The sequence below is a fragment of the Loxodonta africana genome, chromosome 11, assembly GCF_030014295.1.
Source record: "Loxodonta africana isolate mLoxAfr1 chromosome 11, mLoxAfr1.hap2, whole genome shotgun sequence".
Lineage (NCBI taxonomy): Eukaryota > Metazoa > Chordata > Mammalia > Proboscidea > Elephantidae > Loxodonta > Loxodonta africana.
In genome coordinates this window covers 34,036,994-34,105,704 of record NC_087352.1, presented here as the reverse complement: position 1 = coordinate 34,105,704, position 68,711 = coordinate 34,036,994, and the positions used below count along the sequence as shown (strand labels likewise).

Sequence of the window (68,711 nt, the reverse complement as noted above, 5' to 3'; positions counted from 1 at the left end):
AATTTTGCTGCACTCAAAAAAGAAACTAAAAATTGCAGTTTATGTTTGTAGTTTTTTTTTGTGGTATGTATTCATGGTATAGAATTTATGCCTTCCGTCCCTGTTTTTTTGTTCTGTCTGTTTTTTATTCCTCTAAAAAAAAAAAAATTTTTTTTTTTTTTAAACTTTTGGTAGATCCTATCACCTAAAACACACAGAACTTACAATACTTGCTGGTACATCAGATGAGTCTGTTTCCTTTAGCTTACCCATGGGTTTTACTGGTGGTGGTGGTGGTTGCAATTGAGTTGGTTCCGACTCATGGTGACCCCATGTGTACAAAGTTGAACTGCTCCATAGGGTTTTCAAGGCTGTGGCCTTTTGGGAGCAGGTGGCTAGGCTTGTCTTCCAAGGTGCCTGTGGATGGGTTTGAACTGCTGACCTTTCAGCTAGTAGTCGAGTGCTTATCTGTTGGCATGACCCAGGGATTCTAAGGGTTTTAAGCCTGTTTATATTCTGAAACAGGATAGATTTTTTTCTCTGTCTCATGAAAAACAAGCTGAAAAAATAGCTTCGAGCTGCCAAAAAAAGGCATGGAAAAGACAATTTTTTTAAATCCCCAAATAATCTTCTTTCTTTCCAAATAAAGAAAAGAAAGGTAGCTAACTAGAGGGACAGTCAGTCAAAAAAGGAAAATTGCAATGGTTATCTCCTAACTGTCTTTAACTTGCGTGCAGATAAACTATCTTGGCTTAGAAATAAGTGAAGGTGTAAAAAGAATCATGAAACACTGAATATGCCATGTAAGCGCTGTATGGGCAGAAATGTACTGTAAATTGTTAGCTAATGGGTGTGATTTTTAGGAAGCACACATATCTCCATTATGTTTTATTTCCTGTATTTTAAATCTGCAGTAAGCTGCAATGAGTGCTGTATGTATTTAACTGAGCATCCAGATCCTTCTAAATAATCAACACAAGATGGAAGAAGGAAGCAGGCTTAAAAATAAAGAAGTTCTTTCTTGATTAATTAGAAAGTATAATCCTCAAATATTTGGATATTTATAAACACAACTGAGAAACAAATAACGGTATTCTTGCAGCATCAAGAGAGAATATAAATCCAGAAGACTCATTATAAGCCCACAGGTGAGTCCTGACACTTTGTTACCTTATGAAAGGTGACAAATCCAAATTAGCATTATTAGTTGGGAACCTCCAAAATCAGCCTGAAATCCTTATAGCATTGTGAAAATACAAACATGCAATTAAAACAGAATAGATGCAAATGACTAAAATGAAAAAAGCATTATTTTTATTTAAATTATTAACAAAGGTATATATGTAAACAGACCCCAGTAAATACACCTGATCACCAGTGCTCCTCACTCCTGGCCCAGAACTTTCTGCAGTGGGCGTAAAGTCACCAACCGCCACAAGTCTCTACACTCTCTCCCCTTGTTGCATATGGGGTGGCTATTCCCTGTTGAAGGCAGTGGAGATTCAGTGGTAGAATTCTTTTCTTCCCAACAGGAGACCTGGGTTCAGTTTCTGGATTCGATTCCTGGCCAATGCACCTCAAGCTGAGCCAACACCCATCTGTTAGTGTGGGCTTGCATGTTCCTGTGGTGCTGAACAGATTTCAGGAAAGCTTCCAGATAGACTAGGAAGAAAGGACTGGCAATCTACTTCCAAAAATCAGCCAATGAAAATCCTATGGAACAATAAAGATCATGGGAGAAAAAATAGGGAAGTTAGGAGCCCTAATACATGGCATAAACAGTATACAAAACATTACTAACAATGCAGAAGAAAAACTAGATAACTGGGAGCTCCTAAAAATCAAATACCTATGCTCATCCAAAGACTTCACCAAAAAAGTAAAAAGATTACCTACAGACTGGGAAAAAGTTTTTACCTATGAGATTTCCGATCAGCGCCTGATCTCTAAAATCTACATGATACTGCAAAAACTCAACTACAGAAAGACAACTCAATTAAAAAGTGGGCAAAAGATATGAACAGACACTTCACTAAAGAAGACATTCAGGTAGCTAACAGATACATGAGGAAATGATCATTAGCCATTAGGGAAATGCAAATCAAAACTACAATGAGATTCCATCTCACTCCAACAAGGCTGGCATTAATCCAAAAAACACAAAATAATAAATGTTGGAGAGGCTGTGGAGAGACTGGAACACTTATATACTGCTGGTGGGAATGTCAAATGGTACAACCACTTTGGAAATGGATTTGGTGCTTCCTTAAAAAGCTAGAAATAGAACTACCATACGGTCCAGGAATCCCACTCCTTGGAAAATATCCTAGAGAAATAAGAGCCTTTACACGAACAGATATATTCACACCCATGTTCATTGCAGCCCTGTTTGTAATGGCAAAAAGATGGAAGCAACCAAGGTGCCCATCAACAGATGAATGGATAAATAAATTATGGTATATTCACACAATGGAATACTAAACATCAATAAAGAACAGTGATGAATCTGTGAAACATTTCATAACATGGAGGAACCTGGAAGGCATTATGCTGAGTGAAATTAGTCAGTTGCAAAAGGACAAATATTGTATAAGACCACTATTATAAGAACTGGAGGAATAGTTTAAACAGAGAAGAAAATACTCTTTGATGGTCACAAGAGCCAGGACGGAGGGAGGAAGGGAGAGGAGTATTCACTAATTAGATAGTAGATAAGAACTACTTTAGGTGAAGGGAAAGACAACACACAATACAGGCGAGGTCAGCACAACTGGACTAAACCAGAAGCAAAGAAGTTTCCTGAATAAACTGAATGCTTCAGAGGCCATCGTAGCAGGGGAGGGGGTTTGGGGACCATGGCTTCAAGGGGTATCTAAGTCAATTGGCATAATAAAATCTATTAGAAAACATTCTGCATCCTACTTTGAAGAGTGGTGTCTGGGGTCTTAAACACTAGCAAGCGGCCGTCTAAGATGCATCAGTTGGTCTCAACCCACCTGGACCAAAGCAGAACGAAGAACACCAAGGACACAAGATAATTATGAGCCCAAGACACAGACAGGGCCACAAAAACCAGAGACTACATCATCCTGAGACCAGAAGAACCAGATGGTCCCCAGCTACAACTGATGACTGCCCTAACAGGGAACACAACAGAGAACCCCTGAGGGAGCAAGGAGAGCAGTAGGATGCAGACCCCAAATTCCCATAAAAAGACCAGGCTTAATGGTCTGACTGAGACTAGAAGGACCCCGGTGGTGATGGCCCCCAGACCTTCTGTTAGCTCAGGACAGGAACCACTCCCAAAGCCAACTCTTTAGACAGGGATTGTACTGGACAATGGGATAGAAAAATATGCTGGCGAAGAATAAGCTTCTCGGGTCAAGTAGACTCTTGAGACTATGCTCGCATCTCCTATGTGGAGGGGAGATGAGAGGGCAGAGGGGGTTAGAAGCTGGCGGAATGGACAAGAAAAGAGAAAGTGGAGGGAAGGAGTGGGCTGTCTCATTAGGGGGGAGAGCAATTAGGAGTACATAGCAAGGTGTATGTAAATATTTGTATGAGAGACTGACCTGATTTGTAAACTTTCACTTAAAGCACCATAAAAATTAAAAAAAAAAAAACCCTATGGAGATCACAATGGTCCAATCCCCAACTGATTGTGGGGATGGCACAGGACCAGGCAGCATTTTGTTCCACTGTGCATGAGTTCCCCATGAGTCAGGGCCCATTTGACAGTTGTTGTTGTTGTTGTCAGGTGCTGTCTAGTCGGTTCCGACTCATAGTGACCCTATGCACAACAGAACGAAACACTGCCCTGTCCTGAGCCATCCTAACAATCGTTGTTATGCTTGAGCTCATTATTGCAGCCACTGTGTCAATCCACTTCTTTGAGTGTCTTCCTCTTTTCCACTGACCCTGTACTCTGCCAAGCATGATGTCCTTCTCCAGGGACTGATCCCTCCTAACAACATGTCCAAAGTATGTAAGGCGCAGTCTCCCCATCCCTGCCTCTAAGGAGCATTCTGGCTGCACTTCTTCTAAGACAGATTTGTTTGTTCTTTTGGCAGTCCATGGTATATTCAATATTCTTCATCAACACCACAATTCAAAGGCGTCAACCTTTGTTCGGTCTTCCTTATTCACTATCCAGCTTTCACGTGCATATGATGTGATTGAAAATACCATGGCTTGGGTCAGGCGCACCTTAGTCTTCAGGGTGACATCTTTGCTCTTCAACACTTTGAAGAGGTCCTTTGCAGCAGATTTACCCAATGCAATGCATCTTTTGATTTCTTGACTGCTGCTTCCATGGCTGTTGATTGTGGATCCAAGTAAAATGAAATCCTTGACAACTTCAATCTTTTCTCCGTTTATCATGATGTTGCTCATTGGTCCAGTTGTGAGGATTTTTGTTTTCTTTATGTTGAGGTGCAATCCCTACTGAAGGCTGTGGTCTTTGATCTTCATTAGTAAGTGCGTCAAGTCCTTTTCACTTTCAGCAAGCAAGGTTGTGTCATCTGCATAACGCAGGTCGTTAATGAGTCTTCCTCCAATCCTGATGCCCTGTTGTTCTTCATATAGTCCAGTTTCTCAGATTATTTGCTCAGCATACAGATTAAATAGGTATGGTGAAAGAATACAACCCTGACGCACACCTTTCCTGACTTTAAACCAATCAGTATCCCCTTTTTCTGTCCGAACAACCGCCTCTTGATCTATGTAAAGGTTCCTCATGAGTACAATTAAGTGTTCTGGAATTCCCATTCTTCACAATGTTATCCATAGTTTGTTATGATCCACACAGTCGAATGCCTCTGCATAGTCAATAAAACACAGATAAACATCCTTCTGATATTCTCTGCTTTCAGCCAGGATCCATCTGACATCAGCAATGATATCCCTGGTTCCACGTCCTCTTCTGAAACCAGCCTGAATTGCTAGGAGTTCCCTGTTGATATACTGCTGCAGCTGTTTTTGAATGATCTTCAGCAAAATTTTGCTTGCGTGTGATATTAATGATATTGTTCTATAATTTCCACATTTGGTTGGATCATCTGTCTTGGGGATAGGCATAAATATGGATCTCTTCCAGTCAGTTGGCCAGGAAGCTGTCTTCCATATTTCTTGGCATAGATGAGCGAGCACCTCCAGTGATGCATTTGTTTGTTGAAACATCTCAATTGATATTCCATCAATTCCTGGAGCCTTGTTATTCCCCAATGCATTCAGGGCAGCTTGGACTTCTTCCCTCAGTACCATCGGTTCCTAATCATATGCCACCTCTTGAAATGATTGAATATCGACTAATTCTTTTTGGTATAATGACTCTCTGTATTCCTTCCATCTTCTTTTGATGCTTCCTGCATAGTTTAATATTTTCCCTGTGGAATCCTTCACTATTGTAACTCGAGGCTTGAATTTTTTCTTCAGTTCTTTCAGCTTGAGAAATGCCGAGTGTGTTCTTCCCTTTTGGTTTTCCATCTCCAGCTCCTTGCACATGTCATTATAATACTTTATTTTGTCTTCTCGAAACGTCCTTTGAAATCTTCTGTTCAGTTCTTTTACTTCATGAATTCTGCCTTTTGCTTTAGCTGCTCGACGCACAAGAGCAAGTTTCAGAGTCTCCTCTGACATCCATCCTGGTCTTTTCTTTCTTTCCTGTCTTTTCTGTGACCTCTTGCTTTCTTCATGGATGATGTCCTTGATGTCATTCCTCAACTTGTCTGGCCTTCAGTCACTAGTGTTCAGTGCATCAAATCTGCTCTTCAAATGGCCTCTAAATTCAGGTGGGATATACTCAAGGTCATATTTTGGCTCTGTGGACTTGCTCTAATTTTTTTCAGTTTCAGCGTGAACTTGCATATGAGCAATTGATGGTCTGTTCCACAGTCGGCCCCTGGCCTTGTTCTGACTGATGATATTGAGCTTTTCCATTGTCTCTTTCCACAAATGTAGTCAATTTGATTTCTGTGTGTTCCATCTGGTGAGGTCCATGTGCGTAGTCGCCGTTTATGTTGGTGAAGGAAGGTATTTGCAATGAAGAAGTCGTTGGTCTTGCAAAATTCTATCATTCGATGTCCAGCATTGTTTCTGTCCCCAAGGCCATATTTTCTAACTACTGATCCTTGTTCTTTGTTCCCAACTTTCACATTCCAATCGCCAGTAATTATCAATGCATCTTGATTGCATGTTCGATCAATTTCACACTGCAGCAGCTGATAAAATTCTCCTCTTTCTTCATCTTTGGCCCTAGTCATATAAACTGATCTTCCTTGTAGGCATATGGACATTATCCTATCACTGACAACATTGTACTTCAGGATAGATCTTGAAACGTTCTTTTCGACAATGAATGCAACACCATTCCTCTTCGAATTGTCATTCCCAGCATAGACTATATGATTGTCTGATTCAAAATGGCCAATACCAGTCCATTTCAGCTCACTAATGCCTAGGATATCGATGCTTATGAGTCCCATTTCATTTTTGATGATTTCCAATTTTCCTAGTTTCATACTTTGTACATTCCAGGTCCCGATTATTAATGGATGTTTGCAGCTGTTTCTTCTCATTTTGAGTCACAGCACATCAGCAAATGAAGGTCCTGAAAGCTCGACTCCATCCACGTCATTAAGGTCGACTCTACTTTGAGGAGGCAGCTCTTCCCCAGTCATCTTTTGAGTGCCTTCCAACCTGGGGAGCTCATCTTCCAGACAATGTTCCGCTGCTATTCATAAGGTTTTCACTGGCTAATGTTTTTCAGAAGTAGACTGCTAGGTCCTTCTCCCTAGTCTGTCTTAGTCTGGAAGCTCAGCTGAAACCTGTACTCCATGGGTGACCCTGCTGGTATCTCAATACCGGTGGCATAGCTTCCAGCATCACAGCAACATGCAAGCCCCCACAGTACAACAAACTGACAGACACATGGGGGCATTTGACAGTAGCTAAATACAAGTCCTTGCTTAGGGTACCACTCTTAGATCTCTGAGTGTTCTCTACCATTTCTTTCATACTATGGGCCACAGCATGACAAAGAAGTGCCAATGTCTCTTTCCTGAACAGGAAATAAACCTTTTTCTCTTTTGAATATAAAGAACTTTGTGAAGTTTGTACCTAGAAATGCCAAATGGGTATTAAAATACTTTCTCAAAATCGAGAGTCATACTTTTCTTTTGAAAAAAGAAGAAAATTCATGAGTCTGGCACTGTGAGTAGATGAAGATGCAAGGAAATGAAGACCTGGAGTAGGAGGGGACTGTGGGAATGAGAGGAATATTCTAATGTGGAAGCTATTTCAGAAAAAAAATCGTAAAAACTTGCATGTAAATTAATATAAATATGTACTGGGTTGAATATTGTCTCTCCCAATAGTCTTGTCCACCTGGAACCTGGGACTGTGACCTTATCTGGAAATAAAGTCATTGCATATATAATCAAGACAAGATGAGGTCCTGCTGGATTTACTAAAATAACAACAACAAACCCATTGACTTCGAGTCAATTCCAACTCATAGCAACCCTACAGGACAGAGTAGAACTGCCGCATAGGGTTTCCAAGGAGTGGCTGGTGGATTCCAACTGCCAACATTTTGGTTATCAGCCAAGATCTTAACCACTTCACCACCAGGGCTGTACTGGATTAGAGTAAACCATAATCCACTGACTGATGTCTTATTTTTGTTGTTGTTAGGTGCCATCGAATAGGTTCTGACTCATAGTGAACTTATGTACAACAGAACAAAACACTGCCCGGTCCTGCACCATCCTCACAATCATTTTTATGCTCGAGCCCATCATTGCAGCCACTGTGTCAATCCATCTCATTGAGGGTTTTCCTCTTTCGCTGACCCTATACTTTACCAAGCATGATGTCCTTCTCCAGGGACTGAGCCTCCCGATAACATGTCCAAAGTATGTGAGACTAAGTCTCACTATCCTCACTTCTAAAGAGCATTCTGGCTGTACTTCTTCTAAGACAGATTTGTTCATTCTTCTGGCAGTTCATGGTATATTCAATATTCTTCACCAACACCATAATTCAAAGATATCAATTCTTCTTCGGTCTTCCTTATTCATTGTCCAGTTTTCACACGCATATGAAGCAGTTGAAAATATCATAGCATGGGTCAGGCATATCTTAATTCACAAAATGATATTTTTGCCTTTTAACAGGTTAAAAGGGCCATTGGCAGCAGATTTGCCGAACGTAATAAGTCGCTTGATTTCTTCACGGCTGCTTCTGTGGATGTTGATTGTGGATCAAGTAAAATAAAATCCTTGAGAACTCAATATTTTCTCTGTTTATCATGATGTTGTTTATTGGTCCAGTTGTGAGAATTTTTGTTTTCTTTATGTTGAGCTGTAATCCATACTAAAGGCTGTAGTCCTTGATCTTCATCAGTAAATGCTTCAAGTCCTCTTCATTTTCAGTAAGCAAGGCTGTGTCACCTGCATAATGCAGGTTGTTAATGAGTCTTCCTCCAATCCTGGTGCTTCTTTCTTCTTCAAATAGTCCAACTTCTCGGATTATTTACTCAGCATACAGACTGAATAAGTATGGTGAAAGGATACAACCTCAACACACGTTTTTCCTGATTTTAAACCACGCAGCATCCTTTTGTTATGTTCAAATAACTGCTTCTTGGTCTATGTACAGGGTCCTTATGAGGACAATTAAGTGTTCTGGAATTCCCATTTTTCACAATGTTATCCATATTTTGTTATAGATCATAATTTATTATGATTCACACAGTTGAGTGCCTTTGCACAGTCAATAAAACACAGGTAAACATCTTTCTGGTATTTTCCGCTTTCAGCCAAGATCCATCTGATATGAACAACGATATCCCTGGTTCCACATCCTCTTCTGAATCTGGCTTGAATTTCTGGCAGATTCCTGTCAATGTACTACTGCAACTGCTTTTGAATGATCTTCAGCAAAATTTTACTTGCATGTGATATTAACGATATTGTTCCATAATTTCTGCATTCTGTGTGATCGCCTTTGTTTGGAATGGGCACAAATATGGATCTCTCCCAGTAGCTGGCCAGGTAGCTGTCTTCCAAATTTCTTGGCATAGACAAATGAGCACCTTCAGTGCTGCATCCATTTGTTGAAACACCTCAGTTGGTATTCTGTCAATTCCTGGAGCCTTGTTTTTTGACAGTGCCTCTTGAAACTCTTCCTTCAGTACCATCAGTTCCTGATCATATGCTACCTCTTGAAATGGTTGAGTGTCATCCAATCTTTTTTCATACAGTGACTCTGTGCACTCCTTCCATCTTCTTTTGATGTTTCCTGCGTTGTTTAAGATTTTCTCCGTAGAATCCTTCAATATTGCAACTTGAGGCTTGAATTTTTTCCTTCAGTTCTCTCAGCTTGAGAAATCTGGAGCCTGTTGTTCCCTTTTGGTTTTCTAACTCCAGGTCTTTGCATATTTCATTATAACACTTTACTTTGTCTTCCCAAGCCACCCTTTGAAAACTGCTGTTCAGCTTTTACTTCATCATTTCTTCCATTTGCTTTAGCTACTCTGTGTTCAAGAGTAAGTTTCAGAGTCTTTTCTGACACCCATATTGGTCTTTTCTTTCTTTTTAATGACCTGCTGTTTTCTTTGTGTATGGTGTCCTTGATGTCATCCCACAACTAGTCTGGTCTTCAGTCATTACCGTTCAATGCATCAAAACTATTCTTGAAACAGTCTCTAAATTCAGGTGGATATACATAAGGGCATATTTTGACTCTCATGGACTTGTTTTAATTTCCTTCAGCTTTGACTTGAACTTGAATATGAGCAGTAGATGGTCTCTTCTGCAGCTAGCTCGTGGCCTTGTTCTGGCTGATGATAGCGTCTCTATCATCTCTTTCCACAGATGTTGTCAATTTGATTCCTGTGTATTCCATCTGGACAGGTCCGCATGTACGGTCAGTGTTTGAAAAAGGCATTTCCAATGAATAAGTCATTGGTCTTGCAAAATATCTTGTGATCTCCGGCATCGTTTCTATCACCAAGGCAATATTTTCCAACTACTTGTCCTATTTTTTTGTTTCCAACTTTTGTATTCTAATCATCAGTAATTATTAATGCATCTTGCTCACATGTTTCATCAATTTCAGACTACATAAGTTGGTAAAAATCTTCAGTTTCTTCATCTCTGGCATTAGTGATTGGCAAGTAAATTTGAATAATAGCTGTATTTACTGGTCTTCCTTATAGACATATGGTTATTATCCTATAACTGACAAGATTGTACTTCATGATGGCTCTTAAAATGTTCTTTTTGATGATGAATGCAAGACCTGTTCCTCTTCAATTTCTCATTCCCGACATAGTAGACCATATGATTGTCTGATTCAAAATGGCCAATATTAGTCCATTTCAGCTCACTAATGTCTAGGATGGAGACCTGGTGGTGCACTGGTTAAGGGCTCAGCTACAAAGAAAAAGGTCAGCAGTTCGAATCTACCAGCCACTCCTTGGAAACCCTATGAGGCAGTTCTACTCTGTCCTATAGGGTCTCTCTGAGTCGGAATCAACTCAATGTCAATGGGCCATAACATCTACGATATTGATCTTTAAGTGTTCCATTTTATCTTTGAGAATTTCCAATTTTCCTAGATTCATACTTCATACATTCCATGTTCTGATGACTAATGCCCATTTGCAGCTTCATCTCAGTTTGTATCATGCCACATCAGCAAATGAAGATCCTGAAAGCTTGACTCCATTGACATCATTAAGGTTGACTTTACTTTGAGGAGGTAGCTCTTCCCCAGTCGTATTTTGAGGGTCTTCCTACCTGAGGAGCTCATCTTCCAGCACTATATCAGACAATGTTCCACTGCTATCCATAAGGTTTTCGCTGGCTAATTTTTTTTTTTTTTTTCCAGAAGTAGATTGCTAAATCCTTCTTCCTAGTCTGTCTTAGTCTGGAAGCTCTACTAAAACCTGTCTATCTTAGGTGACCTTGCTGGTATTTGAAATACCAGTGGCATAGCTTCCAGCATCATAACTTCCACCATCACACCAATACCCCAGCCACCACAGTACCACAAACTTACAGACAAGTTGTGGGGTAACCTACTAAGAAGAGGAAAATTTGGGCACAGGCACACACAAAGGGAAGGTGGCCACATGAAGGCAGAGGCAGAGATTGAAGTGGAACACCAAGGATTCCAAGGAACACCAATGATTGCTGACAAGCAGTTACGAAAGAGGAATGGAATAGATCCTCTGTCAATGTTCTCAGAAGGAACCAACACTGCTGACACCCTGACTTTGTATTTCTGGCCTCCAGAATGGTAAAAGAATAAATTTCTGTTGTTTAAAGCCACCTAGCCTGTGGTGTGAGAAAGTTTTTGGTTTCTAAGATCACATGATGACTTCCACTTCAGATAGGTAGACTTTAGAATGACTTGAGGACTTCTAAGCGATGCCCTGAAGGGCCCTAGACCAGGCAAGCTGAAGAAGAGGCGTGAAGTTAGAGGTGAAGACACAGACATTGGACTCATCTGAACCCTGTCAGAGAATCATGTAGGTTGGAGCATGGGAAACCCAGAGCTGAGCCATGGGGGGGGGGGGGAGGTTCCAAATTTAAAGAATATCAGTGGGTGTATTAGTTTCCTGGGGCTGCTGTACCAAAGTACCACAAACTGGGTGGCTTTGAAAAACAGAAATTTATTCTCTCATAGTTCTGAAGCCTAGAAGTCTGAAATGAGGGAGTCAGCAGGGCCGTGCTCCCTTTGAAGGCTCTAGGGGAGGATTCTTCCTTGTCTTTTCCAGCTTCTGGTAGCTGAGGGTGTTTCTTCATCAATTCAGTCTCTGCCTCCATCTTCACATGGCCAGCTTCTCTCAGTGTGTGTCTCTGTTCTCTCCTCTTCTTATAAAGACACCAGTCATTGAATTTAGGGCCACCCTAAATCTGGGATGATATCACTTCAAGATTCTTACCCGAATTACATCTTCAAAGACCCTATTTCCAAACAAGGCCACATTCCCAGGTACAGGGGTTACGACTTGAACATATCTTTTTGGCAGACACAATTCAATCCGTAACAAACAGTAACTTTTAAAATTCTTACATTCTCTAACTTCTCAGAATTAGGTCACATCTTTTCTTTTTCTGAAGCACCCAGCTTTTTTGTTGTTGTTGTTAATTAATTTTTATTGTACTTTAAGTGAAAGTTTACAAATCAGGTCAGTCTCTCATACAAAAATTTACATACACCTTGCTATATACTCTTAATTGCTCTCCCCCTAATGAGATAGCACAGTCCTTCCCTCCACTCTCTTTCCTCGTGTCCATTTTGCCCTCTCATCTCCCCTCCAGACAGGAGATGCCAACATAGTCTCATGTGTCTACTTGATTCAAGAAGCTCGTTCTTCACCAGTATCATTTTCCATCCCATATTCCAGTCCAATCCCTCTCTGAAGAGTTGGCTTTGGGAATGATTCCTGTCTTGGGCTGACAGACGGTCTGGGGACCATGGCCTCCGGGGTCCTTCTAGTCCCAGTCTGACCATTAAGTCTGGTCTTTTTATGAGAATTTGGAGTCTGAAGCACCCAACTTCTGGTCACCAGTCCAGAGATCCCTTCTTTGTTTTCTCTCATAATGTCCCTGTTCTCCCCATATCAAGCAGAGAAGAGAAACCTCTCTCTCTTTCGCTTCTTAAACTAAGCTCAGATTTGTTGCTACCTATTTTTTTTAGTAACAAGCAGGAAACCCTGGTCGTGTAGTGGTTAAGGGCTACGGCTGCCAACCAAAGGGTCGGCAGTTCGAATCTGCCAGGTGCTCCTTGGAAACTCTATGGGGCAGTTCTACTCTGTCCTATAGGGTGGCTATGAGTCGGAATCAACTCCAGGGCACTGGGTTTGGTTTTTGGGTTTAGTAACAAGCATTGCGCAATTTTAAACAAGATGGCATGGATGCATGGAGCCACCTGCTGGAAAAGCAGAGCTGTGTGCACTTAGGCTCAAACATTTGCCCATGTGCTTAGCAGCTATGTGAGACCAAAAAAAAAATCTATTGCCAGTGAGTGGATTCCAACTCATAGCAACCCTATAGGACAGAGTAGAACTGCCCCATAGAATTTCCATGGAGAGGCTGTTGAATTCTAACTGCCGACCTTTAGGGCTAGAAGCAGTGCTCTTACACAGCGCCACCTGCTGGAGAAGCAGAGCTGCGCACAATCAGACACAAATATCTGCTCATGTGCTTTGCAGCTGGTGAGACAGTGGTTCTCAAACTAGGATACCCAGCGCTCACTTGGCTCCAGGCGTTCATCTAAGTCCTGTACGTTTATTTCAAGCACCCTTACCACCCTGTCAGGTAGCTATTATTATCATCACCTCACAAAAAAAAGGCACCCCAAGTCTTGTCAAAGTATACATTGTTTTGAGGCTGCTAAAAGAGTCTCAGCTGCTCCAAAGGGGCCATTTGAACCACCATACCCTATTATTGGAAAATACCTCCTTCATCGAGGACATCTATCAGTTACAAAGTTTGCATTATTTCAAACAGAAGGCGGAAAGTTTCCCCTTTATTTCTAACAGCTACCATTACACTTTCAAGTTAAAGGTTCTTATAGCAAAGGAAGTCTGTACTTTTTTTTTTTTTTTTACTTTAACGAAGAGAAATTTATTTCCTCACAGTAAAGTAGGCTAAAAGCCCAAATTCAAGGCGTCAGCTCCAAGGGAAGACTTTCTTTTTCTGTCAGCTCTGAAAGAAGGTCCTTGTCCTCAGTCTTTCCATGGTCGAGGAGCTTCTCAAGCACGGGGACCCCAGGTCCAAAGGATGCACTCTGCTCCTGGTGCTACTTTCTTGGTGATATGAGGTCCCCCAAAGTTTTGTACTTTCTTAACACTTATTCAGATTTGTAGGAGACACATTCTCATTATCCTTTGTCAAACGGTTCATTTTTCACTTGGGCCCAAGCCTCCTGCTTGCCCTTACTTATCGACAGTTTCTTTACTCATTTATTCATTCCCACCATGTTCATATTAATGCACCAACAGTAACGTGTCATAGAACAGATTTGCCACGTTGAACACTAATGACCGAAGACCAGAAGAGTTGTGGAATGACATCAAGGACATCATACATGAAGAAGACAAGCAGTCATTAAAAAGACAGGAGAGAAAGAAAAGATCAAAATGGATGTCAGAAGAGACTCTGAAACTTGCTCTTGAAAGTTGAGTAACTAAAGCGAAAGGAAGAAATGATGAAATAAAAGAGCTGAACAGAAGATTTCAAAGGGCAGCTTGAGAAGACAAAGTATTAAAATGACAAGTGCAAAGACCTGGAGTTAGAAAACCAAAAGGGAAGAACACACTTGGCCTTTCTCAAGCTGAAAGAACTGAAGAAAAAATTCAAGCCTCGAGTTGCAATACCGAAGGATTCTATGGGCAAAATGCTGAATGATGCAGGAAGCATCAAAAGAAGATGGAAGGAATACACAGAGTCATGGTACCAAAAAGAAATGGATGGTCAGCCATTTCAGGAGGTAGCACGTGATTAAGAACTGATGGTACTGAAGGAAGAAGTCCAAGCTGCACAGAAGACAGCTTGGACTTCTTGTCGAAAAACAAGGCTACAGGAATTGATGGAATGCCAATCGAGATGTTTCAACAAATGGATGCAGTGCTGGAAGACGCCAAGAAATTTGGAAGACAGCTACCTGGTCAACTGACTGGAAGCTATCCATATTTATGCCTATTCCAAACAAAGATGATCCAATTGAATGTACAAATTATCAAACAAAATCATTAACATCACATGCAAGTAAGATTTTGCTGAAAATCACTCAAAAGCAGTTGCAGCAGTACATCAACAGGGAACTGCCAGAAATTCAAGCCGGATTCAGAAGAGGACTTGGAATGAGGGATATTACTGCTAAAGTTAGATGGATCCTGGCTGAAAGCAGAGAATACCAGAAGGATGTTTGCCTGTGTTTTATTGACTATGCAAAGGCATTCGACTGTGTGGATCATAACGAATTATGGATAACATTTCAAAGAATAGGAATTCCAGAATACTTAATTGTGCTCATGCAGAACCTATACATAGACCAAAAGGCAGTCCTTCGAACAGAACAAGGGGATACTTCGTGGTTTAAAGTCAGGAAAGTTGTGCGTCAGAGTTGTATCCTTTCACCATACTTATTCAACCTGTATGTTAGCAAATAATCCGAGAAGCTGGACTATATGAAGAAGAAAGGGGCATCAGGATTGGAGGAAGACTCCTTAACAGCCTGTGATATGCACATGACACAACTGTGCTTGTTGAAAGTGAAGAGGACTTGAAGCACTTAGTGATGAAGATCAAAGACTACAGCCTCCAGTTTGGACTGGTCCTGAACATAAAGAAACAAAAAAAATCCTCGCAACCGGACTAATAAACAACATCATGACAAATGGAGAAAATATTGATTATTGATACTCTTCACCAACACCATAATTCAAGGACTTCATTGTACTTGGATCCACAATCAATACCCATGGAAGCAGCAGTCAAGAAATCAAACAATCCATTGCATCGGGCAAAACTGCTGCAAGAGACCTTTTTACAGGGTTTTAAAAAAAAGATGTCACCTTGAAGACTAAGGGGCACCCAAGCCATGGTGTTTTCAATTGCCTCGTATGCATGGGAAAGCTGGAAAATGAATAAGGAAGACCAAATAATTGATGCCTTTGAATTATGATGTTGGTGAAGAATATTTATTATACCAGGGGCTGCCAAAACAACAAAGTCTGGCTGGAAGAAATACAGCCAGAATGCTCCTTAGAAGCAAGGATGGTGAGACTTTGTCTCACATACTTTGGACATGTTATCAGGGTGGGCCTAGTCCCTGGAGAAGGACATCATGCTTGGTAAAGTAGAGGGTCATCGAAAAAGAGGAAGATCCTCAACGAGATGGATAGACACAGTGGCAGCAACAATGGGCTCGAGCATAACAAGGATTGTGAGGATGGCACAGGACCAGACAGCATTTCCTTCTGTTGTACATAGGGTTGCTATGAGTTGGAATCGACTTGCCAGTACCTAACAACAACAGCAAGTCATAACCCATCGCCATCCAATCAATTCCAACTCATAGTGGCCCTACAGGACAGAATAGAATTGCCCCACAGGGTTTCCAAGGCTATAATCTTTACCTTTACAGAAGCAGACTGCCACATCTTTCTTCCATGGAGTGGCTGGTGGATTCAAACCGTCAACCTTTAGGTTAGCAGCCAAATGCTTAACCACCGCACCCTCAGGGTTCAATGTGCCATGGATTCTACAATAATTCACTTCTTTTTGCTCTTAATTTTCATTGAGCCCTGTCTCATTCCAGCAATCGTCTCGTTTTTGGTTACCTGAACTTCATTTTTTAAAAGAAGTTTAATAGAAATGATTAAAGGACATTTCTAATAAATGTTTATTTCTTATGTTGAAAAATTCTTCACCAAAACTTATATTTAAGTGATTTGCATCAATTATACTAATAATTGTACAGAGCACTTAATCCTGAAGAAAAAAAAATTAGCTCTTAACCTTTCTAATTATGGGAAACTAAATACAAATTTTATGTACATCTTTTGTCTCAGAGAAGTATGATTGTTGTTAGCTTTTTAGGTGCCGTCAGGTCAGTTCCCACTCATAGCGACCCCATGTACAAGAGAACAAAACACTGCGTGGTCCTGCGTCATCCTCACAGTTATTGCTATGTTTGAGCCCATCACTGCAGTCACTGTGTCAATCCATCTCCTTGATGGTCTTCCTCTCTTTTGTTGACCCTCTATTTTACCAAGCATGATATCTTTCTTCAGGGACTGGTCCTTCCTGATAACATGTCCAACGTGCGTGAGACAAAGTCTTGCCACCCTTGCTTGTAAGGAATATTCTGACTGTATTTCTTTCAAGACAGATTTGTAACTTCTTCTGGCAGGCCATGGTATATTTGATATTCTTCACCAAGACCATAATTCAAAGGTATCAATTCTTTGGTCTTCCTTATTCATTGTCCAGCTTTCACATGCATACATAGTGATTGAAAATACCATGGTGTGGGACAGGCACACCTTAGTCTTCAATGTGACATCTTTGCTTTTTAACACCTTAAAGAGGTCTTTTGCAGCAGATTTGTACAATGTAAAACGTTATTTGATTTCTTGACTGCCACTTCCATAGGCTTTAATTGCAGATCCAAGTAAAATGAAACCCTTGACAACTTCAATATTTTCTCCGTTTATTATGATGTGGCTAATTGGTCCAGTTGTGAGTTGAGAAGTATGATAGATTGGTCAACAAGACTATTACTCATAAAATGTCACATTTGATAAAATTCTGTGACAGAGGAAGGATGGAAATAGAAATTTTGAAAGAAAAAACCACGTAAAATGTAAGTCCGGAGGTATGCATACTTAAAATTTTCCACCTTATTGTCTTCATTTGTAAAACTGAAGATGGTAATAGTTAAAATTGTTCTTCCCAAACAAAAATTGTACTTAAGATTAAGAAAGTAAGTAGTGGACGCTCAATAAATAGTGGATACACTTCACTAATTCCTAAGATCATGGAAGTGAAATACTAAGATATTCTGTTGGTAACAGTGCTGGTGGATGCTTTGTGAATGAAGTGCGAGGCTGCGTTAAACTGGCACTTTCATAACCAGAAGAATGTTCAGTTTTGCTGGTTATTCAGGGGTTTGAGGGACGACGGGCTCCATCGCAAGCACCGTTTGCAGAGGGTAGTGTTGCTGGATTCCCAACTTCGGACTTCACGGCATCCACTCCAGAAGCACCCAGGCCCAGGCCTAACCAGGGGCGAATGCCAGAGGCAAAGAAGTAGGTCACCCCCTCCCCCAGAAAGGGCTCGGAAACCCACCTACCTCGTCTCCTCCCCTCCCCCCGGTCGCCTCCCCTTCCTCCGTCTCCTCCCCTCCCCCGTCTTCTCCCCTTCCCCACGCCTCCTCTCCTCCCCACCTCAGCTCCCCTCCCCCTCCTTTTTCTCCCTCCTCCCTTCCCGCCCACCTGCCTCCTCCGAGACCTACAAGCCCCTCCCACGACCCCGCCTCTTCAAGGCGGGCGAGGGTAACGTCATCCCCGCGAACGAGGCCAGGGATTGGTGAGCCAGCGACGGTGGGGCGGGGCGACGTCCTCTCAGGGGATTAGCCTGGGATTGGTGGGCTGGTCGAAAGCCGACCTGGGGATCAGGTCGGGGATTGGTGAGCAGAGAGACGGTGGGCGGGGCGGGGCGGGGCGGGGCGACGTCAGTCCCGCGGCCGTAACCGGGGGTGGTGGGCGTGGTGACGGCGGGCAGTGGCCGGGAACGTGGTGCGGAAGATCGGCAGCGCAAGTAGGCGGTAAGAACTTTCCCTGGTTGAGTCGGGAGTCGATTCGGGACCGGGGCCAGGCAGCCGGGCGGGCAGGGAGGTGCGGCTGCGGCGCCGAACCAGAATGAGGGCCCGTGGGGCGGTGGGAATCGCACTTTGTGCGGCCGCAGCTGGTCCAGCGGGGGCCGGCTGCGGGCTACCAAAGGCGCGGAGGTGGGTCGGGATGAGAACCCAAGGGTCCGCGTTCACCTTTCTGGCCGGCCGTGTCCGCGGGAGCTCTCGGGGAGGCCCATCCGGAGGAGTCTCCCCCAGACCCTGGGCCCAGCCCTCAGGGAGCCTCCGCCGGGAGGGGTTCCCCCCCTCCCCGCGACACCGGGCCCAGCCCCTAGGGAGTTCCTGGTCTAAGTGGTCCCACTAGTACCCAGGGGGCGTCCAGCCTGCTACACCCCATTAGTGTCTCCGATTGAGAGAAGAGTGGCAGCATATTTGGATTTGGCCTGTGTGGGGGGCTTCGTGGGGTCCTGAGTCGTGTCCTGGTTTTTAGGGAACACTGCAGGTGTGGGAATGGTCAGGCCAGACAGCCTTGGGAACAGCGTCCTGCCACCCCCATGGGCCTGCAGAGAAGACAGGCCTTCCTCTGACAGATCACCTGACCCAAGGCTTCAGGGTGATGTCACTAGACAGCAAACAGCTCCTGGGTTAAAGGAACGCAGGGGTGGGAGTCTGTGGTTCTTCAGAATGGCGTTTAGGCTGAGGTTGCCTGTAGGAAAGACCTTCCGCGGCAAGGTGAAATTCCCCGGTCAGCTCACTGGTTTGGGGCAGGCCACTTATTCCATCAGCCTCAGTTTCTTCATCTGTAAAACGGAAGGGACTCTTGTTCTGCCAGTGCCAATGTCCTGGCAGCCGCTGGATCTGCAGACAGGGCTACCAGTCACCTTTATTGCCAATGTCTAGATTCTGGAGGGTCGGTCTAGTGCCGACTCATTGTAGTGCTGCACTGAATACCCCTAATATGAGGCTTTATTTTATTCATACTTTTGTTTTTCCTAATGTTTGCAGGGAGGCGTGATCCATTAACCCGCTGCTGTTGAGTCGATTCGATAGGACAGAGTAGAACTACGCCATAGGGTTTTCAAGGCTGTAATCTTTACGGAAGCAGACTGCCACATCTTTCTCCCGAGGATCGGCTGGTGGGTTCAAGTCACTGAGCTTTCAGTTAGTAGCCAAGCACTTTAACCATTGTGCCACCAGTGTTAAAATATAATTTTAACAGGTGCCAAAATATAATTTTGTAGAACTGTATGTTTGGAATAAAGCTCTCTTCTGGGCAAATGGGAATTTTCTACCCCTATTTGAGTGGTTTGTACACAAATCTGAAGCTATTATTTGGGCATCGATTTAGCCTATTATATGCCTTTAATTAAGGAGAGGTGAGGGTTGGAACACCGAGGACTAAAAGGACCATGCATTTGTGTGTATTGCCAGGTAGCTCCTGGCACTACAGGTACTGTTTGTCCTTTCCTTCTCACTAGCTTCCAAATTTATGTCATTCTCCAGGGACTTTTAGACTCTCAGGGTGAGGCTGCTATTTATTTTGAAAAAACAATGTTTTTGTTCAGTTCAACATACTGCTTTTATCTTGGTAATTCAGGTTCACTGGGGCACATAAAAAGGGTCCCATTTAATGGCTTTGGCCCTGGGGGAGGAGAACCCCGAGTGACCCAGAGCTGTAGGGGGAGGAAGGAGAAAAAACACACGTGGCAGGACCTGCTTTGACTGGATTAATGGGATGAGCTGCATTTTAGCTCAGCCTGGTGACTGCATGGATGGCTGAACAGCCTGGTCTCTGTTTACTCTCCTTTCGTAAAAAAGTGCAACTTTAGGTAATCATGGCTTTGCGTGCTTAGCTAGAAAGCCATTGGTGAGCTTGGCTGCAAAGAATGCAATATTAATGAGACTGTGCCACAGTGCGCTCAGCATCTGTGATACTTACAGACCAGGAGCCTGGATAAAAAGTATCGGGTGTAGCATGTTGTCGTGTAAGCAGGGCTTCCTTGGATGTAAACAGGTAGCTTTCCATTAACATTTTTGGTGGTAGATGGATGAAAGTTTTGCTTATAGCCACGTGAACGTTAATGCTACGTTTTCTTTGTAAGAATGGAAAATCAGCCTGAGCCCCTAATTCCCACAGCTTTTGTCTTCTGAAGCTGAGGTCACTTCCTGGTGAATTCTTGTGACCTTGTTGCAATCCCCATCCGGAGGGTGGGGTTACACTTTTAGATACTCAGCATATGCCTCTCGGGCCTGATAGCTAGTCAGCCCTATCTGGAGGCAGGACAACCTACTGTCCTTCCTTCTAGGAGCCTGGACCCCTGCCATTGTCTGCCTGGAAGATGTCAGCCCTCAAGGACCTGTTCAAGTACATTGATGAGAACCAGGATCGCTATGTTGAGGTAGGGGATATTGCACTTTGGCCATCATTAAAATTGGGTTTGATCTTACGGGTCTCAGAAAAACTCAAGGGGGTCATACAGTTTATGTTTAAATTGAGTAGTAAAATGTTCTCTGTACTTTGTTCCTCCACCTTCTCGTTACAGTCGAAGTTACGCCATTGGCTTTTAACAGAAGGGCCTAATAAATGTTTCTAGGAATCGCAAAACCAGGCTGAGATTTATGTTTTATTTCCACTGACCCTTTCTTGTGATAGGTAGTTACAGCTTAAAGAGCTATTTTACATTTCAGCGTGTCCTTTCAGCGGCTCTAAGGTGTTACAGGTGACTCAGTAGTATTTTTGTGTGTTAATGTGTTTTTGATGTTAAGTTTTGATCGTGTTTTAACGTTACTCTTAGTAGACAAATTTTAGGTAAAGACAGAGTTCTCATTCTAAAAGTTACCACTTTAGCGAACATGTCCGTGTCAGAATGATTGATAAGCTAATTTGGACTGTGGACGTGTTGGCTGTTTTCACTATCTTTCTAATTGTAGTTTTGTTAAAGTCAGGTGTAAGCTTGTTTATAAAATTTAATTTTACCTCATGTTCATGGTAAAAAATACACATTCTGACATTTTTCTGTTATGCTGTCGTTCTTGGTACAGGGTTAACACAAACGACTTTTTTCTGAAATCTTGAAACAGAAAGCAAAAGTGATGGGGCTGATTCTTTCACATTTGGTTACTGTGTTCAAAATGGAGCGACCACAGCAGTGTGTCAGCTCTGCATCCTGAAACATGGCAGGGAGGGGCATGTCTGTCTTGCATGAAGGAGTGCCTTTTGCAAATCTGGTTCTGCTCCTTACCCAGAAACTTGCGGAATGGGTGGCCATCCAGAGTGTCTCTGCCTGGCCGGAGAAGAGGAGTGAGATCAGAAGGATGATGGAAGTTGCGGCTGCAGACATCACGAAGCTTGGTGGCTCTGTGGAATTGGTAGATATTGGAAAGCAAAAGGTATGATTCTGTCATTTGTTTATTTTTTTGTTTGGTGGTAAATATTTAGGTAACAAAGCATTTGCCATTTCAGCAATCTTCGCATGTACCACGCAATGACATCTGTTATGTTCATCTTGTTCAACTGTCACCCTTATCCATTCCCAAATTTTTTCATCATTCCAGCATTCTTGGCATTGCAGAGCCACAAATGAGCAGATTCTACCCTCAGCAAGTTCTTAAAGAGCTTTTTGCTTCAGATAACCTGCTTGTCTTTAAAGAAAACAAAGGCCTGATCTGGACACTAAATTCTACATGATTTCTTCAGTTGGAACGGAGCAAAAAAAAAAAAAGGTGTTGTGATACTCCGAGTTTTTCTCCAGGAAGGAGGACTGAGGTTATTCAAGAATAAGTTAATGTAATGTCCATTCTTAGAAAATAGCCGAGGTCCTCCCCGCTCCCCCGAATCAGGAAGTTACACTTTACTCATGTAGATTTAAAAGTACTGAATACCTTCCACTCACACAGCTCTGTGTTCCCTAACATCTCATTTGGTAGATCAGCACTTTTTGTAACTTGGTTCCTGAAAAAGAGATATTGCGGTTGGGAGTCAGTTGCATTTTAATGAAGGATGCAGACAGGTGAGATTGGTTTGTTTTCTTCTTAATTTAAATAAACAGTTTCACTTCATGGTATAAAAAAACCCAAACCCGTTGCCATCAAGTCAATTCCGACTCATAGCGACCCTTTAGGACAGAGTAGAACTGCACCATTGGGTTTCCAAGGAGCGGCTGGTGGATTCGAACTGCCGACCTTTTTGTTTAGCAGCTGTAGCTCTTAAGCACTATGCCACCAGGGTTTCCCTTCCTGGCATATTAGTCTACCATTTTAGTATTTTACTATTTCAGGTGGTTTCAGTCTTACGTTAATTACGATTGATTTATTAATTGTATGTTTTACGCCGTGTGTTTCCAAGGTATTCTCGTATGTCATGGGGTTTGACAAGTTTTGGGTTATCTGCGTTCTTTTGTGTTAAGAGCTAGGTGAGCAAAGTTGAGAACACCCTCACCTGTCCTTTACTTGTGGCACTTTGTCACTTCCAAGTTTTTTCTGACAAAATACAGGATCTGGTAGGTGGGGACATGGGCTGTGGGACTTTTTGCACAGCCTGGGTAGGCCATGATTTAAAAAAAAAAAGTGGAGACCATTGGCCTGGTGTGAAAGTTGGGGAAAAAAACTTAAGTTCTATACGAAGGTTTGAAATTAATGGACCTTCCTGTATCTACACTTCTATCCTAGATAGAATTCTGTGGGTGCTGAACTGTCCACCGTTCTTAAAGGATGTGGTAGATTGATAAGGCCTTTGGAACAAAGCTCAAAAGGAGTACTAGCTATTTTTCATTGTAGTGTGGCTTGCTGTGATTACATTTCTTTGTGCTTTCTTTTATGTTCTTTTTTGTACGTAGTTGTAATCTCTATACAGAATTTCAAAAATGCATATTTTTAATTTTAACTAATATTTAATCATTGTTTCAGAGTTGCATCCCAAATTCAGTCCTTATAATATTTTGTCACGTAAAAGTTTTTTAAAAAGAAAGCCTTCTGAAGTTTACGAAACTTCATGCATTATGGAAACATAACTCAGTTTGGGTGTGCTGGATTATAGGAAAATAAACTTTTGCTAAGGAGCCCTGGTGGTACAATGGTTAAGCGCTCTGCTGCTAACTGAAAGGTTGGCGATTTGAACCCACCAACCACTCTGTGGAAGAAAGATGTGGCCATCTGCTTCTGTGAAGATTACAGCCTTGGAAACTATGGGGCAGCTCTACTCTGTCCTCTAGGGTCACTATGAGTCAGAATCAACTCAATAGCAACAGGTTTTTTTGGTTTTGAATTTTTGCTTATTAATGACACGGTTGAACAGTACGATCTTAGACTGGATGGTAGAGGTCAGTTGGTGAGAACAGATGAGAAAGCTCAGGTATTTTGGTAATATTTCACTGTAAATAAAAATATTTGAAGCATAGACTATCCGTGATATTTTCCTTCTGACTCCTAGCTCCCTGACGGCTCTGAGATACCGCTTCCTCCTGTTCTGCTGGGCAAGCTGGGCTCGGATCCCAAGAAGAAGACGGTGTGCATTTATGGGCACCTGGATGTCCAGCCCGCAGCCCTGGAAGATGGCTGGGACAGCGAGCCCTTCGCCCTGGAGGAGCGCGATGGTAGGGAGATGGCTAGGCCAGTGAGCCCTTCCTTCACGCTGGAGGAGCGCGACGGTAGGGAGGTGGCTGGGACAGGGAGCCCTTCGCCCGGGAGGAGCACGACGATAGGGAGAGAAACGCCCTTTCGATTCCAGAGGGAGCCCTGCTCTTCTGAAAGCTTGATTGCTTTCAGAGACGAAAATTGTTCTAACGTCTGGAGAAACATTGCTACAATTTTAATTCTGGAAGGTCACGGAGCGCCTCTTGGTGTTCATCTTTCCAGTATAGATCGTCTCTAACAGTATCCTTATATTGGGCTCCAGAAGTTCACATTTGTGCGTCACTCACTGATACTTCAGAAAACTTTTGTTTTCTTGTGCAGACGATGCCATCCTTGGCCTGGGGTTCTGGGCTTTCCTTTCCTACCACCCCTTTCCTCAGAAAACATATCTAATCCTCAGAAACCTGTCTCCTAGTCTGTAGCCCCACCGTGTAGTTGCTGCTGGGGTATGTTTGACGCACTCAGCTTTGGGAGATTTGGATAGGGTCAATCTCAGTGACCGACAGACAGACATACCACTCCTCAGTAGACTTGCCCACAGATGAGCCTAGAATAACTTGTGGCACCACTTCTTTTCTTCCTTGCAGACATTCCTTTGAATGGTGTCTCCTACACGCCACCCCCCGCCCCCCAGCCCAGGGTAGTGATCAGGTTGTGTCTGTCTTTGCAAATCCCTTATTTAGTTCAAAGTAGTTATTTAATAGTGTTTGTGTAGGGACAAAGACTTTGTAGAAGAGCTTTAATTTTAGTATTTGTGAAGAGTTTGTAAAAGGAAATTCCTGAGGTCATGATGGCCTAAAGCCTCACCACTTTGAAGTAGGTCATGTTGAAATGGCCAGAAGTTTAAAGCCCACAAAGAATGAGGAAGGCATAGCCCGGCCAGGACAGATGAGAGTTGGCCCTGCCAGCCCTGGGCACTGCAGGGAAGGGCAGATGGGCCCCGGGAAGCCAGCTCTCAGGATTGGTGATGGCTCCCCTCCATCTCGAGCTGAGGCTTCCTGGCTTTGTCCTGGCTCCATTAGGCTGCACTTGGGTCATCTGACAAGGGAGGTGGAGGAGGAGGGCCTGGGCTTGTTTCAGAGTTCCCGTAGGCCAGCTCTCCACTGCACTGCCTCGTCACCGGTTCTAGAGGCAGTATGAAGGGAATGTGCCTTGACTCCCGACACCGATTAGCAGTAATACCATGTCCCTGAGCTTCCAGGGTGATGGTCTGAGAAATCAGTAACAAGCCTGTGTCTTCATCAAATTGGGGTCGGGATGAAACTGGTTGTTCTCAATTTGATCATGGTCCCCTGGGGCTCCTGCTTCTGACCAGGTTTCCCACCCACTCAGTTGCCAAGCCGCCTATGGTAAATAGGTTTCACTAAACTGAGCACCAGAAGGAATTCCTGGAGCCTGGTTTCATTCCCTGCCCTGATTCAGCAGGAAATAGAGCCAGAGCCCAAACCCAGTGCTGTGCCCCTGTAGAAAGGGAAGGGGCAGCGAACTTCTAGATCCAAGGAATCCTCTCTCAGTGCTGGCCCTGGGGCTGGGTGGAGGAGACCAGGGGTCTAATTCAGAGATGCCATCGCCAGGACTGCCATGTGTGGTTTTGCAAGATGCTGTTGGGTCCACTGAGATACGCTCAATTCGCTTTTCTGTCCTAATTGTAACTATGCTTTGCTGACTGTCGTTCCAGGGAAATTGTACGGGAGAGGCTCTACGGATGACAAGGGGCCAGTGGCCTGCTGGATGAATGCACTGGAAGCTTTCCAAAAAACAAACCAGGTGTGTCATCCGTGCTGGACCCTGCCCATTTCACCTGCCTGAGCAGGCAAAGATAATTCTTTAACAGAACAGCTTGTGAAGGTCAAAGGTGCCTGGAATGAGGCAACTGCTTTTCCCAGAACCGGTGCCAGCACAGGTGACTCGGGCATAGAGTGATAGGTTTATTGTTCCTTTTAGAAAACATTAGGAGCTTAAGTGGGGACTCAGCAGTTGCCCACCTAGTAAGTGAGCTGTGGGTTTTCAGTCACCAGCTGCTTGTGGGTCCCACCAGGACCCCATGGGCTCTGCCTTTGTGAGTGAAGGTCCCCCAGCCCCACCCTTGGGCAGGCACTTTACTTTCCTTGTGCTCTTTGTAGTCTCCTAAAAATAATCTTTTTTTTTTTTAATACATTTTTTTAACTATGAGACATATCTCTGTGGACAGTTTGTTAAATACGGAAAGGTAGTAAATAAAATTGCCTCAATCCCTACTCATAAAAAAAAACTCATAGAGCCTGTTAATATTTCATTATCTCCCATCTTTTGTCTCTGACATCATTGTGGTCATCCCGTATGGATGGTTTTTGCATTTTGCTTTCATTGTTGTATCAGGATGATAAGAAAAGTCAGAGAAGCGTTTTTGTCAAAACCAGAAGGGGTTTGGGCCCTCTGGTCCAGGGTCCCTACCATAGGTGGAGACCAATGCCCAGGGGCCAGTGTGACTGCCGTGTGCCGGGAACAGGGTCTGAGGTCCCACCCCTCCTGCAGGGCTTGTGACAACTCGGTGGCATCGTTACTGAGGGTGGAGTGGGGGCCCTACACAGGGCAGGCCCCTCAGAGGAGTTCCCCGTGCCTGTCCCCACTGTGAGGCCCCTGAGAGATCTCATCTCGGGGAAACAAAAGTACTGTGCTGCTAAGTGGGACAGGAGGAGAGCGCAGATACGGTGCCAGCCGGGCAGTTCTGAACCAGGATTCCACAGACCGTCCAGCTTGGGTTCTGCGTTCGGTCGCCAGTGTGACCTTTGGCGGGTCGCTTAACCAGTTGCCATTGAGTCAGCTCCTATTCACCGCGATCCCGTGCGTGTCAGTGTAGAACTGGGCTCCGCAGGGTTTTCAGTGGCTGATTTTTTGGACGTAGATCACCAGGCCTTTCTTCTGAGGCACCTGAGTGGACTCGAACCTCCAGCTTTTTGGTTAGCAGCTAGTGCTGTTTGCGCCATCCAGGGACTTCCTGGGTCACTTAGCTTATCTCAAAATTCATTTCCTCATTTTTGAAATGGGGATAGCATGCCTCACTTCTGAGTGTTCTAGAAGCACTTGGAAAACTAAACATGTTTAGGAAAAACCTGTTCCTTCCATACATAGAGACTGGTGATAGTGGTGCCAGGAGAGCCTTTTAAATAAGAAAAGACATCTCATTCGTTGCCCTGTGCTTTCGCCGTGGTTATGCAGGTAAAAAGGATCCCTAATGGCACAGTGGTTACTCAGGTGCTCACTGAAAGGTTGGTGGTTGAAACCCGCCAGCCACTCCATGGGAGAAAGATGTGACAGTCTACTTTCGTAAAGATTTGTAGCCTTGGAAACCCCGTGGACCAGTTGTACTCTGTCCTATAGGGTCACTATGGTTTGGAATTTACTCAACAGCAATGTTTTTTGGGGGATGCAGGTAAACAACGTGGCCTTTGTTTCAGAGGGGGTGGCATTGGCTTTGCTGAAACTGTTTAGTCCCCTGGGTAGTTTTCACAGGTTCCTCACGAGGAGGGCAACATCTTACCATTATGCAGTTCCTGGAAAGTTCCCTCTGCTGGGGGCCTGGGGGTAGCAGGAGCAGCCCTGCCTTCTGGTGGTAACCAGAGTGGGCTGGGCCAGGTCTTTGCCCATAGTCCAGGGTGGGGAGCAGGCAGGTTACAGCAGTGTGAGTGCTTTGGTTTGGAGGAACTTGGTGTTGGAAATTCATGGTTTCAAATTCCTGTCTGCTATTTCTGAGAAAGCCAGATGCCTCCTAATGCTCGTTTGCCTTTCAAAGGACATCCCCGTCAATGTGCTGTTCTGTCTGGAAGGCATGGAGGAGTCGGGCTCAGAGGGCCTGGATGAGCTGATTTTCGCCCAGAAGGATGCATTCTTGAAGGACGTGGACTACGTCTGCATCTCCGACAACTACTGGCTGGGCAAGAAGAAGCCCTGTGTCACCTACGGCCTCCGGGGCATTTGCTACTTTTTCATCGAGGTACCACGTTGAGCCCCACGCTACATTTCATCCCTGACCCACACGTCTCATTCCCCCGTACCCTGAGGTCTGCACAGCCCCACATCAGTGGTCAGTAGCCCATGTCACCACCCCTTGGAGCTGGGAGAGTTTTATCCTAATGTGGCCTCAGTGTCATGGAGAAAGGATGAAATGCTAGTCCACTTAAGAAGACTGGACACAAAGCATTGTCAAATATTCTAAGAGTGAAAATATCAGTATCTTGGCACTTAATCCCTGACTCCATGATTGCGGTATCTTGAGGCTCAGAGGTGGGGCTCCCATTAACTAAAGAGAAGCAGAAGCAGAACGGGAGGTGGAAGAGTCCAGGGCCATGGTGGACCCCAGTGCCTGCCAGCCTATTAATCTGAACCTGGGTTTTCCCTTCTACTGTGTGAGGATGGTGTTCCACCTGGCAGGGCGACTGTGCTGGTTACGTCAGATGATGGGCGTGGAAGAAAAGTACCGCCCTGAGCGCCCCATGTGCAGGCCCTGTGTTGTGTGTCCTGCACATCGTGGTCCAGTGCAGCAGGCCAGTAGCTCTTGGCCTCTCGCTGCGCAGATGGGGAAACTGAGGCCCGGGGCTAGGTGTCTGCCCTGGTTACACACCTGTCAAGTGGTGGGGCTTGGAGCCCAGCAGCCTGCCCCACACACCATCCTGTGGTCTTTGTGAGCCAGTGCTATGAAGGTCCCGAGCTGGAGAAGCCCGTGCCTCATACTCTCCTCGTGCCCAGCATTTCCAAGAGTACTTTTTGTCACTGCCTTAAGTTTTTTTAAGTTTGGAAACACCTTGTGTTGCTCCTTGAGGGAGTAAATTTTAATCTTGAAAGTTGTCTCTGGTCTTTTAATGTTCTGTGTTTAGTTCCCTGTCCTGTGATAAAAATTTGCCCCTACCAAGCACCAAAAGTAGACTGTCTCTATTTTCTCAGGTGGAGTGCAGTGACAAGGACCTCCATTCTGGCATCTACGGGGGCTCAGTGCACGAGGCAATGACTGACCTCATTACCCTGATGGGTGAGCATGGGGGTGGGGCATCATGCTTTGTAATAGGGGGTAGGAGGGGCACCATGTTCTATGATGGGGGGTGGGAGGGGGCGTCATGCCCTGTGATGGGGGTGGGAGGTGCACCATGTTCTGTGATGGGGGCTGGGGAGCCAGGAGGGGGTGCCAAGTTCTGTGATGAGGGTGGGTGGACCATCATGTTCTGTGATGGGGATGGGAGGGGCGCCACGCTCTGGGAGGTAAGGTGTGTCTGGAGCAGCGTCAGGAGCAGTTGCTGCCATCTTGAGAATTCTTTGTTCCTACTCCTCCAGGCTCTCTGGTCGACCGGAAAGGGAAAATCCTTATCCCGGGCATTAATGAGGCTGTGGCGCCTGTGACAGATGAGGAGCTGACGCTCTACAATGATATCGACTTTGACACGGATGAGTATGCCAAGGATGTGGGCACCGAGACCCTCCTGCATGGCTGCAAGGTGCTGGCTTGTCCGTGCTGCCCACCCTGTCTGGCCTCTGGTGGGGCATGTCCATCCGTCCACCTCATGACATGGCCGGGTTCAGGTGACCCTCACGGGAGGAGCTGGAGGTGTTGGACACTGGCGCATACCCAAGTCATATCTGATGCCTGGTCTCTGATCAGCGGAAGTTACAGATGGGGTACTAGGAGTGCGTAGTGTCAGACATTTTCTTTGGATAAGAATTATTGGAGACTGCATATGTGCAGAGAAGCAGGGTCTTGGGCAGCGGTGGACCTTCTGCCTTAGTTGGGTTTGTAGGATAGTGTTCTCACTGTGGGCTCAGAGATTAAGTTATACCCGACAGGGAGCTAGGTTATTTGCACAAAATGTTTACTTATTAACCATTAGGGGGAAGTTGTGTAGTGACTTTCTCTTTAGTTTAGATCTTGGTTTACAAGGGAGTGGACACGAGCTCAGGCCATTCATTCATCCAGCATTTCCTGAACTTCTGCTCTGTGGTGCGGGATAGGCGGGCTTGGCCCTGATTTTTCTCTTTCAGGAGACAGACGGACGAAGAACAACAAAAGGAAGAGCCGTGGGCTGTAATGGGGTGGTGTAGGAGGCTCTGGGGATTGTGAGGGGGACTCCCATGTATCTGGGGTAGGTAGCGCCTCATCACAGAGGACGGCCATTGACATCATCTGTCGGCCAGGCTACAGCAGGGTGGAGGTGAGGATGGTCAGGAGGAACTGATAGGGACCCAGGTTGTGGCTGAGTTGGGGGAAGTAAAGGCAAGGCCACTCAGGTGAGGCCTGGAAGCAGGGCTGGGAAGGTCTGAGCCCAAGGCCTTGGGATTTGTCGGGAGCTCATGTTTGACCCGGTCGAAGGCAGGAATCTTTGCAGGTGGTTTGAGCAGAGGCATGAGCCCATCAGACAGGTGGGGTGGTGAGTGGGCCAGAGCTGAGAAAGTGGAGTCGAGGATGCAGGGGCTGGGGAGGCACCCTGGACGCATGCCTGCAGAGGAATCGGTAGGACCAGGTACCTGACCTTGGAATAAGACTGAGTGTCCACCACCCCGTGTGGGTCTCGCAGGGAGGAAGAGGAAGCTCTTCCAAGCAGTCAGCTGGATGGCACAGCTCCAATTAGAAGTTCAGAACAGGAATGCCCTGGGATGAAGGCATGTCATCCTGCCTCGCTGGGGTCTGCAGGTGGTCTGTTATGATGGTGCCAGGAGTCTGGCCTGTTATCCAGCCACTCTGTTGTTTCCTGCAGAAAGATATCCTGATGCACCGATGGAGGTACCCATCCCTGTCCCTCCACGGCATCGAAGGCGCCTTTTCCGGATCTGGAGCGAAAACTGTGATTCCTCGGAAAGTGGTGGGCAAGTTCTCCATCAGACTTGTGCCAGACATGACCCCTGAGGTCGTCAGCGAGCAGGCATGTTGGGGCCTGGGGGAGGGCCTGGTGGGGACAGGGAACAGGCATGTCGGGACTAAGGGGCAGTTAAGGGTCCCTTGTGTACTGTCAGAGATGTCTGGAAACAAAAGGGTTTCTGCTAGGATGTTGAATAACTTACACAAAAACAAGCCTGCTTATCCTGACCTCCTGGCCCCTGCCAGCTCGGTCATTATTAGCTGGCCCGTTCAGGATCCTGGGACTGGACCATGTGCTGGGCTCACACCAGATTTTTGTCTTTTCTGTCTGTGGCACAGGTGACGAGCTACCTGACCAAGAAGTTTGCTGACCTGCAGAGCCCCAACAAGTTCAAGGTGTACATGAGCCATGGTGGGAAGCCGTGGGTCTCGGACTTCAACCATCCACACTATCTGGCCGGGAGGAGAGCTCTGAAGACAGGTGGGGACATTGCTCTGGGGTGGACTTGGGCCTGGCATGGCTCTGGGGTGTCATGGACCCACACTGTGGTATCAGTCCCCTGACAAGGGTCTGGCAGTGGAGGGGGGCATGCCACCACCAATGCCATTGACCACAGGTGTTTCTGACCCAGGGCCCTGCACAGAGTCTGAGCTCAAAGTGTGTGCCACATGACAGGCCCACGGCGGCCTGAAAGTCAGCTGTTTCTTTTGTTCCATGTCTCCCCAGTGTTTGGTGTAGAGCCAGACTTGACCCGGGAGGGCGGTAGCATCCCCGTGACTCTGACTTTCCAGGAGGCCACAGGCAAGAATGTCATGCTTCTGCCTGTGGGTGCAGCCGATGACGGGGCCCACTCCCAGAATGAAAAGCTCAACAGGTGAGACATGGGGCTCGGTCCTGAGGCTGGCTCCTGTCCCTTGTGTGTGCAGTGGGGATGTCCCAGGAGAGTGCCAGGCTTCCGTCAGCCCCTCCCTCCTCCACACCAGCAGGCAAGAGACCTTCAAGGCTTCTACCACTGTGTCCCCAACTCTGATGGGAGGTGGGGATGGGGCCTTCGGGAGGTTCCGCCAGTGCTGTGTTTATCTCTGCCTGTCATCTATTGCTCGTAAAAACTTTCTGTAACATTATTTTTTGAAAACCGTAATGTTACTGCTGGCTGCATATGCCACTTTTATAAAACAGTCCTGGAAGAACAGCTGGGAGGGGGGCAGTGTCTGACCTCTAAGCTCACAAAGGGAAAGGAGAATGGAGATCAACAGCCCAAGGCTGATTCCTATGAGGTGGAGGGCAGACACACCTCCTCTCTCTGTCATCTTTACCAACTCTGACACCAGCTGTCCCTCACACAGAACTCACAGACCATACTCACAAATTATGGGGTTGATTAGGGAAGTGACAGTTACAATTCAGGCTCAAGAATACTTAGGATACAGTTCTTCCATCAGGACAGCCTTTCCCTAGCTGTGCTCACAGGCACGCCTCTCTCTGGCCCTCAGTCTCTACCCAAAGGCACTCAGCTTTCTGTCCATGGGCCGGGCAGCCCACCGCGCCATCTCCTGCTGCTGTCAGGTCTCTGCTGCTGGGTCTCTCTATCCTTGGTGATGGGCTTCTCTTCTCCCTGCTCTAGAATGGCTCTCTTTTAAGGCAAAACTGACCAATCCCCTTGGTAGACCACAGTTACCCTATCACACAATCACCTGGGTGGGAGTTAGAAGCCCATAGCTAGAGAGGCCACACACAAAAATAATCTCACCACAGGCCACCCCCTGGCTTTTCTAGCCAGGTTCTTTCATATGTGATGGTTAAGTTCCCCCTCCCAATTATTTTACCAGTCCTGAACAGTCATTAACAATTAGTCTGTCAGTAGAGCAAAGAGTCCACAGGGTGAGGCTACTCAGGTACCAGTCATTGCAGTCTGCTGCGGGTTTCCATCTGATCTGGTCACATTCTCCAGAAGTCATCTTCAGCCTTTCTGACCTCTGACAAAATTCAACTAAGATATTGCTTTGCTCAGAGCTTTAAGGGACTTTCGGTTCAGCCACTGTACTCTAATCCAGCAGTGCCTACCCCTTAGTCTGCTCTTTCAGAGTTACAGCTTTTACAGTTGTAGTTTTTACAATCACGACTAACACTCACAGCTGAATCATATAATTATATCAACATCTTCCCCTACCCTCTCTTCCTCACACCCATCAGGAAAAGAGGAATCTATTCAGTGGGGATCCTCCCTTGGCCCCTTTGTTGAGTGTAAGCACACCTGTGAAAGCGTGTAAGCCAGCCACTTCATGCTTTTATCTGCCCTGTTTTGGATACCAAACCCACTGCTCTCAAGTCTATTCTGACCTCATAGCAACCCTATAAAAAAAACCCTATAGGACAGAGTAAAACTACCACATAGAGTTTCCAAGGAGTGCCTGGTGGATTTGAACTGCTGACCTTTTGGTTAGCAGCTTTAGCTCTTAACCACTAAGCCACCAGGGTTTCCTGTTACAGATAGCCAATGTTTAAATTGCCTGTCCCTATCATACCAGTGCTGAGGAGACAAGCATATTCCTTGGTCTTGAAGAATCTTCAGTTCCACTGGAACTTTGAGCATCTGCATCCACAAGCAAAGTCCAGTCCAGAGCAAGCCTTCAAATTGCATTACATCTGCACCACCTCACAGTGTCAAACATCTTTCTCTCCATTCAGTCGGATTCTGGTCAGCTCAACCCCAGACATCCAAGCCAAGTCTCAATGAGTAACAGCCTCAGGCTCGAGAGTTCACACATGCCTCCTGGCACCTCACACAGCCCCTTCGCACACTCTCATCCCTAGCCCCCATGGGCTGTGTCAACGGGTACCAATGGAACACATCCAAACGTCAGCCCATCTCTTCCCTGCTGCAGTTCCCCCACTTCCACTCAGGAGTGGACCCAGGTGGTCACCACAAGTGAGCAAATCAAGCTGTCTACTTGCCGGCTCCCTTTAACTTCCAGTCCTGGAAAGGGGCTCCTGATGGACACTGACTTTTCCTGCCTAGATGCATCTAGCAACAAACCATTTGCTTTGAATTCAAAAAGCAAAACACTTTTTTTTCCTTCTGCAGGCCTGCCTTCAAATGCACATCTCCAGTTCTCTCAGCAGTTCTGGGTGCTTCTGCATGTCTTTTCAAATGTAACTCTGGGTGGGGCCTGGGTTTACCATCTAAGCCCCACTCTATCCACAGGAGTACTGGCTTGAAACAAAAAGCTTGTGTTTCTCCTGGGCAAATCCTTGTTGCTCTGTTGGCACATCCAGTCAGGTACTGGCTGCAGGCAGAGTTACATGCCCTCTGTGATCTGTAATACTCAGTATGCATTTCTAGCGTACATTTAGGATTGCTTTGCAACATTAGGTGGGAGAAACGCTCAGTACCCGTAACCCGTTCAGATAAACGCGTAATCCTAAACACGTAATGTTACCGGATTGGGGTCCGTGCCCCGGAGCAGTCAAGCCAATGCAACGTACTCCAAGTTAGAAAAGAGAGGAAGTTTATTAAGGAAATGTATACATCCCTGGGACCCAGCAGCAGCATAGGCTCCCTCTGTGGAGTCCCAAAGAGCAGTTTTACATTAGAGCTTATATAGAATCTTAGAAGTGTCTTTGTACTCCGCAGATTGCCTGGCCAGAGGAGTTACTCATTTCAAGACAGGGACAGAAGACTTAGGCTAAGGAAATACATGGCCAGACATCTTTTTATCAGGCTAAAGACATACATATCAGACACCTGGGCTCTGATTTTCCTGTGGGGGGGTTGTAAGTCACAGGTGCGTAGACAAATGTTATTTGCATCAGATTAAAACAAAGAACAAAGTCATTAACACTAAGGTCAAAACAAAGTCATTAAACAGGTATGGGAAGGAGGAAGCAGGCAGAGGATGGACAAGAATTTACAGGTTCATCATGGCGTTAGTTATGTCAAGCTCTCAGTTATGTCAAGCTTTCAGTCGCCCGTTTGGAAAAAGAAAACATGCTGGGGGGTATCGGGGTCGCACATGACCCTTTTAAAATATTCCTTTCTAGTATTCTCTACACCTGAACCAGAAACCCTGCTGGCCTTTCTTCCCATTCATGTGCATATGGCCTTGGGCCAGGCCCCTACCAATCATCCTGCTTATCTGGCCTGGCCTTGGCCCCAGGCCACTTTAGCTGCAGCTTTTCAGCCAACCAAAGTAACTATCCAAGAATTGAAAGTTTCACTTCCTAAGTCCCTTCCTTCTTTATCTTACAAAGTCCCATGCTTCTGTGAGTCTGGAGCCATTGCAGAGAACCCTGCTTCTGGCGCCAACTGAAAGAACAGTTTGGGGCAGGGGGGATGGGTAGTGTCTGACCACCTCTAACTTCACAAGGGGAAAGGAGAATTGAGATCAACACCCGACGCTGATTCTTTCCTCTTCTTTCCACCGTCTTTACCAACTCTTGACACCAGCTGTCCATCACACAGCACTACTGGGTTTGATAATTCATTGTAATGGCCACACAGAACTCCCAGACCATACTCAAAATTATGGGGTTTATTAGGGAAGTAACAGTTAAAATTTATGTTCAGGAATACTCAGGATACGGCTCTTCCATCAGGGTAGCCTTTCCCTAGCTGTGGTCACAGGCACGCCTCTCTGGCCCTCAGTCTCTGCCCAAAGGCACTCAGCTTTCTCTCCATGGGCCGGGAATTCCACCACGCCGTCTCCTGCTGCTGCTGCAGGGTCTCTGCTGCTGGGTCTCTTCTTCCTTGGTGATGGACTTCTCTCCTCCCTGCTCTGGAATTGGCTCTTTTTTAAGGCAAAACTGACCAGTCCCCTTGATAGGCCACAATTACCCTATCACACAGTCACCTCGGTGAGAGTTAAAAACCCATGGCTAGAAAGGCCACACACAAAAGCAGTTAATTGCACCACAAGTCCGGACCTCCATAGACATGAGGGGGTTGGTCTGGACTCAGACAGGGTGTGGGCTTTGAGTGAGGAGCAGCCAGGGACGCCAGCAGGCGGGAACACGCACAGGCCTTTCAGGACGGGGGGACCAGCCAGGACGAATGGAGGAGAATCAGGATCCAGTTTTGGGTGACGGGTAGAGAGCCTGCAGGGGGGGAGCGTGGGGATGAGACGGGTCTAGTTACTAGGGTACAAGGTAGAGGCCTGAGCTTCAGAAAGAAGCGCGCAGACAAAGGGAGGGCAGGTGGGGATGCGTGTTTGGGGTGTGGACCAGCCTGGCATGGTTCTGTTGTGCCATGGACACACAGCTGTGCCTTCAGTTCACTGGTGGTGTGGGGGTGGTGGGGCTTAGATGGACCTAGCTTACTGAGGTACGAGATGGAGGCTTCAGAACCAAGCACACAGGCCAAGGGAGCAGCTCTGGACCAAGGCACGGCGTTTAGCGTTAAGATGCAGTGGTCAGACACCTTGTATTCTAGCAGACAAGGGATGGGGTCAGGGATTGTTCCCAGGTGGACAGTGGGGCTGAACCTCCACTGAAAATCATCGCCCTAATCAGGCAGGCAGGCAGGCAGGCAGGTCCAACCACCAGCCGGGACAACGGAAAAGCCACCCACAGGAGCTGGGCTTCAGGGATGTCACCTGTATCCCGGCCAACACGGTTGCCTCTTTCCTTCACCAGGCACAACTACATAGAAGGAACCAAGATGCTGGGTGCCTACCTGTACGAAGTGTCCCAGCTGAAGGACTGACAGCCAGCGTCCGGGCACCGTGTCTAACTGACAGCACTCTGTCCCTGTCCTCACCAATGTCCTGCGTGCGTTGTCTTGTTGAATGCGCCCCAGCATCCGGCACTGGCCCCAGTGTGGACTCACAAGTGCTCAGTCCCTGGGGCATGTGAGGACCCTGGGGAGTCAACTTGGTCAGGTTCTCAGAGGTGCTTGGTGTGACGTGGCAAGGTCCAAAAGCACAAGTCCTTTTGTTGAAAATTCTGGTTGTCTTTGAGTTGAGATGAATACAGCACGTGATGTTCCTGCCTGGGTTATTTCCTTCTCTCCTTCCATGCTTTTGTTTCAGGATAACTTGCACTTGAGGTGTTTATAAAGGAGACGGGCTGCAAAGCGAGCACCTTGGGCCTCGAGGGGCTGCCCTTGGCTGCAGTGGAGATCTGACCCTTGGACCTGGGCGGGTTCTGTCCTTTCCTCCAGAACTTACCATTACCAATGTTGCCCATCCTCCTTCCCCTCAAAACCAAAACTGAATGGGATGATTTTGCCTTAGTCTTTGCTGCTAAATAAAGAGTAAAAACGAAGCCTCTGAAGGACCGGCAGGCCTGAAACTCATATTGGGGCACGTGCTGTGGGAGTTCAGGTGGTCCCTGGCCCATGTCTGCCGTGGTTCATTGTGTTCACTCATGTGGGAGTGGTAGGGGGTCGGGAGTTAAGACCTGGGTCTTCCTCCAGTGAGCCCTCTGCCACCCCCAGCCCTGAGTAAGTGGAGACCCACTTCCTGCAGTCAGAAAAGCACCCTGTCGTCCCCCCCCCCCCGCTCATGCTGCTAAGTCACAGAAAGGCAAAGTAAGACTGGTTAAACAAAACGGACCGCTGGCCCAGTGAATTCAAGAGACCAGAGTACATGCTCCAAGAAGAGGTATCAGGCTCTTCGGAGAACTGGTTGATTCCAGGGGAGCAGAAATACAACAGAACCTGGAGAACCTCTGGGTACAGAAAGTCAGGACGGGCTCAGAAGGGTGGGCAGTCCAAGGACACAGCAAATGGTAGGAGCGCTCAGCCAGTGCTGGGGGTACTTAAAACAACAGAGTGTGGTATTGAATTCTGAGCCACAGAATAAAACAGATATCCATGAGTCCATACCACATGGGAAACCCTGATGTGTAGTGATTAAGAGGTACAGCTGCTAATCAAAAGATCAGCAGTTCGACTCTATCAGGCGCTTTTTGGAAACTATGGGGCAGTTCTACTCTGTCCTGTAGGGTCGCTATGAGTCAGAACTGACTTGACGGCAATGGGGTATTATACCGATATGAATGAATGATTGAATAAATGGGTGAGAAGCAGCCCAGTTATAAATGTAGAGGGATGAGGGCAGCAGGAAACCACCATTAAACACCACAGTGGCATCCACTGCAGGGGGACCCACCCACGGATGCAAAGGCCTGAGAAGGAACAGGATGTTTGTATAGTCGAAAAGTATTTCCTGAACATACTTACTAATTAGGAGAAAACTATAGTCAACTGGTCTTTAAAAATTACATCGTGAGGCTATTGTGTTTGCTCAAAAGACGAAATGCTTTGAAAAGATGAAGCCAGTCGTGGTCACCCCAGTAAGGAGTTGTCAATTTCTATGAATTATTTCTCTTTGAGAAATTATTGACACTGTCTTTGGGGGAGAGGTTTTTTCCAAAAGGATCTGCACTTGGCATGTTCATATAACTCAGATTATGTGCCTGTGCCGTCAAGTCGGTTTTGACTCATAGTGACCGTATACAACAGAAGGAAACACTTCCTGGTCCTGCACCATCCTCACCATCATTAGGCTCGAGCCCATTGTTGCAGCCACTGTGTCAGTCCGTCTCATTAAGGGTCTTCCTCTTTTTCCCAGACCCTCTACCAAGCATGATGTCCATCTGCAGGGACTGGTCCCTCCTGCTAATGGCCTCCTGGCTATCTAGAGATCGGGTACAGATGGTGAACACCACGCAGGTTTGGAGTGTTGCCTCACAGTTACCACATGTCCTACAGTAATTCCCTGAAGTTACCATTTGACCTCTCTCCTGATTGGACCCTGACAAGGTGGCCAGTCGCTGGGACCAGCAGTCTCTGGCAGACCCACTTCAGGGACATGCCATCCTTGCTTCCAAGGAGCATTCTGGCTGTACTTCTTCCAAGACAAATTTGTTCCTCCTTTTGGCAGTCCATTCAGTACCCTTCACCAACACCATAAATCACAGGCATCAGTTCTTGGGTTTTCCTCATTCATTGTCCAGCTTTCACATGCATACCAGGCAATCGAAAACACCATGGCTTGGGTCAGGCTCACCTTAGTTCTTAAGTTGACATCTTTGCTTTTTAACACTTTAAAGAGGTCTTTTGCAGCAGATTTGCCCGGTGTGATGCATCGTTTGATATCTTGACTGCTGCTTCCATAGGCATTGATTGTGGAGCCAAGTAAAATGATATCCTTGACAACTTAAATCTTCTGTCTATCATGATGTTGCTTATTGGTCCAGTTGTGAGAATTTTTGTTTTCTTTGTGTTGAAGGGTAATCCATACTGAAAGTCTTTAGTCTTTTAGTCTAAAATGAAGACTTCAGATGAAGCCTTTGATCTTCATCAGTAAGTGCTTCAAGTCCTCTTCACTTGTAGCAAGCAAGGTTACAGATTATAATTAAAAATTTTCCATCTGAGCTTTCATTGCATCCCAGTAAAACAGGAGGAACCACCGGTTTCACAGATGGAGGCTGCAGGCCTAGAGAGGTTGTGTGGTCTGCCCATGGCCACCATTGACCGTGGGTTGCAGCCATGAGAAATGGAGCTTCCTGCATGCCAGGCCCCCTTGCCATGCCTTGATGCAGGCTGTGTCCTCCCAGCCACCAACTGTGCCAGTTGTGAGTGGGGCCTCTCCCTTCCCTTCTGAGTCTTCAGCGTTTCTTCTTACACCCACTAAAGGCAGGAATGCTCTTACTTCCAGAACCTGGGGGCTAGAAATATAAGTTAGAGTCAGTATCTACAGATCCAAGAGCTGGAAGGGCTCTTGGCGTGTTGTGGATTTCCAATTGCTTCAAGGCCCTGGTGTCACCATCGGTTTCTCATTTGCTTGGTGAGAAGGACAGATCTGAGGGCTGCCACCAGAAGGAGTGCACTCCATTCACCCCCATGCTTTGTCATTTTATACATGCAATCCCCTTTCCTGTCTGTAGCTTACTCTGTAATATTGGGTACCATTGATCATCCTCACTGGGCAAAGCTAAACGGGGGGGGAGGGGGGGCGCGTATCCGGGGTTAGAGTTCCAAGCAACAGAAGCTAACTGGCTGATTGGGCAGAAACTTTAATAAAAGGAACAATCTTTTAAACTGGGGTGTGCAAACTCTTGCAGTTAGAGACTTTGCAAGGAGCACGTGGACACAGGTGGCTTAGAGGGGATCAGTTTTCAGATTCCCAATATGTGTGTGTCCCTGAAGTGGGTCTGCCTGAGACTGCTGGTCACGGCGACTGGACACCGTGTCAGGGTCCGATCAAGAGAGAGGTCACGTGGTAACCAGGGAATTACTGTGGGACAACATGTTGTAACTGTGAGGCAGCACTCCAAACCTGTGTGGTGGTCACCGCCCATAACGGATCTCTAGATAGCCAGGAGGCCATTAGAAAAAGAGCACCAACAACAAATATGGATTGCTCCATAAACATCATGTCCTTCCAATTGGAGCCTGCACACACGTTCGCATGAGCAAAGTTGTTTGTGTTACGAGAATCAGCATACACCCAGAAAGGTTCCTCATGAGCAGTGGCCCCTCAAAAGCTGTCTGGGCAGAGATGATGACTCTTCCGTGAACACCCTACTTTGTGTCATGGGTGAGGGGCTTAAATGGAGCCTACCTACTTCCGGCCTCCCCAGGGGCGGATTAACCAGTAAGCACAGGCTTGATTTTATTGTTAATCTGTGGTGAGCAGTTTCACATGGGTTTGACCACGTCTTTGGCATGGTGGGGACAGGTGAAATTGTGCACTGCAGATTGGTGGGTAGGCAAAACTGGGCCCGTGTGTACCTTGCTTATTGGGCAATCCAGCCCTGAGTCTCCCCCTGGCCAGACAGGTCCTCTTAGGTGGACTGTAAACTTATGTGTGCCCTACCTGCACTATACCAAAAAAAAAACACCGTTGCCGTTGAGTTGATTCCAACTCAGTCACCCTATGGGACAGAGTAGAACCAACCCACAGTTTCCAAGGAGCGGCTGGTGGGTTCAAACTGCCGACCTATTGGTTAGCAGCCATAGCTTTTAACCACCGCACAACCTGTACCATAGCTGAGGAAAACCTCCTCTCCCGGCTATTTATATCCCCAAGCTAAGCGACTAACATATCTTCTTAACCCATCTGACATTGTGGATCCCTGGTGGTGTAGTGGTTAAGCACTTGGCTGCTAACTGAAAATTCAGCAGCTTGAATCCACCAGCCGCTCTTTGGAAACCCTGTGAGGTAGTTTTACTCTGATAGGGTCCCTGGAAATAGGAATCAACCCAATGGCAACGGGTTTGTCTTTGTTTTTTTAAACAAATGTCTTACTGCATCATGCAGCGGTTTGGGGGGGGGGGTTGGGGGGCGGGAGTGGTTAGCCTAGAATTAGTCTTTTTAACCTGGCTAAATAAACATCAGGCCTCAGTGGGGTGGTGGTTGGTTCTGAGGCCTAAAGATGCCAGCAGGGACAGGAACAGAAAAAACCATGGCGCCTGACTTGTCCGAAGGACTTGCTCCTCACAATTACTGACTGTAAGGGATTAGTGAGGGGCTGGCGAGTGAGAAATGAAGCGAACTCTAAAGCTGAGGTGGCAGACGTCCCCTGTAAAAGGCCAGGGAGTAAATATTTTAGGCTTTGCCCTTGTAGTGGGAAAGCAGCCACAAGATGATGTATAAATGAGTGAATACGGATGTCTTCCAATAAAACTTGATTTATAAAAAAAAAAAAAAAAATAGCACTTGGAAATTCAAATTTCATGCACTAGAAATATTCTTTTGTTTTTTTTAACTTTTGGAAAAATCTAAAAGCAACTCTTAGTTTGGAGGCTTTAAAAAAAAAAAAAAAACAGGCGGCAGGCCAGATTTGGACAGTGAGCTGTAGCTTTCTACCCCTCTGCTCAGAAGAATGTAAAAAAAGCAGGTTGTAGGAGCAGCCATATGCAGAGATCCAGCTGCCTATTCATATGATCCACATGTTTAAATACCAGCTTTATTTATCATAAAGTTTACCTTTTGTCACCTTTGTCGACCATGTTGACTTACAGGTCAGAACTTGGGGAAAAAAAGGGCCTTCTGGCATTCCAACATGTTGCAGACAGGTGGTGAAATGGGAAGTCGTTTTTGTAGGTGTGAGGTCCTCCTCTGACCTTGGACTCTGTCGGCTGCAGCTTCTCCAGAGGGCTAATGTTCTCCTCTCCTTATCTCCTTCCTAACCTTTCACCTCCTCCTAGTCCCTGCCAGGGAAGCTTATCCTAGAAAATCTAACTGATATTAATCATTGCACCTGTTTGTGAACCCAGCCCTTGGTGCTGCCTATCTCTGGGGTCCTTGCACCTTGACTCCTGTTTCTAACTAGGGAATAAAAGCTTTATTCAGTGCTAGCGGAACGGCACCCTTCAGTGAACAGTTCCAGAAGACTTGGTTCCATGCATGGGGGTGGGGAGTTCCCCTTACTGCTGAAATCCCATCAAGAGCTCTCCTTTCCTGGTTTACGCCATAGCAGGAAGTTAACCACTAAGAAAAATACAACTTTGTCTCTCTCAGAAGACAGAACTTGCTGTACCCCGTTCTTTTTTTTTTTTTTTTTAAGGGTAGGTGTTTGCTTATTTGGGTTTATTTTCTCATCTAATAGCAAGTCTGAAAAAGAGAAATGAGGACTCTATATATCTTCCAAAGGGCTATGGTGACAGTTGAGCTAAAATAACCCATTAAACAATGATAAAGTTTCACAGCTAGGAGGCTTTTGGAGAAATTATGTTCCAAGTTATTTTGTTCAATATATGTTGGTTTCAGGGACGTAATAAGAATTGAAGGGTATATAATGATATAATCTATGGCATACTGAAAAATTTATGCATGGGACTTTATCTTAATATGAAAGTATAAAAAATAGAGACTGGAAAAATTAAAAGAAGATAGAAAAATACAAAATTATCTAGTATTGTATATCTTTTTTTATTGTACTTTAGATGAAGGTTTACAGAGCAAATTAGTTTCTCATTAAACAATAAACATATTGTTTTGTGACACTGGCTGTCAACACCATGACATGTCAATTCTCTCCCCTTCTCGCCCTTGGTTTCCCCATTACCAGCTTTCTTGTCTCCTCCTGCCTTCTAGTCCTTGCTCCTGGGCTGATGTGCACCTTTAGTCTCATTTTGTTTTATGGGCCTGTCTAATCTTTGGCTCAAGGGTGAACCTCAGGAGTGACTTCAGTACTGAGTTAAAAGGGTGTCCGGGAGCCATATTCTCGGGGTTTCTCCAGTCTCTGTCAGACCAGTAAGTCTGATCTTTTTTTGTGAGTTAGAATTTTGTTCTACATTTTCTTCGGCTCTGTTTGGGAACCTCTGTTGTGGTCCCTGTCAGAGCAGGCAGTGGTGGCAGCCAGGCACCATCTGGTTGTGCTGGACTCAGTCTGGTGGAGGCTGTAGTAGTTGTGGCCCATTGTACCTCATTCTTGACCTAGAGCACAGGGAAAGTGGAGCTCTTTTGACCTGACATTTAACTTCTATGAGTGACTTAGCGACAATCAAGTTCATTCTATTTTTGTTACAGTTTCATACCTGAGTCAGAAAAAGCTATGCTAGACATTTTCAGGATTCTTAGACAAAAGTGGACTAATTAGCAAGAGTGTAGTTTAAGCTGCATTACGTAGGCTCCGACAAAACCCAATGCCATCATGTCGATTCCAACTCATAGCGACCCTATAGGACAGGGTGGAACTGCCCCATAGAGTTTCCAAGGAGCGCCTGGTGGATTCGAACTGCCGACCCTTTGGTTAGCAGCCATAGCACTTAACTAGGTAGGCTACTGAAACCAAAATAACAAAGGCTTCACCAAGATGAAAGTTCATTTCTTCTTCACAAAAACGTCCACACAGGCAGCCTAGGGCCAGTATAGTGTGGTGGTTCCGTGTCATTAGAGGCCCAGGCTGCTTCTACTTCGAAGCTCTTTCTGCCCTCCGTTTGTGCCTCTCATCTCATGGCCAATTGGAGTTATCAAGGATGGGAGGGACAGAGAACAGAAGTTTCCAAAACTTGAGTGGATCGTAAGTGTCACTGTCAATCTCTACATGAAGAATGCTCTTGGAGATATTTTTAGATGTCCATAAACCTGTGAAAAGGCCTCTTTTTCATCTCATGTCTGGGGAGAAGGAAGGAATGACAGGTGAACTGTTCCTGGGAGAGGGTCGGAGGTAAGTCTGGCCAGACTTTCTCTTTCACTCCTTGTATTTGTTCCTTTCCCTCTGTGGGCTGGGGCTGGGAAGGGGAGCACAAGGGGTCTGAGGTCACCCCTCAGGCCCACTCCAGGAGCCACAGAAACACCCCCAAGTCCCTTGTCCATAGGTCTGACATGTCTGGCAACCTCGGGACCCTCAGGCCACATCAAAGGGCGCTGAACTTAGGGTCTAGAGACCTGACCTCCAGCTACAAAACCAGTGGGCATGGGGTGGGGGCAAGACCTGTTCCCTCCATCCTCAGTTCCAGTGAGGAGGTATGGAGGGGTTCCCAAGGAAGGTTCTGGCCATAAGAATCACCCAGCCTCCCCCTCAAGGTTCTGGTTTGGAAGTTCTGCTTTGGAGGTTGATGTGTTTGGAGTCTCTCTGGGTGGTCAGGGCACTCATAGCTGGACCACTGATCCATTTCACCTCAGGCTTGTCCCATGGGCCTGTCAGCAACACAGCACGGGGGCTTTCATCTGCCTAGACAGCCGTGCTGCGTGCACCGATGGCCTCAGGCAGTGCTCCCTCCCTGCTAAGGTGGCCATCCCCATACCACAGGGGCCCTACCCACAAAGACAAGGACTCCTCATGCCAAAATGAACCCACTCCCGCACAAAGGTGGCCCTCCCCACAAAGACAAGCCCTCCCCACACCGATGTAGCATCTGAGGCTGCAGAGGAGCCCTCGCCATATGGGCCCCCACGCGCATCAGATGACCCAGCCACTACCTTATCCGTATCTGTATCCAAGGCACATTGCTGATTTCTCCACTGTGAATGGGATGAGTATCTCTGAAGCATCTTTGTCCTCAGATGTGAATAGACCCTCTATGCCGGCCTTGTTTTCCTCCTGCGTGTGGGGCACAGACAGCAACTGCAGAGAGATATTTAATGGGGGCCCGGGGCCTCTGGGGCTTCCTGCTGCACTTTGTATGGAGGCCTGGGCCCGTTGCTACAGGCTTCAGAGCTCCAGCCCAATGGACCCCAAACTGAGAAGAATGGTGAGTAGAGCCTCAAACACTGAAGCCCGCTTCTCACCGTGCTGGGCTTCTGTTTGCAAACTCAGTGAGCCAGGGGACCTGCTTTGTACAGAGGACTTTGGGCTCCAGGTCAGTGCTCTGGGGTGGTTGTGTGTTCTTAAAAATAGTTAAACACATTATTTTCAAGTAGTTTATGTTCAAGTTTTTCGTGAACTCATTTCCTCTAAATCAAATTTTCTCAATCATTTTTCTCTAACAGGTGGCTTGCGTCCTGGGAAAACTTGCCTAAATGGCATTGTGTTAGATTCACTGGTTGCGTTGACTAGCATATGGGACTACTTGAATAAATTTCACCAAAGCCTTTTCTCCATCAGATTTCTAAGATTCTGGTACTGCATTGAGTATCTGAAGAGCGAGAAAGCTCCTGTTCAGAAAAATAAGGAGGAATTATATATTTGCCCATGATTTTGTTGTTGTGGGTCCCCAGACTGTTTAGAAAGATGAAATTCATAGACCCTTTACTTGTACTATAAACACACACACCCTAAAATAAATTTTCAGAATTTTGCAGAAGTTGATACTTAGTTGTTGTTGATACTTGCTGTCCAGTTGACTACAACGCATGGCAACCCATGTGTGTCAGAGAACTGTCCCATAGGGTTTTCAAGGCCCTGACCTTTTGGAAGCAGATCCCTAGGCCTGTCTTCCGAGGCTCCTCTGGTTGGTTTCGAAATGCCAACCTTTTGGCTAGTAGTAGAGTGCTTAACCGTTTTTGTACCCCAGGGGCAAACAAATGTATGCCAGATGCAAAGATAGAAACACTGAAAACTGTTGATACCAGCCCTACAGGAGCCAGGCTAGCGTGTATCTGGAGGACCCTCAGGTCTCCAGACCACTCTGCAACATCACTCTAGAGCAGAGGAGGCTCACAGTGGAGAAAGGCTACTGTCTAGCAACACGTTCTGTCAATGGCTGACTAACAACCATCGCCTTCTTCTAAGGCAGAGAGAGAAAGAGAAAGGTGGCAAGGTCTATTCCTGGGACCCTAAACCCAAGATGGTGTGTGCACTTTCGTTTAATGTGGCGTAGACCAAAGGCCACCAGCAGCCAGTGCGGACCCCTGGCTCGTGCCCAGGAGGGCTGGGTGAGGCTCAGCAACCTGGAGCTCAGTTGAGCTGGGTGAATGGGTGTGCCACTGGGGGGTGTGGCAGACCTTTGGCCCAAGCAGCCTCTCCAGGTGGCTAACTCAGGACATATCTCAGTGCATTCTTCCATGCCCGTTTTTTTTTTCTTCCCACAAAGAGTAATATTATTAAAACTGCAGGGCAGAATTGAAATCTACCATTCATAGCTGCTGTACACAAAGGGCAAGGTTAACTTAGAGGAAGGTTGGAGAATCACACACATCCAGAGACAATTGGCTGCCTTTCTCACTCATCCCTAAACTCAATTGTTCCCCCCTCTCCAAACTTTTAGCATGAGTAGTTCTAGGGCAGGGCCTAGGAATCTGCATTTTTAAAGTTGTACAACTCAGTGGTTTTTCGTACATTTATAAATTTGTGCAGACATCACCACAGTCAATTTTAGAACATTTTCTTCACCTCAAAAAGTAACTGGTACCCTGTAGCTATCACCCTCCTCTCCTTCCAACACCCCACCCAACTCTTGTAGCCCTATGCAACCACTAATCTACTTGCTGTCTTTATAGAGTTCACTATTCTGGGCTTTCATATACTTGACCATACAATAGGTGGTCTTTTATGTCTGACTTCTTTCCCTCAGTATAACGTTTTCAAGGTTTGTCCACATTGCAGCACATATCAGAACTTCATTCCTTTTAATGGCCGATAATCTTCCATTGTATGTCCATACCACGCTTTGTGTATCCATTCGTCCAGTCATGGACATTTGGGTTGTTTCCACCTTCTGGTTATTATGAATCACACTGCTGTGAACTTTCCTGGTGAAGTTTTTGTGTTTTCATTTCTCTTGGGTGTATGCCTAAGGAGTGGAATTGTTGGGTCATACGGTAACTCTAGGTTTAATTGTTGGAACTGTCAGATTGTTTTCCAGAGTTGCTACTCCATTTTACATCCCACCAGCAGTGCATGAGGGTCCTGATTTCTCCAACTTCACAAACACTCTTATTTGCCTTTTTGATTCTAGCCATCCTAGTGGGTGTGAAGTGGTACCTCCTTGTGGTTTGATTTGCATTTCCTTGATGACTAATGTTGTTGAGCATCTTTTCATGTGCTCACTGGCCAGGGAATCTGCGTTTTTAACAATGCCTCCCCACCCCAATTCCATTTGGGAGCCACCTATCACCCACTGAGAGAGTTTTCACATTCCACTACACTATGGCCCCTGGGTTTTTCTTGGCTTACTCAGGGTGCCTCTCTTGCTCCAAGCATCTCAGCCCACAACACTGTCCTCATCTTGTTATCCAGGGCACAGCTTCTCTTCTCTAACTAATCAGTTCTGCTGCCTGTTTGCACAAGACAGGCTCTCCCAAGCAGCTCGTCAAAGGTGGAAGAAGGAGAGATCGTGGCCACACTGTACCTGACATCAGCTGCAAAAGCTCTCTCCCAAAAAGAAGGTACATTTACTTTCCCCTCGCAAAAGAGAGGCTTCCCCATCTGCCTTAATTATCTAGTGCTGTTATAACAGAAATACCACAAGTGGATGGCTTTAACAAACAAATTTATTCTCTCACAGTCTAGGAGGCTAGAAGTCTGAATTCAGGGTGCCAGCTCTACAGGAATGCTTTCTCTCTCTGTTGGTTCTGGGGGAAGATCCTTGTCCTCAATCTTCCCCTGGTCTAGGAGCTTCTCAGCTTAGGGACCCTGGGTCCAAAGGACACAATCTGTTCTCAAGCACTTCTTTCTTGGTGGTATGAGGTCCTCCTGTCTCTCTGCTTACTTCTGTCTTTTATGTTTCAAAAGAGATTGACTCAAGATACAACCTAATGTTGTAGATTGAGTCCTGCCTCATTAAAATAACTGCCTCTAATCCCGTCTCATCAATATCATAAAGGTAGGATTTACAACACATAGGAAAATCACATCAGATGACAAAATGGTGGATAATCACACAATACTGGGCATCATGGCCTAGCCAAGTTGACACACAGTTTTGGGGGACACAATTCAAGGTATAACACCATCCATCAGAGGCTCAACCACTGGATATTTGTAATTATTTATGTCCACCCACATTTAGGACTTTATTTCAGTAGACTTCTAACTTGCTACACAGGTCCCTGGGTGGCTGAAGGTTTGCTCTGGCTACTAACTGAACATTTCGTGGTTTGAACCCACCCAGTGGTGCCACAGAATAAGGGCCTGGTGATCTGCTTCCACAAAGATTACAGCCAAGAAAACCCCACGGAGCTCTGTTCTAGTCTGTAACACATGGGGTCACTATGAGTTGGAATTGACATGAAGGCAACGGGTTGGGCTTAGTTAACTTTCTACGTGGAGAGGTAGGCTTTTATCAGCACATATGTTCATTTCTGAGCGGATATGCACTGGTTTTCTCCCCCACCCACCTTCTACCTGCTTAGCAGCTCGAAGGGTGGTCTGAGGAGGCAGGATTCCCAAACTAGCTCTTCTATGGCCCCTACTGCTTTCCAGGTCCAGTTGCTGCTGGACAACTGTTACCCTTCATGTGATGTATCGGTTCCTTCCTCTGCCAGCCGTGGTCACCTGCAGCCAGGGAGCTTCAGCACTAACCTGCAGGGTTTCTCTGACCACACCTGAGTCAGACCTGGTGGTAAACAGTACCTGAGTAGCCCCCGTGGCCACAGGCCTGGTGGCTGTATGCCCGGTGGTGCCCAGCTTGGGCAGCCCAGGCCCAGCCTGCCTCTAGCCCTGCTCTCTCTTTACTGGAGAATTTCAAACCCGCGCAGAAGCGGACAGATGAGCATAATCCACCCCTGCTGCCCATCAGCCAGATACAACAATTACAACACATGGCGCAGCTCGCTTCCTCTAAAGCCCCTTCCCCATTCCCAGCCCCAGGCTACTTTAAAGCAGACCCCACACTTTGAACCAATTCATCTGTAGGTTGTTCAGTACATATCTCAAAAATATGTGTGTGTGTGTGTGTGTGTACGTATATATATGTTTTTTTATATACATGTAAGGAGCCCTGGTGGTACAGTGGTTAAGAGCTCGGCAGCTAACTAAAAGGCCAGCAGTTTGAATCCACTAGCTGCTTCTTGTAAACCCCATGAAGTAGTTCTGCTCTGTCTTATAGGGTCGCTAGAAGTTGCAATCGACTTGATGGCAGCAGGTTTTGTTTTTATACATATATATACACATGTGTATGTGTATATAAAAAAAAAATAAAAAAATAATTTTTTATTATTTTTTTATATATATATATATCCCTCAGTGGTGCTAATGGTTAAACCCTCAGTTACTAGTCAAAAGATTTGTGGTTTGAACCCATTCAGAGGTGCCTTGGAAGATTGGCCTGGTGATCTGCTTCTGAAAAGTTACATCTTTGCACATCCTATGGGGCACAGTTCTCCTTTGCACACATGGGGTTGCCATGAGTCAGAATTGACTTTTGGCAACTAATAGCAATGAGATATATATATACATACATATATACATAATTACTAAACCAAAAACCAAAGCCATTGCGATAGAGTCGATTCGAACTCATAGTGAGGCTATAGGCCCTATAGGACAGAGTAGAACTGCCCCATAGAGTTTTCAAGGAGCACTTGGTGGATTTGAACTGCTCACCATTTGGTTAGCAGCCATAGTTCTTAACCACTATGCCACCAGGGCTTCCATACACAAGAACAGTAATTATTCTCTCTCTCTCTATATACACACATACATTCATACACACACATATGTATACACACAAACACACATATATATGGAGCCTTGTTGACGCAGTGGTTAAGAGTTTGGCTGCTAACCAAAAGGTCAGCAGTTCGAACCCAATAGCTAGCTGCTCCTTGGAAACTCCATGCCGTAGCTCTGCTCTGTCTTACAGGGTCGCTATGAGTTGGAATCGACTGTACGACAATAAGTATATATGTATACACACACACACACACCCCAACAATATCATTAACACACTATAAAATAACGATAATTATTGTGTATATATACACTTACATACATACATATATGCATATATATATAAGCCAAAAAAAACTTGTCGTCGAGTTGATTCCAACTCCTAGTGACTCTATAGGACAGAGTTGAACTGCCCCATAGGGTTTGCAAGGCCGTAAATCTGTATGGAAGCAGAGGGCCACGTATTTCTTCCGCAGAGTGGCTGGTGAGTTCAAACTGCTGATTTTACCCTTAGCAGCCAAGTGCTTTAACTACTGTGCCAGCAGGGCTCCATATAAATATATACAGATAAATATATGTACTACACATATATATCCACACACGCCAACAATATCATTAACTCACTGTAAAATAACAATAATTACTTAAAATTAACAAATATTCACCCTATGGAATTTCTTGAATTGGCCCATAAAAATGTCTTTTTGCAGTTGGTTTTTCATATTAGAATTTACAGAGGGTCTGCACTTTGCATTTGTTTGGTATATCTCCAAATTTTTTTGTATACTGTTACCCTGTCGTATTTTTTTTCCCCCATCATTTATTTATTAAAGAAACCAGGTCATATTCCTGTAGAAAAACTTGCAAGTGTTTACTCATCATTGTTAGTATTTTTAAGTTTCAGCTTTATGTGATAGTAGGTAACCTCAAGTTTAAATTATTTTCTCACCTCAAATAAGCAAAACATTTAAATAATTGTAAATGTGTTTCCCTTTTTTCTTCTACTTCTATATCATCTATATTTTTAACACTTAACAAATGTAATTTTTATAACCATAAAAGCAATCTCTCCCCCTTTTTTTTTGGATAATCCGTCTTCTATCAGTAAAGAATAAAAGGGGCTCATAGCACTGCTTTTTATTTTATACCCTAATTTCTCATTCAGTCTAAATGCCTGATTCCTGCTCGGTTTTCTGGCCTGAACCCTAGTTCCCAGGATGGGAAGTCCATCCCAGGCAGTAGTCCATCCTTCTGCCCCCTATAAGTGACACTGTAGATGAGAGGGGGCTTATGGTCTCTGTCTTGAAGAATGGTCGTAGGATTACACAGTAAGTCTATAAAGCCATGCCGTGGTTGGGAGCATGGCTGTGGGGCCCCTATTTGTCCTCACATGTGACACTAGGTAGTTTCCCGGTCCCTCTGGTGCCACAGTTCACTCATCTGTGAAGTGGGGTGACACTAGTGTCTGCCTCATAGGATTGTTGTAGTGAGCTGGTGAAATAACAGCGAAGTGCTTAGCACAGGATATATATAACTATATATATATATAGTTCTTTGTATATAGTAATATTCAGATATTGTTATTGATAATATAATTCTTATTGCAAATGCACATGATTTCTATTAATGAACTATCAAACGATACATGAAATCATCAATTCTCACCCATATTGTAATTGGGGGAATGCTGAAATACCGAAGTCTAGGTTTGGCTTCAAATAAAGTGATCTTGGCTTCCTGCTCGGAGAGGTTAAAACGAGCTGGCTGAGAGTTAAATTCTAACCCAAGGTGGCTCCAGTAGTGGCAGGGAGGGACCTATTAGCCACGGTCACTGGGACTCAACCCCTGGGGTTCACATCATGAACTCGACAGCTCCAGAAGTGGAGACCAAGAGATGGCTGGGCTGGGGTCCCAATCACGTCCTGGGGGGCCTTGTGTAGGGGAAGAGAGTCTTGTTGAGCTGACCCCAAGTCTTGAGGTCCCAGTGGGCTCTCCTGGAAGGTAACCCTATTGTGAGTAGGGACCTTAGCTTGAAGGCATCAACCCCTCTCAGTTACACAAACCAATAAACCCATTGCCTTTCAGTCAACTCCAACTCATGGCAGCTCCGTATGTGTCAGAGTAGAACTATGCTCTGTAGGGTTTTCAGTGGCTGATTTTTTGGAAGTAGATCACTAGGTCTTTCTTCAAAGGTAACTCTGGGTGGACTTGAACCTCCAAGCTTTCAGTTAGCAGCTGAGCAGTTAAGTGTTAGCAACACCCAAGGACTCCAGAGCCCAGATATCATTTTAGTTTGCCTGACTCAGGGCAGATGTGAGAAGCACTAAAACGAGGTGAAATGAATAATGAGGATCTGACGCTCCCCCCTGCCACCCTCCCCAACGGCAGCCCTGCACTAGGAGGGCAGGTAATTGTCCCCACACTCAGACGGGAGGGATGTTTGTCCCCAAAGTCCCTCTTCCACTGGTCACCACAATGCCCAAGTGTCCACATCTCAATCGCCCTTTAAAGCTGAGACAATCTTCCCCATTCACAAGCAGGTCAGCTGGAACAGAGGCATCTTTCACAACACTCTGGTGCTGGGAAGGACAGCCTGTTATGTATCCGGCAAACACATAGAGTAGGGCATGTCCCCTACCAGCCCTAGAGAAGTGAGACCTGGAACATCCTGAGGGAATGGGCAGTATAGGGGGAAGGAGAGGAGGTAAGAGGAGTGTGTTCAGGCAGAGGGCCCCAAAGATGGTGGAGGAGAAGGGGGACCCCTGGGCTGACACAGAGCAGCTTGAAGGCCTCGCTTTCTGAGTCCATGGTTCAAAATGGAGAAACATGTTTGGCATGCTTGAGCTTTCGGGTTTCCTCAGGGCAGTCTTGTTACCTAACTAAACACACTGCACTTTTGCCAAATGTTTCTGCAGGAGCACTGCCCTGGGGCAATAAAATAGAGTGCAATGTCCCTGCTGACAGAGCTCTGTGGTTTGGACCTTGAGTTTGCAGCGTCAGTTCCACCAAAACAAAAACCAGTTGCCGTGGAGTTGATTCCGACTCATGGTGAACAAACGTGTGTCAGAGTAGAACTGTGCGCCACAGGATTTTCAATGGCTGATTTTTTGGAAGTAGATTGCCAGATCTTTCTTCCAAGGGACCTCTGGGTGGGCTTGAACTTCCAACCTTTTGGTCAATTCAGGGTCCTGGTCCTGGATCCTGAGGATATCCAGGAGGTAGAAATTTGTGACTTTTAAGGTGTAGTGGTGAGAGGTGAATGCTTTCATGGTAGCTCTGTCCCCTCTACCAGCATGCAAGCTTTTAGGTGAGACCTTCTTGTCCTTGTGTTATACTGTTCTCCTTCCATTTGGGAAATCTGGAAATTGGGCAGTGTTTCAGGTGGATTCTTCACATCCAGGCTGAGTTAGGTGCATGACCATGGACTAGGCTTATAGACCTTGCTTTCCAGGAAGTTGAAATCATTGTAGGGGCTTCTGATCAGGATATAGTATGAGCTCACTCTCAAACTCTCTATCCACTTCAAACAAAGCAATTATATGCATTTTTAAAATTTTAATTTAAAAGCCATAGATATGCTCAAGAACATAATAAACAACCCCACTGTTCAGAAACAAAAACAAACACACAGTGGTGAGGAGAGTGTCATTGTGTGAAACTGAGGGGCTAGGGAAGGCTCCCCCTGGTGACACACCCTGTCCTCCAGTGAACTCTGTTTGGAATGCCAAGCCACCAGTTTAAGAGCTGGATCTGGACTGGGCATCTCAAAGCCCCACGGGGAGGAGACCGCAAAAATTCTAGGCAGAAGTTATTTCAGAGAGAGGGAACCACATTCTAGTTGAGGCTACAAGTTAAAATTCTGAAGTACATAAGAAAAACTAACAATGAAAAAGATGAGTAACAAAATTAACAATTGGGAAGTGGATTTACTTATATGGGAATGTGAACAATAGAATTAGTTTAAAATGGGTACTGTTTATAAGATATAATAAGCTGGCACGTAGGAATCAAGAATAGATGGATATGAAAAAGTAGAAATCCTGAAAATGAAAAATAGTCATTGAAATAACTTGATAGTATAAATTCTAGACTAGACATAGTCAAAGAGAACATGATTGGGACAATTTGGAAAACATTATTGAAGTATTCACCCAGGAAGCCTGCAAAAACGTTGTGGCAGGAGCATCTGACCTCCTTGTCTAATTTCAGGGGGTAGGAGAATCAAGATCAACAAGAGTCCAGAGCTGATTCCTGTGAGGTAGAGTTCAGACATGCCTCTTCGCTCCAAAGTTTTCACCAATTCTGACACCAGCTGTCCCTCCCACGACACTTTCTACTTCTCTGTTAGGTTCGATAATTTGTTGAATGGACACACAGAACTCACACCATACTCACAATTATGGGGTTTATTAGGGAAGTAACAGGTTATGATTTGGGATCAAGAATGACTCAGGATACAGGTTCTATACAATGCTAAGATAGAAGTAGTCATATTAGTGAAAATCAACTACTACTGATGTCCTTCAAGACTATGCATTTAATTACCATCGAATTATTCAATGCATAGGGTGGGATCTGATTGAACGGCAGACAATGTTTTAGGCACTAAAAAAAAAAACCATTGCTGTGGAGTTGATTCCGACTCATAGCGACCCTTGTGGGACAGGGTAGAACTGTCTCATAAATCTTTAGGGAAGCAGGTTGCCACATCTTTCTCCTGTGGAGTGGCTGGTGGGTTCAAACTGCCAACTTTTGGTTAACAGCTAAGTGCTTAACCACTGTGCCACCAGGACTCTTAGGCACTTAAACCTGCTTCGATCGAGTTAATTCTGATTCATAGTGACCCTATATGACAGAGTAGAACTGCCCCATAGGGTTTCCAAGGAGCACCTGGTGGATTTAAACTGCCGACCTTTTGGTTAGCAGCTGAACTCTTAACCACTGCGCCACCAGGATTTCCTGGGTGTTCCAGGGTTTAGGCACTTAAAACCCTGGAACAAAGGGATATAGAAATAAGGAAGAAAAAGTCCTGGTCCTTTCAAATGGGTCAGACAGATAATTATTAAGTAAATCAACAAATAATAGAATATTAGATAGTGATTAAAAAATAGAAAGAAGTGTATAATGGGTTGTCCCCAAAAATTCATGTTCGCCTGGAACCTCCAGTGTCTGGAACCTACCACTGATGTTTTGGGTTTATGGCTTTTGCCGTGTCCTGGCATTGGCATTTTGGGATCAGAGACTTGGTCCCTGAGCCAACAGTCAAGCTGACCTACTGCTGATGAATCATCCGCACAGCACATCTGTGTCTGCTTGGCTGACGTTGGTTGACCTTCTTGCGGTAGAAAGCACAGGACTGGCTACTCCATTCACCTTTTTCCTCTCGGTGACGTGTGCCAGCTGCTGATCAGCTTCCAGGTGACAGAGGCTTCAGAAGAGGTGCAAAGCTGGGCTGTCTCCCCACTGATGTTTGCAGCGGCCCCGTTTCCTGGTCACTTCCTGAGTGACATTGTTCTCGCTCCTATCACCCCAGCATCACGTGCCACCGATGCGAGCTTGTTTCTCTCCGAGGCTGCTCAGCTGTCCAGGCCTCTGTCCTCAGGTGAGGAAGACCACAGGGAGCCAAACAGCAGGAACCTGGAGCAGTGGCACCACCTGGGTGTATCTCAGTCCTCTTGGTGGGCAGGACTCTGTGCAGAGCCTCCAGGCCTGCAGAGGGCTAAATGCTGTGTGTGCTATTTCACGCCATGTTCCTGACCACCCCAGAGTCAGGCTGTTACCTTGCGTCAGGGCCTCTGTTGTCCTCAGCAGCTGGTCAGGCAGCTCGGACTGGGAGCCAGGACAGCACCATGGGACTCCTGGCCCACTCCTCCCACAGCCCTGGCTCCTGTGGCCGCTGTCCCCATCCCAGTCTGCCTGATATTGAGGTAACTAGTGCACAGGCCTCCCCTCTGGTCCCGGGATGGGCCCCACTCAGCCGGCCTTGGCTTAGCTGTCTGGTCAACTCTCTGGGTAGACCCAGAAGGAGGAGGGTGGAGAGATGGGCCATCTTGGGACATTTTGGGGAATTTTGTTTCCTGAAGTACTGCCTCCTTGGGGGCTGGAGTTTGTCTCTACTCTCTGTAGGAAGGCACATTTTAGTCATCCCATTCTTCACCAGGGAGGCTCCCTGAGTCCATCTGCCTGTCTGCAGGAATGCACTGGCTCAGGGCCCCATCTTCTGGATGGTGAGCAGAGTCCAGAAAAGCCTGCTTTTGTTTTTTTTTAATCCTGTCAGTGATGAGATAGACTAAATTTATCAAGTTTTCTTTGTTGTGTTATAACCGGTGCATCCAAGCAGAAACAGGCCAGGGCAACCTCTTCCATAACCCACAAACTCTGCGACGGCAGGTGAATAAACGCCTGGCCTCCAAGCTGACCGGTGAGAAGGGCCGAGGATCGGCCACAGTGTGGACTTTGGGGTAACAGCCCTCAGTCCAAAGATCTGTGGGGTGGGAGGCCAGTGCTTTCATCTTCTCTTCTTTATTCTGGTCACCATCAGAAAAAGGAACAGCTAAAACTACGGTCTGCACGGCTCAGCCCTGGCCCAGCCCCCCCCCCCCCCCCGTTTTCACTGGGGAGACGTCATGGATTGAGGTGGCCTTGCCCACTTCAGGGCCCTGGTCGTCAAGCACAGGTGGTCAGACTTTCCAGAGGAGAAGGATAAACAGTGTCAGAGTTCCATGGGGAGCTGGGGAGAGATGGGGGGAGGAAGAGACAGGAGAAACTTCCAGATTCTGTAAGAACCTAGGGAAGGGTTGCTGAGCTGATTGGGGGAGCAGTGGGGTGGGGCTGCGGTAGTCAACGCAACCAGAGGATTGGACAGGACTTCTGAGGTCTCCACTTACAAAGTACTTAAAGATAAGATGCAGAACAGGGCCCTTGTGACCCCTGTTCTGAATCTAAGGACAGCCAGCTGGCATGACCACAGGCCTAGGAAGCCAGAATGGTTTCTCTCTAGGGTCTTGTAGCCAAAGCAGGGCTTGTCAAAGATGTCCCAGAAAACCCTCCAAGACAAGGACTCCACACTCAGGCCCCCAGTCCCGGTTATCACTTCTCAGTTCTCCAAAGCCAGGAGCAGACGTTCTTGAGCCCAGATTGCCATGGGGTGCTGAGGTCAGAGGGAGGCATGGCTGTGATGGAAGAAAACTAGAAGAAGGTAAAGGCAAGCAAGAGAGCACTAGATACCTACCCCAGGGCCCTGCCAAGTGTCCTAAAGGCAGGATGGGGCTGACAGCAAGGAGCCTGGCCCTGTTGCTGGGGGAGCAGTGGGGGAAGGGAAAGCAGGATGGGGAAGACCCTGTTGTCAAGACTACATCATAGAGAGCCATCACTGAGAGTGACCAGTCCTGCGCATTCTCCCCATCCTGCAAGGAGCCTCGGGCTGAGGCTCCTGTGGGATCTGGAATCCTCCACTTTGGTCCTCACAAAGACTGTTTTTTTCCTTGTCCTATGGCTGCTACTGCTGCTGCTTCTTTAAATTCCCTTTTTTGTTTTTCACAATGGAAATTGAATGGAAAATGAAAATAAAAGCACAAAAGCAAATTTAGGTGGATTGGTAGCAAAAAATAATCTACTCCTTGTCAAGAGTCTTCCTCGGCACCCTGCGGTCTGTCTTCCTGCCACTGGAGCTTTAGAGAGTCATTGTCACTGACTTATTTACACGGCTCCCCAGCTCAGGGCTTAGCTGGAACCAGCTTCCTTCTTAGCAGGACATGAATTTGGCAGCCATTAAGGCAGCAGAGGGAGAGCTGATGGCTCACTAGCACCACCTACTGGACAAAGTTCTTTATTCTTCGTAAGCAAGATTTGCTCTTTTACCCAGATTTTAACCACTAAACCAAAAAAACCAAACTGGTTGCCACTGAATCAATTCTGACTCATGGTGACCCCATGTGTTATGGAGTAGAACTGCTTCGTAGAACTTTCTTGACTGTAATCTTTAATGAAGCAGATCGCCAGGCCTTTCTCCCAAAGCAGTGCTAGGTGTGTACGAACCGAGAACCTCTCAGTTGGTAGTCCAGGGCAAACCATTTGTACCACCTAGGGACCTAACCGCTGCTTTGTTGTTGTGTGCCATCGGGTCGATTTGGGACTCATAGCGACCCCATGTGACAGGGTAGAATTGCCCCATAGGGCTTCCTAGGCTATAGTCTTTACAAGAGCAGATCGCCAGGTCTTTCTCCCATGGAGCCACTAGGTGGATTTGAACCTCCAACGTTTTGGTTAGCAGCTGAGCTCTCAAATGTTGCATCACCAGGGCTCCTAATCACTACTTGGTTCCCTTCATATACATTTTTCATATTCAATGATATATTTCTATTGTTGTATGAGTAGTTGTATTTATGATTATACTTTTTTATAACAACTGTATTGTAATAGGAAACCAGGTGGTGTAATGGTTAAGAACTACGTCTGCTAACCAAAAGGTCAGCAGTTCAAATTCACCAGGCACTCCTTGGAAACTCTATGCGGTAGTTCTACTCTGTCCTATAGGGTCGCTATAATTCGGAAGAGACTCAATGGCAAAGGGGTTTTTATTGCAATAGAATTCACATACTTTACAATTCACCCATTTAAAGTGTGCAGTTCAAGGATTTTTAGTATATTTATGGGATTGTGCAACCATCATCAATGAAATTTAGAACGTTTTCATCACCTCAGAAAGAAAGCTATCATTTCCCTACCACTCCTTTCCCCTAGCCCTAGGCAACAATTAAGGTACTTTCTGTTTCTATGGATTTGTCCATTCTAGAAATTTTATATAAATAGAATCATATAATACGTGATCCTTTATAAATGGATTTCTTTCATTAAAAAAAAAATTTTTTTTAGCAGGTATTAAAAGTGCATCCGTGTTGTAGCATTTATCAGTACTTCGTTCTTTTTCATGGCTGAGTAATATTCTACAGTACGCATATACCACATTTTGTTTACCCATTCATAGGTTGAAGGACATTTGGGTTGTTTCCACTTTTTGGCTATTATGAATAATACTGCTCTGAATATTCATGTATGAGTTTTTGTGTGGGCATATGTTTTCATTTCTCTCAGGTATATAAATAAGAGTGGGATTGCTGGATCATAGGGTAACTCTATGAGAAACTCTATGAAACTGTCAGACTGTTTTCCAGAGCAGCTGCTCCATTTTATAGACCCACCAGCAGCATATTAAAAAAAAACCTGTCGCCGTCCAGTTGATTCTGACTCATAGTGACCCTGTAAGACAGACTAGAACTGCCCTATAAGGTTTCCAAGGAGTAGCTGTTGGATTCAAACTACTGAGCTTTTGGTTAGCAGCTGAGCTCTTAATTACTGCGCCACCAGGACTCCAGCAGTGTATAAGTGTTCTGATTTCTCCACATCCTTGCCAACACTTGTTATTATTGGTCTTTTTGATTATAGCTCTTTTAGTGGGTGTGAAGAGTCCCTAGGTGGTACAGATAGAAAGGCTGAAGGTTTGAGTCTACCCAGAGGCACCTCGGTAGACAGGCTTGGTGACCTATTTTTAAAAAATCAGCCATTTTGAAAAATTTACGGAGCACAGTTCTATTCTGACATACATGGGGTCACTATGAGTTGGAATCAACCGGAAGTATGAAATATCTGGAATAGGCAAATGCATAGAGGCAGGAAGTAGATTAGATGTTACCAGGGGCAGGAGTGGGGAGAGGAATAGGGAGCTATTGCTTGATGCACACTGAGTTTCTGTTTGGGATGATGAAACTTCGGAAATAGGTATCGGTGATGGTCGCACAACACGGTGAATGTAATTCACGTCACTGAGCTGTACACTTAAAAAGGGTTAAAACGGCAAATTTTGTTATCGATATTTTACCACAGTAAAATGTTTTTTAAAAGTATACATTAACAAATCATAATTGTATCATACAAAATAGCTTAAACATTCGAAACCATCATGGATAAGATTTCAGAGCCAAACACCGAAAAGGACCAGAATGTGTTATCTGAAATGGGCACCCCTCGTGCCGAAGCCTCCCTGCTTTCTTCCTGCCACAGGTGAATTTGGCCCTGGTGGTACAGTGGTTAAAGCTATCGACAGCTAACCAAAAGGTTGGCAATTTGAACCCACCAGCAGCTTTGTGGGAGGAAGATGTGGCAGTCTGCTTCCAGAGAGATTTACAGCCTTGGAAACCCTATGGGGTCAAGATGAGTCAGTATCCACCGCAGTGGGTTTGTTTTTTTGGTTTACAGGTGAGTCACCTGGGACCAGCAGGTTGATTTTCGAGACAGGAGCCTAAACTTGGTCTACACAGAGGCCACAGGCCCCAAGCCCCCTCTCCCTCACTTCTTCCTACCCTCTTTTCCTCCTTTTCCCCTCTTCCTAACCTGTCCTCTGGGGCCACTTTGAGTGATGACCAAGGGTTCTGAGGGGAGAGGTCGCTGGGGCAGGGGCTCGGCCTCCAGGTGAATGCTCGTATTTGTGGGTCTTGGCCAGCAGCCTCCATTCCAACAGGGCTTGGGGGTCCCTGCTGCTGCCATGGTGGAGGGGCTCTTGTACAACCTGCCACAGGATTGTGGGGGATCAGGAGGTACACTTTCCTGCAGGTGCCAGACAGTTTCCAGGTAGAATTACCTCAAGCAGATGGACGTTGAAGACTGCAGAGCTTGGAGCTGGCCTAAGTGATAGCCATGCCAGGGAAGGGGGGGACTGGGAAGGGGTCACAGGAAGAATGAGGGGAGGAAGAAGGGGGTCTTTGCCCAGGTCCCATGTTAGAGGAGAGGGAGGGAGAGACCCCCTAGAGATGAAAACAGAGTGACCAGAGAGGGAGGAGGAGCCAGCAAAGACAGCTGGAGTGTGACCAGCAGGGCAAAATTATTTCCAGTCCTTCAGTGTTATCTATCCAGTATGGTTTATAAATCTTGCTTTCCTTTCTTTCTTTTGACAGTGCCCTAATTGCATAGGCCGGTGAGTACAAAGTTCACTATACTGCATAGGATTGTAGGCATTCCTTACAAAATGTTTTTTTGTAATAAAGAGGTTACACACAGAGGTTTATTAGCTCACACTTCCCTCTTAAAATTGCCCTTGATCCTGGGACGCAGAGCACTGCCTTAGCTTTACAGGGAGTTGATGGATAGAAAAAGACTGTATCCTGGGAATAAACGAATCGCATTGTTTAAAGATGTGCTTGTTATTAGCTTTCTGCCTTATTAAAGTGTTTTAGCCTTGAAAGTGAAGTTTTCAAAATGAAGTGTTTCGGAAAAGATGTGGCAAAAAGTGCATCGTTTCCCTGCCAACCGCCTTTGGCTATTTGGGTCCAGCTGCTCACCTTGGGGAAGTGGAGCTGGGTCGGGGAACGACACTTCCCTGGGTGTGCGCGGGGCTGCCCGCCCCAGGCCTGCTGTGCATTTTGATCTCCCCCTGGTCCACTGTCCATAGGCCTCCTCTGTGCTCGCCTTGTTGCTGCTGCTGGAGGGAGGAATGTTCTCGTCTCCGGCACCGCCCTCTGGCCTGCTAGAGAAGGTCTTCCAGCACATCGATCTGCATCAGGATGAATTTGTACAGGTAGGAGAGCCCAGGCACAGCCTGTGTGGGCTCTGCCCTCTGGGTGCTGGGCAAGGTGATAATTTGCTGCGAGGTGTCAGGCATTTTTTGCCTGACAACTTATTTTCATTGAAGATGTCTGTGACTCTATTGAATTTGAATGAAAATGCCCAGTAGGTTTCTGTAAGAGCACTTCTTAGCCATTCCTCCTAAAAAGGGCGTGCTCTGTCATTCCAGGGACACTTGTTGAGGGCTGTCCATTTGCAGAGGCACCCACAAATTCGCTGGGCTCATGCTGACCCTGGGCTCTCGCCTCAGAGGGTCCTAACCCTTCCTGGGGCCCTTCCACCTTCCCCATAAAGCCTTCTCCATAATACAGCTTGGCTCTAGGCTCGCCGAACACCTAGATGGAGCTAGAGAGCTAGGGATTTCTGCAAAGTTCAGTGTCAAAGCTGTTTGCTTCGTGGTATGTGTGCAACCTGCACTTTCCCTCCTCCTCTTAATCCTCTGCTTCATTTCTAATCCACCTTTACGGCGATCTCTACCACCTGTACCTGTGTGTGGTACACAAATATATCTATGTCTATGTGTGCGTCTGGAGTCCTTGGCGGGGGGGCGGGGGCGCAAATGGGCAAGCTCTTGACTATTAACCAACGTTGGTGGTTCAAACCCACCCAGAGGTGCCTCAAAAAGAAAAAGACCTGGTGATCTGCTTCTAAAGTGTCACAGCCTTGAAAACCCCATGGAGCAGTTCTACTCTGCACACATCCGGTCGCCCTGAGTTGGAATCAACTCCACAGCAATGGATTTCCTGGCTATACTTATGGCTATAGAGTGAGAGAGAGGGGAAGAGAAGGCGGGGGAGCAACAAAGGAGGGGGTATAGGAGAAGCAGGAGTATGTGAACCCCACTTATCTGGTAGCTCTACTTCATCACTGCCCTGTGCTCCCCTGCCACCTGCCACGTATCTACACACTCGGTGTCCCCCCAGGCCATCCTCACCTCTGTGACACTGCTGTACTCCCCAACCTGCACTCTGAGCACTTACGGGTTGTCCCCCCACCTCTGTGATACTGCTGCGCTCCCCAGGCTACACTCTGAGCACTCACGGGGTGTTTTCCCCAACCCACCCAACTCACATCTGTGAAGCTGCTGCAGTCCCAAGCCTGCACTCTGAATGCTCACAGGGTGTCCCTCCCCCCACCTCTGTGATGCTGCTGTGCTCCCCAGCCTGGCACCCAGAGCCCTCACTGGACTTTGTATCCTGAGCACCTCACACTGGGTGTTATCACATAGTCTCAATAAATTTTTATTGGATAATTGATCCATTTTAGCAATAGTATTGCTTACATAATTAGACATCAAACAGTTGTGTATCTTGCTAAAGGAACAAAGCTGACTGTGCTGACCACAGTTCCGAGCATGACCTTCACTTACTCCTTCCTCATCTGAAAATATTGATGAGACAAAAACGCCTCAGATTTTGGAAGCCCGACTGGGGCATCCTATGAAGGCTGGAATGAGCAGGTGGCAGAGAAACTGTGTGCGCTGATTCTGGCCTTTCAGCCAAAACATTTCTTCTTCCTGACTTCCTCAAATGTGTAGTAGTTAAGAGCTCAGGCTGCTAACCAAAAGGTTGGTAGTTCAAATCCACCAGCTGCTCCTTGGAAACCCTATGGGGCAGTTCTACTCTGTCTTATAGGATCACTGTTAGTTGGAATCTACTTGAAAGAAACAGCTTTAGTTTTTTTTTTTTGTTTGTTTGAACTTGATTGATTTCCATAGATTCTGGCTTTGGAAAACCTTCAACATCAATAAAATGGACTATGTCTTCAGGTTAAATAAATACCTATAAAAGTGCTACCACCAGGATAGAGAGATGAAACGGAAAGAAGTGAGGAGGTAGAGTGGAAGGTCAGTCATTCATCAAAACCATGGCTGTCCCAGGATAAGCAGCTCGGGTGCCAGTACTGGAGTGTGGATGATTATTACCCGCAACTCAGTGTGACCAGCAGGCTCTGTGCTGCATCTTATCCGCACGTGGCCACGCTCGGTCCTTACCCAGCCACGCTCCGCCCTCACCCAGCCACGCTCGGTCCTTACCCAGCCCTCGACTTAAGGAGCATCTCGCTCCTTGTGCAGATGAGAAAGCTGGGACTGGGAAAGGCTGAGTAATTTGCTCAAAAGCACATACAAGTGAGCAGGCAAAGCCAGGATTAGGGATGAGTCTGCCTGCACAGCCCTGAGTTAAGCAAGTCCTTGGCTGCATCACCAACCTGCTCGAAGGGGTGGAGGGCCCACCACAAAGGCTGAAAGCCCAGGATGGTCACAGGGAGCCCGGCAACCCGGCTGAGACCGCCAGGGGACGTAAATCAGACTTGTGGGAAGCAAATGAAGACACAACGAAGTCTTCATTTGGGAACAGACTGGGGCTATTTGGCTGGGGCTTCTAGTTCTAAGTGATCAGACACAAGGGGGAGACACTTGCCCTTCTTCTTTGCAAGCCTGGTGGACCCCAGATAATTTAAGGGAAACAACCTTGCACTCAGCCTGCCTTGGCTGTCTTCATTATCGTCACAAATCTCTGGTCTCCTAGAATCTGGATATCATAGTTAAGGAGCATCACGCTTCTGGTGCAGATGAGGAAGCTGAGGCTGGGAGAGTAACTTATACCACATTGATTACTAGTTCTGTACCCAGGACACGATTGCCTGCAGAACGTTTGGAAATTTGATGTCTCTGCATGGTGGCATCCTGGTGATGTGGGTTCCCATCCTGCAGGACATGTCGTTCATTCCCTCTCTCATGCTAATCACAAGGCTGCCTTTCCTACAGACACTTAAGGAGTGGGTGGCTGTGGAGAGTGACTCTGTTCAACCCGTGCCTCGGCTCAGACAAGAAATCCTGAAAATGATGGACATGGCAGCAGACAAGCTCCAGCGCCTGGGAGCCAGTGTGGACTTCGTGGACATGGGCACTCAGCAGGTGCAAGTGGGCCCCTCTGACCACTGGTTGCCATTCCTGGTGGGGTCAGCGGCACCTTGCTCTGGTTGTGGCCAATAGGGGCTGACCCTTGTCCTCAATGGAGATGCCCCCATAGTCTTTATTCTAAATAAGTTAAGGTTAGCTTCTTATGGGAAGACCTGCCTTCTGTAGTTATATTCTGTACTAATCTGTCACATCTCTCCAAAATTACTCTTTCCCTTAAATTCAAATGCATCTTCCTCAAAGGGTCCTCTCAAAGATTCATTGTTCAGAGCTTCCATTCAATCACCAGTGACAATCTTATATCTGACACTGATGCTACTTGCTTTAGGGTGGCTGTGTCTCAGAATGGTCTGTGGCTCCAGGATCTTAGCCACCAAATTTAAGCTCCTTGAGATCTAAGTTCTCATTGAAGAGCGTGTTCAGTTAAGTATACTGTTTGTCCATGTGCATTTAAGGAAATATTTGATTTCTTACTGTGATTTAGATCTTAATTTGAAATGCCTCATGGTACCTATTTAGAGAACTAGAAGCTGAGAAAAATGACGTGGGCTCTACATGGACCCAGCAGTAGACACAGGACTCCTAATGTCAGGCCTTTGAACTTTCTGGAAGAACAGGAGCGTTCCCTCATGGGACCCATTCTCCTTCTGCAGTTTCCTGATGATCAGAGTCTTCCAATTCCTCCCATCATCCTGGCTGAGCTGGGGAATGACCCAAAGAAGCCCACTGTGTGCTTTTATGGCCACTTGGATGTGCAGCCAGCCAACAAGGAAGATGGGTGGCTGTCAGACCCATACACGCTGACGGAAGTGGACGGTCAGTGAAGGACACTATGTCATAGCAGTGCTTCTGTGGACAAGGGGTGGCATGTCAGATTTAAGATGTGACGTGGTCCCAGGCTCCAGGCCTTACCCTGTCATTAAGAACAAACAAAAATGCTGTTCTCAGGGTCTATCACTTGTCTCAATGAAGCTGATTTTCTTTCACTTGTGAAGGAAACTAGAACCATTGTGTGGCCTGGGTGAGTTTCCTCCCCAGGGTGGGGGTTCTTGGGTTGTGAGGAAGAGAGACTTCTAGGCCACGCATTTTCCTTACTAAAAATACTGAAGGTCATTTATGTTTTATAAGAAACCGAAGAAGGATGAAAGGTTACTGGAGGTACATACGCATCTTTTTTTCTTTCCTCTGCTAATTGTTTTATGAGTCGGAATCGACTCGACGGCACTGGGTGGGTTCTGCTAATTGTAAAATCTCAAAATGAGGGGCTATGTTACATGACGTTCTGCAGTAGATCCTCAGATCCCTTTCAGTGAACTTGGACAAAATAGCTAATTACAGTGAAGGCCAAAGGGCCCGCGTGTTTCAAATTATCTCTATTAGCTGACAGCAACACTATTTGTACACAAGAAGTCATACTTTGCAATCCCAGAGCAAGATTTGTGACTGGAAAAATAAAGCATTGTTAAAATGATAACGCCTAACACGACTCTGTTTTTAACACACTCAACCTGGTGAAGCTTATCAATGCTCTTCTGAAAATTCTTCCCATTTTTAAAGGAAAACTTTACGGACGAGGAGCAACAGACAACAAAGGCCCTGTTCTAGCTTGGATCAATGCAGTGAGCACTTTCAGAGCCCTGAAGCAGGTAGGCAGCCAGCTGTGTTTGGGAGAGAGGATGAAGGAGATGGTGGTGGTGATGGCGAGGAAGATGATGAAAAGGTGCTTTGAGTTGCTTACTGTGGTCCCAGTTTTAAGCTGAGTTATGACATTTGCTCCTCCTAGCAGTCTTTTAGGTGGTATTATAATTACATCTGTTCTACAGACCAGGAGAGTGAAGCTTGGGAAGGTTAAGGAACTTGCTTAAAGAGGCCCTGCTAGTAAGTGGCAGAGATGGCACCCAAACAAAGGTCTGGGTCCTGAACCGTTAACCACATTACAAAGAAAACGAAGCAAAACTATCATGAGTCTGTGGCTAAGTTACCATCTGCTGGGGCTTAGCTTTTTTTTTTTTTTTTTTATCTTTTAGACAAATAGGAAAATGGCACCAACCACAGATCAAACACTCTCCCCGATGTCCTGCTCCTGGAGGAGGCTCTGGGGACCAGGCATACCCACACCGCATCTTGGTGCAATGGGATTTAAAGTCAGAAGACATCCATGTGCACTCCCCTCCCCCTGTCCTGGGAATCCTTCATCAGTCTGTTTTCTCTGGAGACATAAGCAGAGGAGAGGGTATTTGACTAGTCTTGACTCAACTGCTTTATCTCATTTAGAAGGACAAATTTCAAAAAATCAGAACATTTTTCTGGCTGAGTCTTGTTGACCATTGCGAAGTTATCTTCTTATGCATGAGCACTCAATAAACCCTGAGTATTTAACAGGGCCCTGGTTCCTCTCTCTCTTTCCTCCCTCGCCCCCTTTTCTCTCTCTCGATCCCTCTTTCTCCCACCCTTCCTATCTCCAACCTTCTCCCTCTTTCTTTTTTTCACAAGGGGAAGAAAGCAACCTTTATAAGAAAGTTCCTATATAAACTACATAAAAGCCAAAATCTGCTTTTTTTTTTTTTTCCATTTCAAATCCAAAAGTCACATAATTACAAACAAAACTTAAGAAATATTTGCTGCCCTGGGACAAGCCAGTTAATCTCTCTGAGACTCATTTTCCTTATCTGTGAACTAGGAATAATCATTACCTCACAGCCTTGCTGAAGGGATTAAGTAAAGTCATATATGTCAAGGTACTCAAATAGAATACTAGGTCCTTAATGAATGTCGGTCTCTCCTTCCTTCTTCCTTCCCTCCTTTCCTTTCTTCTTGCCTTGTTTACCCCACTGGACTCTCTTGCTAAGGGGCAGAGCAAGTATTAATACCCGTGCTTCACAGATAAAGAAATGAGCTCCCGCCAGGTGACATGCTTGTCCCAGGTCACCCAGGTATTAAGGAAGAGAACTGAAGCTGAACACCAGCTGCCTCCTCCAACACTTAGTAGCTATTGGTTTGTATTTTATTCAACATGATTTGCAGAAAATTCTTAGGACTTCCAACACTTCTCAGCAATTATTTGTTAGTTAAATGTTAATAAGGAGCTTTCACAGACCCTGGTGGGACAGTGGTTAAGTGCTCAGCTGCTAAGTGGTTCAAACCCACCAGCTGCTCCTCAAAGAAGAAAGGCGTGGCAATCTGCTTCCATAAAGATTAAAACCCAAAAAACCCATTGCCATCGGGTGGGTTCTGGCTCACAGCGACCCTACAGGACAGAGTAGAACTGGCCCACAGGGTTTCCAAGGAGTGGCTGGTAGATTCTAACGCTGACCTTTTGGTTAACAGCTGAGCTGTTAACCCCTGCACCACCAGGGCTCCCTGTAAAGATTACAGCCTTGAAAAGTCTATGGGGGTAGTTCTACCCTGTCCTATAGGGTTGCTATGAGTTGGAATTGACTCAACAGCAATGTTTTTTGTTTGTTTTGTTTAAAAAGCTTTCAAATATTTCAAGATTTCAGGACTTTAGCGTGACTTCCTAAGACACATAGAAGTGCAAGTGGTACATTTGAATGAATCATTACCCTCATCCAACTGAATGACCAAAGGCCCCTTCTTTTCTAATCCTCATTGTGTCTGTGTTCTTTTTTTTTAATTTTTATTTTTATTGTGCTTTAAATGAAAGTTAACAAATCAAGTCAGTCTCTCACATAAAAATTATATACACCTTGCTACATACTCCTAGTTGCTCTCCCCCTGAGACAGCACACTCCTTCTCTCCACCCTGTATTCCCTGTGTCCATTCAGCCAGCTTCTGTCCCCCTCCGCTTTCTCATCTCCCCTCCAGCCAGGATCTGCCAAGAAGCTCATCCCTCACCAGTATCGTTTTCTAACTTATAGTCCAGTCCAATCCCTATCTGAAGAGTTGGCTTTGGGAATGGTTCTAGTCTTGGGCTAACAGAAGGTCTGGGGACCGTGACCTCTGGGGACCTTCCAGCCTCAGTCAGACCATTAAGTCAGGTCTTTTTACGAGATTTTGAGATCTGCATCCCACTGCTCTCCTGCTCCTTCAGGGATTCTCTGTTGTATTCCCTGTCAGGCAGTCATTGATTGTAGCCGGGCACCATCTAGTTCTTCTGGTCTCAGGCTGATGTAGTCTCTGATTTACAAGGCCCTTTCTGTCTCTTGTGCTCAAAATTACCTTGTGTCTTTGGTGTTCTTCATTCTCCTTTGCTCCAGGTGGCTCGAGACCAATTGATGCACCTTAGATGCCTGCTTGCTAGTGTTTAAGACCCCAGAGACCACTCACCAAAGTGGGATGCAGAATGTTTTCTTAATAGATTTTATTATGCCAATTGGCCTAGATGTCCCCTGAAACCATGGTCACCAGACCCCCGTCCCTGCTACACTGGCCTTTGAAGCATTCAGTTTATTCAGGAAACTTCTTT

General features: G+C 45.9%; 2 protein-coding genes across 4 annotated transcripts in view; both read left to right on the top strand.

Moving 5' to 3' along the window:
- The first annotated feature begins 18,250 nt into the window (after positions 1 to 18,250).
- Positions 18,251 to 37,073, top strand: CNDP2 (carnosine dipeptidase 2). Of its 2 annotated transcripts, XM_003406244.3 has the most exons (13): positions 18,251 to 18,327; positions 19,357 to 19,487; positions 20,658 to 20,750; positions 21,598 to 21,741; positions 23,780 to 23,942; positions 25,661 to 25,749; positions 27,755 to 27,955; positions 28,903 to 28,987; positions 29,287 to 29,447; positions 30,702 to 30,866; positions 31,142 to 31,283; positions 31,530 to 31,677; positions 36,435 to 37,073. In XM_003406244.3, the coding sequence occupies exons 3-13, from the start codon at positions 20,691 to 20,693 to the stop codon at positions 36,502 to 36,504; spliced, it is 1,428 nt and encodes a 475-aa protein (XP_003406292.1). In that variant the 5' UTR covers positions 18,251 to 18,327; positions 19,357 to 19,487; positions 20,658 to 20,690; the 3' UTR covers positions 36,505 to 37,073. The 2 variants fall into 2 exon arrangements, with proteins under 2 accessions (XP_003406292.1, XP_023399494.1); XM_023543726.2 differs by lacking the exons at positions 18,251 to 18,327; positions 19,357 to 19,487; positions 20,658 to 20,750; positions 21,598 to 21,741 and adding an exon at positions 21,744 to 22,361.
- Positions 37,074 to 61,197: 24,124 nt separating this feature from the next.
- Positions 61,198 to 68,711, top strand: part of CNDP1 (carnosine dipeptidase 1) — a 17,595-nt gene continuing 10,081 nt past the window's right edge. The window contains exons 1-4 of one of the 2 annotated variants that reach the window (XM_064294403.1): positions 61,198 to 61,317; positions 64,132 to 64,281; positions 64,938 to 65,100; positions 65,842 to 65,930. In XM_064294403.1, coding sequence (XP_064150473.1) covers positions 61,234 to 61,317; positions 64,132 to 64,281; positions 64,938 to 65,100; positions 65,842 to 65,930 — 486 coding nt within the window. In that variant the 5' untranslated portion in view covers positions 61,198 to 61,233. Of the gene's footprint in view, positions 61,318 to 63,211; positions 64,282 to 64,937; positions 65,101 to 65,841; positions 65,931 to 68,711 lie in introns of those variants that run through there. The other variant, XM_064294402.1, reaches the window with a different exon arrangement.

Bases quoted from the DNA above. Each gene is read 5' to 3' on its own strand.
- CNDP2 (XM_003406244.3), top strand. From the start codon at position 20,691: ATGTCAGCCCTCAAGGACCTGTTCAAGTACATTGATGAGAACCAGGAT. The intron at 25,750-27,754 runs GTGTGTCATCCG...TGCCTTTCAAAG, and splicing joins CTTTCCAAAAAACAAACCAG to GACATCCCCGTCAATGTGCT. The intron at 29,448-30,701 runs GTGCTGGCTTGT...TGTTTCCTGCAG, and splicing joins CCCTCCTGCATGGCTGCAAG to AAAGATATCCTGATGCACCG.